The sequence below is a fragment of the Salmo salar genome, chromosome ssa14 (genome assembly GCF_905237065.1).
Source record: "Salmo salar chromosome ssa14, Ssal_v3.1, whole genome shotgun sequence".
Lineage (NCBI taxonomy): Eukaryota > Metazoa > Chordata > Actinopteri > Salmoniformes > Salmonidae > Salmo > Salmo salar.
Window position 1 is genome coordinate 3,676,493 of NC_059455.1, and position 72,089 is coordinate 3,748,581.

At 42.4% G+C, this 72,089-nt stretch overlaps 2 protein-coding genes and 1 long non-coding RNA gene across 6 annotated transcripts; 2 read left to right on the forward strand and 1 right to left on the reverse strand.

The window, feature by feature from the left end:
• Positions 1-10,851: 10,851 nt before the first annotated feature.
• On the forward strand, positions 10,852-34,034 carry ranbp9 (RAN binding protein 9). 2 transcript variants are annotated; one of them, XM_014139090.2, is made up of 14 exons: positions 10,852-11,438; positions 20,162-20,273; positions 20,782-20,834; positions 22,347-22,514; positions 23,008-23,030; positions 26,607-26,791; positions 27,027-27,139; positions 27,472-27,580; positions 27,874-28,028; positions 29,410-29,566; positions 30,153-30,310; positions 30,681-30,832; positions 31,975-32,086; positions 32,909-34,034. In XM_014139090.2, the coding sequence occupies exons 1-14, from the start codon at positions 11,222-11,224 to the stop codon at positions 33,037-33,039; spliced, it is 1,845 nt and encodes a 614-aa protein (XP_013994565.1). In that variant the 5' UTR covers positions 10,852-11,221; the 3' UTR covers positions 33,040-34,034.
• A 3,916-nt stretch (positions 34,035-37,950) lies between these two features.
• Positions 37,951-46,550, reverse strand: nol7 (nucleolar protein 7). The gene is made up of 8 exons (XM_014139115.2): positions 46,297-46,550; positions 44,005-44,065; positions 41,050-41,105; positions 40,929-40,954; positions 40,690-40,783; positions 40,110-40,231; positions 38,742-38,819; positions 37,951-38,514 (listed from the first exon to the last, which is right to left on the reverse strand). The coding sequence occupies exons 1-8, from the start codon at positions 46,482-46,484 to the stop codon at positions 38,441-38,443; spliced, it is 699 nt and encodes a 232-aa protein (XP_013994590.1). The 5' UTR covers positions 46,485-46,550; the 3' UTR covers positions 37,951-38,440.
• A 5,378-nt stretch (positions 46,551-51,928) lies between these two features.
• Positions 51,929-70,259, forward strand: LOC106568637 (mammalian ependymin-related protein 1). 3 transcript variants are annotated; one of them, XR_006758706.1, is made up of 6 exons: positions 51,929-52,473; positions 53,104-53,312; positions 55,440-55,614; positions 56,174-56,235; positions 56,417-56,562; positions 66,359-66,570. It is a non-coding gene; the product is annotated as a mammalian ependymin-related protein 1 (long non-coding RNA). The 3 variants fall into 3 exon arrangements; XR_006758705.1 differs by lacking the exon at positions 66,359-66,570 and adding an exon at positions 56,934-59,075 and having other exon boundaries at positions 51,933-52,473; XR_006758704.1 differs by lacking the exons at positions 55,440-55,614; positions 56,174-56,235; positions 56,417-56,562 and having other exon boundaries at positions 52,013-52,473; positions 66,359-70,259.
• The last annotated feature ends 1,830 nt before the right edge of the window (positions 70,260-72,089 follow it).

A 72,089-nucleotide genomic window follows, 5' to 3' on the forward strand; every position in this document is an offset into this window, starting at 1 on the left:
GAGAACACCAACATTGGCAAATTCTCCACTGGCGCCCTGTGTTCTTCACAGATGAAAGCAAGTTCACACTGAGCACTTGACAGATGTGACAGAGTCTGGAGACGCCGTGGAGAACGTTCTGCTGCCTGCAACATCCTCCAGCATGACCGGTTTGGCGGTGGGTCAGTCATGGTGTAGGGTGGCATTTCTTTGGGGGGCCGCACAGCCCTCCATGTGCTCGCCAGAGGTAGCCTGACTGCCATTAGGTACCGAGATGAGATCCTCAGACCCCTTGTGAGACCATATGCTGGTGCGGTTGGCCCTGGGTTCCTCCTAATGCAAGACAATGCTAGACCTCATGTGGCTGGAGTGTGTCAGCAGTTCCTGCAAGAGGAAGGCATTGATGCTATGGACTGGCCCGCCTGTTCCCCAGACCTGAATCCAATTGAGCACATCTGGGACATCATGTCTCGCTCCATCCACCAACGCCACGTTGCACCACAGACTGTCCAGGAGTTGGCGGATGCTTTAGTCCAGGTCTGGGAGGAGATCCCTCAGGAGACCATCCGCCACCTCATCAGGAGCATGCCCAGGCGTTGTAGGGAGGTCATACAGGCACGTGGAGGCCACACACACTACTGAGCCTCATTTTGACTTGTTTTAAGGACATTACATCAAAGTTGGATCAGCCTGTAGTGTGGTTTTCCACTTTAATTTTGAGTGTGACTCCAAATCCAGACCTCCATGGGTTGATAAATTGGATTTCAATTGATTATTTTTGTGTGATTTTGTTGTCAGCACATTCAACTATGTAAAGAAAAAAGTAATTCATAAGATTATTTCATTCATTCAGATCTAGGATGTGTTATTATAGTGTTCCCTTTATTTTTTTGAGCAGTGTATTTTGATTTGTACACTTTTTTGGTTACTACATGATTCCATGTGTTTTTTCATAGATTTGATGTCTTCTACAATATTCTCCAATGTAGAAAATAGTACAAAAAAAGAAAAACCCTTGAATGTGTATGTGTGACACACCTAAAGGAAACTCTGAACTCTGAAATGGCATATTGTTTTTATAAAGATTTTTGAATATTTGCATTAAAATCTGTTGCCAATTCCCAAATCAGATCAAATTGTATTTGTCACATGCGCAGAGTACTGTCACGGATCCCCCCAGTACTGCTGCTCATTCTGTTCACCAGTTCCGGAGGTCTACATCACTGGCTTTCTAGGCTTCACTGAACGGGATTCATTATCATCAACCCCGGACTGTCTTGTCTGATTACACACACCTGGTTCCCATTTCCCCTGATTAATATGTTACATATGTGCCCTCTGTTCCCTCAGTCTTTGTCGGTTATTGTTCCCATGTCCGTTGGTCGTGTCAGTACCTATGCATTGGTGCAGCTTTTATGCTGCGTGCTTTATATATTGTATATTACGGGTATTGTCCTGTGTTGTTCAACGAGGTTTACCCTCGCTTTTTTGTTTGGGTACAGCCCAGTGTTTTTGTATACGTGTTTGTTTTGGGTGTATTTAAAACCCCTATTGTGTATTCCTGCGCCTGTCTCCAAATAAGTGTTAAGTAAAAATAGATGAGTAAAATGTTTTATACATTTATAAATAACAAATAAAGAGCAGCAGTAAAATAATAGTAGAGGATATATACGGGGGTACCGGTACAGAGTCAATGTGCGGGGCCACAGGTTAGTTGAGGTAATATGTACGTGTAGTTAAAGTGACTATGCATAGATAATAAACAGAGTAGCAGCTGCGTAAGGAGGACGGAGGGGCAATGAAAATAGTCTGGGTGGCCATTTGGTTAGCTGTTCAGGAGTCTTATGGCGGGGGTAGAAGCTGTTAAGAAGCCTGTTGGACCTAGACTTGGTGCTCCGGTCCCGGTTGCAGAGAGAACAGTGTATGACTAGGGTGGCTGGAGTCTTTTACAATTCTTAGGGCCTTCCTCTGACACCGCCTGGTATAGAGGTCGTGGATGGTAGGAAGCTTGGCCCCAGTGATGTACTGGGCCATGTGCACTACCCTCTGTAGTGCCTTGCGGTCGGAGGCCGAGCAGTTGCCATACCAGGCAGTGATGCAACCAGTCAGGATGCTCTCGATTGGTGCAATTGTTTAACTTTTGAGGATCTGAGGACCCATGCCAAATCTTTTCAGTCTCCTGAGGGGGAGTGGGCTTTGTCATTCCCTCTTCAATACAGTCTTGGTATGTTTAGACCATGACAGTTTGGTGATGTGGACACCAAGGAACTGGAAGCTCTCAACCTGAATGGTTGTGTGCTCAGTCCTCCTTTTCATGTAGTCCACAATCATCTCCTTTGTCTTGATCACATTGAGGGAGAGGTTCTTACCCTGTCACCACATGTCCAGGTCTCTGACCTCCTCCCTTTAGGCTGTCTCATATTTGTCGGTGATCAGGCCTACCACTGTTGTGTTGTCTGCAAACTTAATGATGGGATTGGAGTCGTGCCTGGGCATGCAGTCATGGGTGAACAGGGAGTACAGGAGGGTGAGCACGCACCCCTGAGCGTCCCCCGTGTTGAGGATCAGCATGGCAGATGTATTGTTACCTACCCTTACCACCTGGGGCCGGCCCGTCATGAAGTCCAGGATCCAGTTGCATAGGGGGGTGTTTAGTCCCAGGGTCTTTAGCTTAGTGAGGAGCTTTGAGGGCACTATGGTGTTGAACGTTGAGCTATAGTCAATGAATAGCATTCTCACATAGGGGTTATTTTTGTCCAGGAGGGAAAGGGCGATGTGGAGTATCAGGAATCAAGGTAAGACCCAGATGCAGACACGTCGAATTGACAATGGTTTAATATTCCAACAGGGGCAGGAAAAAGTTAGGGCAGGGAAGGCAGGGGTCAGTAAACCAGAGGTGGGCCAAAGGTACAGGTCAGCAGGCAGGGTCAGGGGTAGGCAGAGTGGTCAGGTAGGCAGGCTCAGAGTCAGGACAGGCAAGGGTCAACACCAGGAAGGTGAGAAAAAGAGAGACTGAGAAAAGCAGGAGCTGATAACAAAAATGCTGGTTGACTTGACAAACAAGACGAACTGGCAACGGACAAACAGAGAACACAGGTATAAATACACAGGGGATAATGGGGAAGGTGGCACCCCATCTAGGGTTGCCACCTGGTGTCCTAACTGGGCGCATACCTGGTTGACCTGGCTGTCATCTTTCAAAATCTGTGATGAGGCCTGGGTCCAGGATGTCCCTGGCGGGGACCCAGCACCTCTCCTCCAGGCCATAACCCTCCCAGTCAACCAGGTACTGCCCCAAACCTTCAGGAGACGACTCACCGTGTAAGCCGGTTGGCCATCGATGAGATGGGGGGAGAGGGGTGGGACTGGAAACAGGAGACAAAGGGCTGTGAGACATAGGTTTGACTCTGGACACATGGAAGGTGGGATGTATACGAAGGGTACGGGGCAACAGAAGATGAACAGCAGAGGGGCTAATAATCTTGGAGATGGGAAATTGGCCGATAAACCGGGGGGAGAGTTTGCGGGATTCCACCGGAGGGGCGGATCCCGGTTGGATAGCCATACCTTCTTTCCGAGATGATACTGGGGATTCGGGGTCTGACGGCGATCCTCTTGTCGTCGATACCTGGAGGTGGTCTTGAGTATGGCCGACCGAGCTCTCCTCCAGGTAAGATGACAGCGGCGGACAATGATCTGGGCAGAAGGTACCGCCTGCTCGGGAAGAGCAGGGGCTGATACCCCAGGGAACACTCAAACGGAGATAGGCCTGTGGCAGAGCAGGGAAGAGCGTTGCGGGCGTACTCGACCCACACCAGCTGCTGGCTCCAGAAGTTGGGGTTGGCGGAGACCAGGCAGCGCAGAGTAGTCTCAAGATCCTGTTTGGCTCACTCCGACTGGCTATTGGACTGGGAGTGGAACCAAGAGGACAGGCTGGCCGACGAACCAATGAGGGCGCAGAACGCCTTCCAGAACCAGGATGAGAACTGAAGCCCCTATCCACGGGCAGTCCATTTGATCCGGAAGTTTGGGGAGAGGAATGAAGTGAGTGGCCTTGGAAAACCGGTCGACCACAGTCAGGATGGTAGTATTGCCCTCAGACCGGGGTAGACCCATGACGAAATCCAGGGATATGTGGGACCAGGAATGGTGAGGGACAGGCAGTGGTTGCAGAAGACCAGCAGGGGCTTGCCGAGGAGTCTTACTCTGAGCACAGACCATGCAGGTGGAGACAAACGCGGCAACATCCGGAACCATCATAAGCCACCAAAAGCGTTGTTACACGAAGGTCACGGTCCGACAGGAGCCCAGGTGGCAGGCAAGCCTGGAGGAATGGGCCCACTCCCGGACCGCAGAGCGAACAGCATCAGGCACAAACATCCGATTATCAGGGGCCCCCCCAGGGTTCGGCTGGGACCGCTGCGCCTCCCGAACCTGTTTCCCTATACCCCATTTGAGTGCCGTCACCAGGCACGAGGTGGGAAAGATGGTCTCGGGCTCCGGGGTGGCACCCATGGGGATATAGCCGGCGGGACAGTGCATCCGGCTTGACATTCTTGCCTCCAATCCTCCAACGCCATCTTCACCGCGAGAAGCTCACGATTCCCCACATCGTAGTTATTTTCCGTGGCGTTGAGGCGGTGGGAGAAGAAGGCGCAGGGATGTAGCTTGAGGTCCAGGGCAGAACGCTGGGAAAGGACCGCCCCCACTCCGACATCAGAATCATCGGCCTCCACCACAAACTGACACAAAGGGTCCTGTGATGAGAGCTGTGGTGAAGCGATGTTTGAGGTCCCGGAACGCCCGGTCAGCAGCTGGAGACCACATGAACGGAACCTTCACGTGGCGAGGTGAGTGCGGACAGGGGGAAGCCAGGGTGCTGTAACCCCGGATAAAGCGGCGATAGAATTTGACGAACACCAGGAAGTATTGCAGCTGCACCCTGGAAGTAGGTTGGGGCCAATCCACCACCACTCTCACCTTCACGGGATCCATTTGCACACTCCCTGAGGCGATGATGAAACCCAGAAAAGAGATGGTGGAACGATGGAACTCGCACTTCTCTTTTTTTACAAACAGCTGGTTCTCCAGGAGGCGTTGGAGAACCTGCCGGACGTGGAGCACATGTTCTTAGGTGGAACGGGAGAAGATGAGGATGTCATGTAGGTAGACAAAGATGAACCGGTTCAACATGTCGTGGAGAACATAATTGACTAGAGCCTGGAACACAGCAGGGGCGTTGGTAAGGCCAATTGTCATGACCAGATACTCGTAGTAACCGCTGGCCATGTTGAAGGCAGTCTCCCACTCATCCCCATTCCGTGTCCGCACCAGGTGGTAGACGTTCCGTAGATCCAGCTTGGAAAACACGGTGCCCCCCCATCTCTTCGAAGGCCGAGGAGTTGAGTGGTAGCGGGTAGTGGTTCTTCACCGTCATGTCGTTGAGACCCCGGTAGTCGATGCACGGGCGAAGGGTCTTGTCCTTCTCTACAAAGAAGAACCCTGCCCCAGTAGGAGAGTCCCCAATGTATGTCTCCATCGCCTTGGTCTCTGATCCCGACAGAGAGTACAGTCGTCCCTGGGGCGGAGTTGTGCTAGGGAGAAGGTCAATCCCGCAGTCATAAGGTCGGTGCGGCGGGAGCGAAGTGGCCCGGGCCTTGCTGAACACCTCCCGGAGGTACTGGTACTCCGCTCAGAGTCAGGACATGGAAAGGCCAAAACCAGGAAGCAAGAAAAGGAGCTGATAACAAAAACGCTGGTTGACTTGACAAACAAGACGAACTGTCAACGGACAAACAGAACACAGGTATAAAGTACACGTAACAGAGAGCGTGATCACACAGTCATCTGGAACAGCTGATGCTCCTCTGGTAGGCTCGTGTCACTGGGCAGCTGGTGGCTGTGCTTCCCTTGGTAGTCTGTAAAAGTTTGCAAGCCCTGCCACATCCGACGAGCGTTGGAGCCGGTGTAGTACGATTGATTCAATCTTAGTCCTGTATTGACGCTTTGCCTGTTTGATGGTTCATCGGAGGGCATAGTGGGATTTCTTATAAGCATCCAGGTTAGAGTCCCGCTCCTTGAAAGTGGCAGCTCTACCCTTTAGCTCAGTGTGGATGTTGTCTGTAATCCATGGCTTCTGGTTGGGGTATGTACATACGGTCACTGTGGGGACGATGTCATCGATGCACTTATTGATGAAGCCAGTGACTGATGTGGTGTACTCCTCAATGCCATCGAAAGAATCCCGGAACATATTCCAGTCTGTGGTAGCAAAACAGTCCTGTAGCTTAGCATTTGCGTCATCTGACCACTTCTTTATTGACATAGTCATTGGTGCATCCTGCTTTAGTTTTTGCATTTAAGCGGGAATCAGGAGGATAGAATTATGGTCAGATTTGCCAAATGGAGGGCGAGGGACAGCTTTGTATGCGTCTCTGTGTGTGGAGTAAGAGTGGTCTAAGTTTTTTTCCCTCTGGTTGCACATGTAAAACCTCTTACATCTAGACGTTCCGCTAGCGGAACACCTGCTCCAATATCCAATGATAGGCGTGGCGCGAATTACAAATTCCTCAAAAATACAAAAACTTCAATTTTTCAAACATATGACTATTTTACACCATTTTAAAGACAAGACTCTCCTTTATCTAACCACACTCTCCGATTTCAAAAAGGCTTTACAGCGAAAGCAAAACATTAGATTATGTCAGCAGAGTACCCAGCCAGAAATAATCAGACACCCATTTTTCAAGCTAGCATATAATGTCACAAAAAACAAAACCACAGCTAAATGCAACACTAACCTTTGATGATCTTCATCAGATGACAACCCTAGGACATTATGTTATACAATACATGCATGTTTTGTTCAATCAAGTTCATATTTATATCAAAAACCAGCTTTTCACATTAGCATGTGACGTTCAGAACTAGCATTCCCACCGAACACTTCCGGTGAATTTGCTAAATTACTCACGATAAACGTTCACAAAAAACATAACAATTATTTTAAGAATTATAGATACAGAACTCCTTTGTGCAATCGAGGTGTCTGATTTCAAAATAGCTTTTCGGTGAAAGCACATTTTGCAATATTCTGAGTACATAGCCCGGCATCACAGGGCTAGCTATTTAGACACCCAGCAAGTTTAGCCTTCACCAAACTCCGATTTACTATTAGAAAAGTTTGATTACCTTTGGTGTTCTTCGTCAGAATGCACTCCCAGGACTGCTACTTCAATAACAAATGTTGGTTTGGTTCAAAATAATCCATTGTTATATCCAAATAGCGGCGTTTTGTTCGTGCGTTCAAGACACTATCCAAGGGTGACGAAGGGTCACGCGCACGACGCATTTCGTGACAAAAAAATTCGAAATATTCCATTACCGTACTTCGAAGCATGTCAACCGCTGTTTAAAATCAATTTTTATGCCATTTTTCTCGTAAAAATGCGATAATATTCCGACTGGGAGTGGTGGTTTTCGTTCTAAGATAAAACATGGAGTCAACTCGTGCACGAGCCTGAGTCTCACAGTACTGTGACCAGCCACTATCCAAACGCGCTAATGTTTTTCAGCCAGAGCCTGCAAAGCCACGATTCAGCTTTTTGCCGCCTTCTGAGAGCCCATGGGAGCCGTAGGAAGTGTCACGTAACAGCAGAGATCCCCAGTATTGGATAGTGTCAGACGGGGCACTTCCTGCATGGAATCTTCTCAGGTTTTGGCCTGCCAAATGAGTTCTGTTATACTCACAGACACCATTCAAACAGTTTTAGAAACTTTGGAGTGTTTTCTATCCAAAGCTAATAATTATATGCATATTCTAGTTTCTGGGCAGGAGTAATAATCTGATTAAATCGGGTACGTTTTTTTATCCGGCCGTGAAAATACTGCCCCCTAGCCATAACAGGTTATTAACATGCTGATAGAAATGAGGTAAAACAGATTTAAGTTCCCCTGCATGAAAGTCCCCGGCCACTAGGAGTGCCGCCTCTGGATGAGCGTTTCCTGTTTGCTTATGGCCTTATTCAGCTCATTGAGTGCGGTCTTAGTGCCAGCATTCGTTTGTGGTGGTAAATAGACAGCAACAAAAAATATAGATAAAAACACACTTGGTAAATAGTGGGGTCTACAGCTTATCGTGAGATACTCTACCTCAGGCGAGCAAAACCTCGAGACTTCCTTAATATTAGATTTTCTTGCACCAGCTGATGTTTACAAATATACACAGACCGCCACCCCTTGTCTTACCAGAGGCAGCTGTTCTATCTTGTCAATGCAGCATAAACCCCTTCCGCTCTACGTTATCCGTGTCATCATTCAGCCCTGACTCGGTGAAACATAAGATATTACAGTTTTATTAATGTCCCGTTGGTAGGATATTCGTGATCGTAGCTCGCCTATTTTGTTATCCAATGATTCTACGTTGGCTAATAGGACTGATGGTAGAGGCAGATTACCCACTCACCGTCGGATCCTTACAAGGCACCCCGACCTACGTCCCCGATATCTCCGTCTCTTTCTCATGTGAATGACAGGGATTTAGGCTTTGTCGGGTGACTGAAGTAAATCTTACGCGTCTGACTTGTTAAAGGATAAATCTTGAGTAATTGCTGTCCTGATATCCAGAAGCTCTTTTTGGTCATAAGAGATTGTGGCAGAAACATTATATACAAATAAGTTACAAATAACGCGAGAAAACACACACAATAGCACAATTGGTTAGGTGTCCGTAAAACGGCAGCCATCTCCCCCAGCTCCATGACACCCTAAAGACTTTCACTTTGATTATGCCTGCACATCATGGTTCACCAGCAGCCCCAAACATCTAAAGAATAAGCTACCAGCCAAACAAGCTTGTAAGAATTGTAATTAAACTCCCCCCTCATACTCATTTGGAGGTTGAGCATTTTTTTCGTTTCTATCTCTGTAATTGTGTATGTATTTATGTAAAAAATCGGGATCACAATGGAAATAAGTCACTGACATTATTGTATAATCCTGGTCACTTAAAAATCTTTGTGTATATATGTATTTTTTTTTTACTGACAAATGAAATCAATCAATTCAAACTGTGAAGCAGCCAATTGATGAATGGAAAGAGACATCTGCTAGAGACATCTGCTACAAATCACCAAAAAGTTTAATGACATTCAGAGATGGTCAAGCCAAGCCTTCGATACTGGGTAAGTCTACAAGGTAGGGTCGGATGCTTAGCTGTCATGCCTGCTAGCAAGGTAAAGAACAATTGAACAGGTAAAGAGGTATGCTTAGATAACCTATGCAGAAAAATAGGTGTTTCAGGTGTTTTGAAAATGCTAAATTCTCCTACATCCGGAGGAGTGTGGTGTGGGGGCTGTGCTTTGGCAAAGTGGGTGGGGTTATATCCTGCCTGTTTGGCCCTGTCCGGGGGTTTCATCGGATGGGGCTACAGTGTCTCCTGACCCCTCCTGTCTCAGCCGCCAGTATTTATGCTGCAGTAGTTTGTGTCGGGGGGCTAGGGTCAGTCTGTTATATCTAGAGTATTTCTCCTGTCTTATCCGGTGTCCTGTGTGAATGTAAGTATGCTCTCTCTAATTGTCTCTTTCTTTCTTTCTCTCTCTCGGAGGACCTGAGCCCTAGGACCATGCCTCAGGACTACCGGGCATGATGACTCCTTGCAGTCCCCAGTCCACTTGGCCGTGCTGCTGCTCCAGTTTCAACTGTTCTGCCTGCAGCTGTGGAACCCTGACCTGTTCACCGGACGTGCTACCTGTCCCAGACTTGCTGTTTTCAACTCTCTAGAGACAGCAGGAGCGGTAGAGATACTTACAATGATTGGCTATGAAAAGCCAACTGACATTTACTCGTGAGGTGCTGACCTGAGACAACTACTGTGATTATTATTTGACCATGCTGGTCATTTATGAACATTTGAACATCTTGGCCATGTTCTGTTATCATCTCCACCCGGCACAGCCAGAAGAGGACTGGCCACCCCTCATAGCCTGGTTCCTCTCTAGGTTTCTTCCTAGGGAGTTTTCCTAGCCACCGTGCTTCTACACCTGCATTGCTTGCTGTTTGGGGTTTTAGGCTGGGTTTCTGTACAGCACTTTGATATATCAGCTGATGTAAGAAGGGCTATATAAATACATTTGATTTGAGTGAGTTTGGGGGGGGGGTCGTCCGGACCCCCTTCCGTCCATCCTCATGTACTTCGTGTACTACCTCTAAAATAATGGGTGCATGACGCCCCTGCATCCAGGTTTCATTTAGTCAGACTCAGGACAGTTAGACTACATTAAGCCACAGTTAATACTAGCTTCAAACAGATTCACTGTAAACAAACTTTAAATGAGCTGCAAATTGTGAAAGTATCCCTGTTGTGTAGGAAGAGTTGGCCTAATCATCCTACGGATGACAGCATTTGATAAATGCAGTAGGTGAGCTAGGTTCAACTTATTAGGTGATTATTATATAGATTTCTATTTCCTTTGTGTGACCACAGTGTTAATTGTTAAAAAGAAATGTACGAATGATGTTCGTTCGATTCTTTATTCATTTATATAACTTTTTCATTTTCCACAGTGATGGAAATGTAGGACTAGACCTCAATTTACCCCACTTCCTACAGTCATTGCTGGCATTGCATTAGCTACCCTATTTGATGAAGAAATGACAATTTAACTACTTCACAATTTTCCAAGAGAAAACTACTTCATATAGAGTTGGGGTTTCTGCAGACCAATTAGCCTAAAGATAATAAACTGTTGAGAACATTGTGAGGATAGAACCAAACTTTGTGATAGAACCCCTGGTAGAACATTGATTGGTATGTGTCTGAGCATGTACTTTCCAGTCCTTAAGGAAATGTGACTGGACCTCCTCTAAACCAATCGAATGTGTGGATTAGCACCGACAACAAACAAAAGATCGAGGTTAGCCATACTTTTGTCGATGTCTACCAGCTCTAATCATATCTGCGAGATAAATCGTGTCGTATATTTTCAGTTTTTCCTCGAAACGCTTTAGCGAGATGGGTTTTCTTCGTTAAATTTGTCGTTTTATGTGTTTAGCGAATGTCAGATATTGAGCCATTTTTGCAATACGCGTATTTAGTTTGCTAGCTTGTTTTGTAGCTAGCATTAGTTAGCAGCGTTAGCTTTTAAAATAATTGACAGTTTGTGGAGGCGTTTGACTTATAGTTACGTTGTTTGAATCGGTGGCTGACACGCCTTTCTAACTTAAATAAAACCGTTTGTTCGCTATGTCTGGACAGTCATCGGGCTGTGGGTTTCTTATGTCTGTTGTTGTTCACGGAGACTCGGCTCTGAACGAGCAGGAAAATGAGCTCAACCAGCAACTCAGACGGCTCTATCCAGCGGTAAACGAACTTGAAACCCCGCTTCCTCGATCCTGGAGCCCGAAGGACAAGTTCAGTTACATTGGCCTCTCTCAGAACAATCTTCGAGTGCACTATAAAGGTAACTATCTATAACGCGTGAATGAAATTAAATGTGATTGCTAACGTTAGCTAGCGTCATCAGCTTACTTTGCTAAGGTTACATGTCAGTGGCTAACTAGCCGTATTCTTAGCTAGCTACGTTACCTTAGCTAGCCAACGTTCGCAGTTAATCTTAGCAGTTATCGTTCTCAAAACGAATTGACAACACTAGTTGGCTGAACACTAACATTAGCTTGACTTTTGTTAACTAAGTTAGGTTGGTAACTAGGTAATGATCAACAACAATACGCTATCTTGTAAACCAGCTGGCGAAATCCCCAGCCAAAACAAGAACGTTAAGTAGCAACGTTACGCCAGCGAGCTTTCCAGTTGGACGAACTGCAGTCCTAGCTAACAACTGTTTGTCAAAGCTAGCAAAAGTTGATAATTAGATTTTTTTTTAAAACATATTTGACATGTCAGTTGTACCTTGCTACCTAACTGGCTAGCTTCTTTGTTTGTCAGCTGTTTAGCATAGATTGACTCGACCAGGTCCGGAAATAAACATGTTACAACCGCTGATTTGTAATTTTTATACTATTTAACATTCATTTAATTAGGCACGTCTGTTACGAACCAGTTCTTATTTTACAATGGCGGCCTACCCCGGCCAAAACCTCCCGTAACCCTAGCTGATTAGGCTAACTGATTTATAATGGCAGGGCCCACTGCTAGCTTGTTTTCTCTTTTATTTATCAAGGGCCCAGGGTTCACAAATTAATTAATCTACTAGTTAACCTACTAGTTAAATTGGCATACAAATCAGCAAGCTAGTTCTGTCAAGCTGACAAAACAAAAAACGACACCTAAAGGCAAAGCCCTTATCCTGTGTAGGCTGTCGTCTAGCTATAGGCCTATAGTTAGCTGGCTAGCCTAGATATGCTTCTTCAGCATTAGCCATTTAGGATCTGTATTCCCTATATTAGGTAATATTGGTGACAAATACTATTATTCAATCGGTTGCTATGTCATGGTGGATTTTTAGGAAGTAGCAACTAAGTCAATGGCTAGAGTGACAATCAAGGCTCTTGCTTTGTACCTCAACCAACTAAAGGTATCTGAAGTGTGTTTTTTCCCAGTGTTTGATGTAGGCCTACTACATCAAGGTGTAACAGTGTATTTACTTTCTGGGTGTGTAGGCCATGCATTTTACACTTTAAACAATCTCTTCATAGTATGCGATGTGTCTAGAGGACATCATGGCTTTACACATCCTCTTGTGGTTATACAGACCACTGAGGTTATAGTATAAGAACTAGACTATGCCTGACCTTTTGTTTTCAAAGTAATCTATTCGAGTTTGCATATGCCGATTCATGGACCGTTTTTTATATCCGGTTTACACAGCCTAACTTGACATGCGCACTTGATTTCGGTGCGCACAGGGAGCAGCCACGATGTCATCCAAAAACATTGGCAGACATTGGATGAATATAAAATGTTAAAGCTGCAATATGTTTTTTTTTTTGGTGCCACCTGACTAAATTCACATAGAAATGACTTATAGATCTGTCATTCTCATTGAAAGCAATTCTAAAAAGCTGTAGCTCTGTTCTGTGCTCTATTTATATGCTTCATGTTAAGTTTAATTTTTGCATCTTTTACAACAGCTTCAAACAGCTGAAAATACAATATTTTTGGTTATGGAAAATATATTTCAGTGGTTTAGATGGTACAATGATTCTCTACACTAGCTTGTTTTGTCACAAACTGAAAATAGGCTAATTATTAGACTTTAACAACTGGGAAATGGCGGGGGAAATCAGCCTCTGTGACAACTTGAAATAATTCAATGAATGTTTTGTGCACAAAGGTGAGGACTGTCTTTTATTAGGAATTTTCAAATCTGACTTCTATGGAAATTGTCTTTCTGTGCCAGTACACGGTGCAAAACTGTAGGAGCAGTGAACTGTGCTTCTATACCGGAACCCTGGCTCCTTGATGCATCAGCCAGGCAGGCATAGGGCAAACCTTAAACGAACACACTTGGCTGACAACAACTGGTCACTTGAGACTGACACATTAGGACATGTCATTATGTTCACAGGGATGGGTGGGCCAAAGATTATAGATATACTGACAAGATGCATGTCTCTTTGCCCAAACAATGGGAGTCGTTGACCACAAAGCGGCATGGCGGGCTGTCTAGTTCCCGCCTATCCTTTCTTTGTATTGGTGGATACATCTCGTTATTGTAATCCTTTTTTTAATATTCAATGAGGGTTGTTGATTTCAACCACCTGTATTCAATGGCGATGGATGCTCTACTACTAGCCTCATGCCATGAATAGACAACTCCGATTTAAAGTTTTCTCAAAGTTGCCGGGATGTCACGTGTCCTACTTAGCAGTACACTTGTAACCACTTAAGCAATATGAAACTTCTATTAGATCAAATAAACCTCATGTATAAATTCAACAAAAGACAATGTAGTTAATTTGACACATCCGAAATGGCACTGTGGCTGTATTAGACTTCAGAATTACATTACGGGAATACCTGTAGGCTATGCACTGTATAGCCTTACGTATGGATCTGGCAGGACTTGACATGGGGTGCTGGCCCAGGTAGGTTTTGGAAGCCATCTGGGGAGGTCGATCATCCATAATGCTATTTTCAATCTAGGCTATATAATTGATGAGAAAAGTCTGTTCCCAAAGCTGTTAGTTTATGTACAATGTTAACTCTAAGCTGCGCACGTGCGCAAAGCTCCACTGGGACTTCTGCGCAGAAGAAATATCAGCCCACGCAGAGAAGCAAGAGATTGAAGCTCATTCGACTTTCTACATCCCCCCCCGTTAACACTATCAACGTTTCCCTTTACTGTGGCAATTGTGATCGACTCAACACAATATTAGGCACTTTCAATGCAACCTAACGAAACAAACTGTGAGAGATTTTGTAGTAGGCAGAACGCATCAGCGTTGGATTCTATTGCATTGACAGGCACCACTCAGGCTCGTACTCTACACAGGCCCATGCGCCATAACCAATCAGAGCTACAGTAGGCCTATAGGCAGATGTCCATATATGGCAATGGCCCCTGTGCCATTCACTTTGAACTGAACTGTTTAAAGCATGAGTGGTCGTGAGTAGGTGAGCTTGTTTTGAGAATTAAGCGAGAGCTGCATGTAGCCAAGTGTGCACATTTGTTCATATCCTTTGCTAGTTAGTGAGTTATTAGCCCAGTGCTAGATAATTTGTAGTCGGCAATGAGTGATTTGCTTCCTACAAGAGCACAAAATGTGTGTATTTCTAGCAGTCTTTGAAAAGCGAGTCGGGTAAAAAAAAAAAATGTTTTTACATTTATTTAACTAGGCAAGTCAGTTAAGAACAAAATCTTATTTTCAATGATGGCCTAGGAACAGTGGGTTAACTGCCTTGGTCAGTGGCAGTATGACAGATTTTTACCTTGTCAGCTCGGGGATTCGATCTAGCAACCTCTCGGTTATTGGTCCAACATCTAACCACTAGGCTACCTGCCGCCCTTAAAGAGCTTTTTTTTTTTTGTCTGAAAGGGTCAGTTGTATTTTGCATAAGCTAAGTAGCCAATAGGCAGAGGGTAGCATACATGGTCTGATTCTCTGTGATAATGATAATGGAATAATTGTTTTTATAAAGTGGCTTCTTGCGTCAAACACATTTTCAGTCACTTTGTCTGAAGGACAAGTGGATAAACAGGTTGTCAATCACTGCGTGCGTGTATATATATTTTTTTTCTTCCCAAAAGTCTCATGGAATGTAGTCCTACATTGAACACCAGACATTTGCTGCTCCTACTGTAGGCTGAACATGTAGAAATATTATGGGATGCATTTTCTAAATTATTTGATGATGGACAACTCTGGTAAGCCTACATTATGATCAAATAGCCACAGTAGCCTACTTGACCACTGTTAAAATGAACTTAAAGCGGGTACAGCCTGTTCACAGTAAACATGTGCCGGAAGTTGCACAGTTTTCACAACGTTCAAGTTTTCGCTCAGCAAAAAAATGAGGGAACATTGGTTATGTAGATTATTTTGAGCGGGACAAACTGTCACGCAGCTCTCAAGTGGTTGTTTCGTGGAGCAGCTCACAGAAGAACGACTGCGTTAGGGTAGGTAGGAAAGACTTTAAGATTTATTATATAAATAACTTTTTGTGTCGACACCCCTTCAAATTAGTGGATTCGGCTATTTCAGCCACACCCATTGCAGACAGTTTATAGAGAAGGAAAAAATCGAGCACACAGCCATGCAATCTTCATAGACAAACATTGGCAATAGAATGGCGTTACTGAAGAGCTCAGTGACTTTCAACGTGTCACCGTCATAGGATGCCACCTTTCCAACAAGTCAAATTCCTGCCCTACTAGAGCTGCCCCGGTCAACTGTAAGTGCTGTTATTGTGAAGTGAAATGTCTAGGTGCAACAATGGCTCAGCCGCCAAGTGGTAGGCCACACAAGCTCAGAGAACGGGACTGCCAAGTGCTGTAGTGCGTAAAAGTCCTGTTGCAACACTCACTACAGAGTTTGAAACTACCTCTGGAAGCAACGTCTGCACAATAACTTCGTCAGGAGCTTCATGAAATGGGTTTCCGTGTCCGAGCAGCCGCACACAAGCCTAAGATCGCAATGCCAAGCGTCGGCTGGAGTGGTGTAAAGCTCGCCGCCATTGGACTCTGGAGCAGTGGAAATGCGTTCTCTGGAGTGATTAATCACACTTCATCTGGCAGTCTGACAGACTTAATCTGAGTTTGGTGAATGCCAGGAGAACGCTACCTGCCGCAATGCATGGTGCCAACTGAAGTTTAGTGGAGGAGGAATAATGGTCTGGGGCTGTTTTTATGGTTTGTTAAGTGAAATCATAACGCTACAGCATACAATGATATTCTAGACGATTCTGTGCTTCCACCTTTGTGGCAACAGTTTGGTGAAGGACCTTTCCTGTTTCAGCATGACAATGCACAAAGCGAGGTCCATACAGAAATGATTTGTCGATCAGTGTGGAAGAACTTGACTGGCCTGCGCAGGGGCCTGACCTCAACCCCATCGTACACCTTTGGGATGAATTGGAGCAACGACTGTGAGCCAGGCCTAATCGCCCAACATCAGTGCCCAACCTCACTAATGCTCTTGTGGCTGAATGGAAGCAAGTCCCCGCAGCAATGTTCCAACGTCTAGTGGATAGCCTTCCCAGAAGAGTGGAGGCTATTATAGCAGCAAAGGGGGACCAACCCAATATTAATGCTCATGATTTGGAATGATATGTTCGATAAGCAGGTGTCAACATACATTTGGTCATGTAGTGTATCTACCAGTAAATTCTAAGTTAACAATGAATATTTAAACCAGAAATGTACTTTTTGGTCTGAAATCTTTCCAAAGCGTAATTCAGTCATCTTGTGCTGTTTTGAATGAACACTTCTAACGGCTTTCCCAAAACAACCTTCCCAACGGAATGTTGTTGAATGCGAAGTAGGTCGAGCTGGCAGAATGTCATGAGTTGCACAGTATCAGTCGGGTGTGGTGTTAATAAACTCTGCCGTCACATGTAGGCTACACTGTACAGTATAGAAACACCGCTACACAACGGCCTCTTGCTTGGTTCACAATTGAATTAAAGGTCACCAATTCCCTCCCCACAAAAAAAATATAAATAATAATAATAATATTCTCCTACACCTCATTAGTGGTCTCCTAATGTGGGCTAAGCATTGTTGTGGATTAGAATAACCCCCATTTTTTTTTTATTTTTTTTAATTTTTTTTAATGGAATTTATCAAAGTAACTTTTTTTTATTTTTATAGGGCCCTGCTGAAAATCGCTAACAATGACCCCCTTTTTGAGATTGGTGGAGATTGCGCAAATGTATAAAACCAATAACAAAGGCCTCAGAGGTGTTGGGTTAAATGTGGAATAAGATTTCAGTTGTGCAACTGACTAGGTATCCCCGTTCGTGTGTATTGCCATTGATACTGACTTGTTTTGGTTTTTTGGCAGACATTTAGCGGGGCTCCCAAGTGGCGCAGCGGTCTAAGGCACTGCATCTCAGTGCTAGAGGCGTCATTACAGATCCTGGTTTGATTCCAGGCTGTATCACAACCGGCCATGATTGGGAGTCCCATAGGGCGGCGTACAGCATCGTTAGGGTTTGGCGGGGGTAGGCCGTCATTGTAAATTAGAATTTGATCTTAACTGACTTGCCTAGTTAAATAATGATCCAGAGCGACTTACAGAAGCTATTAGGGTAAAGTGCCTTGGCGACTCACACTAAATTCTTCTACTGCGCTATCTTTTGCTAGATACTTGAGTCTAAGACTGCCATCATTGAAGTCGTTTGTGGTGACAAAGGGCACGAGGGGCGTTGTACAAAAAGTAATCAGCGATGGGATCGTCTATAATCAGAGTATCAAAGCCAATGATAATTCTTTTTTTTCTTTTTTTACCCATGTGTGTACTCTCTGGCTCAACCCATCGGCTTCTGGAACAGTCAGACGGCCCGAATGTGTTTGCATTTGACTGGAGCACGGAGTCTGGGTAGCCAGGCACGCGATTACCCATCTTGGGTCCATGAAATGGGGTATCAGCCTACTCCGTGTCACCCACAGAACACAACTGAAGTTTCCACAAATATTAATGTTTTCACTACAACCCCAGTTGTAACTAACCTGATTCCAGCTAATTATTAGAATCGGTGTAGATTAGGGTTAGAGTGAACCTACAGGACGGTTGCTCTCCAGGAACCGGGTTGGAGACTTATATTAGGTTGTGGACTCGTATTAAGAAGCAAAGTGGAAATTTCGGATCGTTGTCACCAACATCTTGTTGCATCTGACCATGCAGACAGAGCTCGAGTGACTGGGCAGGGCTTGGTGTGGGAAGCGCATGGGAATTTATGGAAGGAGAGGGAGTGAGACGACTAGCAAACTAGGTTATCTATAAAAATGGACATTTAACAAAATAAACATTGACTTACCTTTTTTGTAGAAGTAAAAACCCAAACCTGTCCGTGCAGCTGTGTGTATACACTGAACAAAACTATTAATGATACATGCAATAATTTCAAAGATTCTACTGCATTACAGTTCATGTAAGGAAATCAGTCAATTGAAATAAATTCATTAGGCCCTAATCTATGGATTTCACATGACTGGTAATACAGATATGCGTGTGTTGGTCACAGATGCCTTAAAAAAAAAACGTAGGGGTGTGGATCAGAAAACCAGTCGGTATCTAGTGTGACCACCATTTGCCTCGTGTTGTGCTGCATATCTCCTTCACATAGAGATGATCAGGCTGTTGATTGTGGAATGTTATCCCACTCTTCAATGGCTGTGTGAAGTTGCTGGATATTGGTGTGAACTGGAATCTCTGCGCGTTAAAATTGTCATAGATAAAATGCAATAGTGTTCCTTGTCTGTCGCTTATGCCTGCCCATACCATTAACCCCACTGCCACCATGGGGCACTCTGTTCACAACGTTGACGTCAGCAAACCGTTGGCCCAAACTTCTCCAGTGTGCCAGTGGCCATTGAAGGTGAGCATTTGCCCACTGAAGTCTGTTATGATGCCAAACTGCAGTCCGGTCAAGACCCTGAGGACGACGAGCATGCAGATTCGCTTCACTGAGACAGTTTCTGACAGTTTGCATGTGAAAAAGCCAGATGTGGGGGTTCTGGGCTGGTGTGGTTACACGTGGTCTTTTTGAAATACGCTTTTTGTGCGTACAGAACATTTCAGTGATCTTTTTATTTCAGCTCATGAACCATGGAACCAACACTTGACATGTTGCGTCTTATTTTTGTTCAGTATAGTAAAATACGGTATTTCGCCCAGCCCCATGTTGACATTCGTATTGCAATGTACTGCATTACCTATGGATCTTGGGACCATGAAATGTGCGATCAGCCTACTCTGTGAAACTCACAGATTGCAATTCTGAAGAGTTCACACAAATATTAGCTTCAATGCTCTTGTGGGAAAATCACCTCTATTCAGCCTATTGTACGTACTGAACATTCATATTGCCATGTACAGCCTTACCTATTGGGGAGGGGGGATATCCCAATGCTGTTGCTGCTAGGACTGATTTTTTTATTTTTTTTGTAATTTGTTTTTATTATTATTATTTTTTTTACATTTTTTTTCCCCATTTCATGGTCCCAAGATCCATAGGTAAGGCTTTACAGCCCACAATGTAATTCTAAAGTTATAATATCCATAGTGCGATTTTTATTTTTTTGTTTTTTTTTAATTTTTTTAACAGCTCTTTTACGTTTGTGTCAAATTAACTACTTACTGCCTTTATTGAATTGATATAACATTCCAACCTTGTTTAGCATGCTCTACATGGCATTATTCCACTATTTGTATCAGTTTGCCTCAGTTTCAAGGATGACTTGAAGTGATTTAAAAATACATAATCGACCTCAAAAGGAACTAATCGCTCAGCACTAGGGAAAAGGCTTTTCTGTTCACCTAATGCTGAATTCCAATTTCTCCGCTCACACCTCTCGGCTTTCTAGTAGATCTAATAGGTTCAAGCAATATGGTAGTTCTAATTGCTGCCGTCTGATTGGCCAGAGGAAATTTCTGCCATACTACTTATGCCTATACAATTGTTTCAGATCTAAAGCGGTGCCTACGGGTAAGAGCTAGGGGCTGAATTGATTACAGGGTGTCTTGTTTCATTCATGGCATCGCTTGCATCCACCCACAGGTCATGGAAAGACCCCTAAAGATGCAGCATCCGTACGAGCCACTCATCCCATCCCAGCAGCCTGCGGGGTCTACTACTTTGAGGTGAAAATCATCAGTAAAGGCCGAGATGGGTAAGATGGATGCACAGAATTGGGCACCACGCACACATTGGGCTCTACCCACGCAAACCCCTTTTGACTTCACTAATCATAGTCTACAGTTAACATTTTGTTCAATCGAGGTCATCTCATCAGTTTCCTGTAATAGTTAACGATTCTGAGATTAGATCCACCCCCCCCCCCCAACTAATCAACTCTGTCCTAGGGTGTATTCACTAGGAACCAAACGGAACAAAAACAAGAAGGGACTAACTTGAATTTGTCTAAGAAACACACTTTTTCATTTGCGATCCAACTTTTGCTATGGTGTGCACTAATGAACACACCCCTGGTTTCCATTGCTGATCACATCTCTGGACAGTTAGGAATTGACCTTTATGTGAGGGTGTCATGTTGGTATGATTCATGAAATTCCCTTGAGGCGGTTTAGATATCCGTAGCCAGCGGAACCAATACTTTATAACTGTTAACATGCCTGGATCATCACACATTTTGACCCTGCTATCTTTCTGTTTATCAGGTACATGGGTATCGGTCTCTCGGCTCAAGGTGTCAACATGAACAGACTCCCTGGTAAGGCGACTCTGAAAGCTATAGCTTGTGTGTCAATGTTGACTCTGCCTTGGTCTTCGGGTGTGTTGGAAGACTGTTTGGTTTGTGAATTGTCTGTGATGGGGCATTATGTGAATGTTGTCTGGAAGACGTGCTGGTGATGAACATACTCTTGTGTGTGTGTGTTTCAGTGGATTGTCTATTTTTCTTTGAGTATGTATTGTCTGAAACTCATGTGGGTGTGCCCTTAGAAGCCAGACAGGCTGCTTATTCTCTGGCCTGACATGACACCATTGGGACAGGGTCACATGCTGGGGGGGGGGTGTTATCTGGCAGTGCAGGGTGTCTCTCTCTGACACTGGCCTGCATCCCAAATGGAAGACCATTTCCTATATAGTGCCCCACATGCTCTGGTCAAAAGTTGTGCAGTACATAGGGTGCCATTTGAGCTGCATCCTGTAACAGGGCGGGCCCAGCAAAGAGCCACGGCATAGCAATGCAGCACAGTCGTATAAAACAGCAGACAGAGCAGTGCCGGATCATGGCTAAGTAATGGCTAGTTGCTAACTTGCTAAATAAAACTGCTAGTAGCTTTGTGACCCACATAACAGTGTCAAATGTAATGTAGCTAATTCTTAGGAAACCTAATACAGGCATGAGATTTCAAATGAGAACATTCTTAAATTATTTTGACTTTTATAACAGATACCTAATTAGCATAATACACCAATGCACATAATTGTTGTTAGGTCATAGCTTTTAAAAACCTATACTAAAATAAATGTGAGCTTCTAATCTAACCAATGCCATGGCAGATCGATAGGCCTATATTTTACCCAGGTGTAAAACGGATCCTCATCTTCTGCTGTGAGGCTTTTTAATCTGAACGTTTTTAGTTTTTAAGATGCATTGGTGAAGTGTTGCTTCTAGTGTGTGTGTGTGTCGGCTAATGCAAACACATTTCCTCTTTGGGGTTTAATAAAGTACTAACTTATAGAGAAGTGGTACTTAATACTGAAAATGTATAAACACAACAATTTGAGACTTTACTGAGTTACTGTTCATATAAGGAAGTCAGTAAATTATTAAAAAATAAATTCACTAGGCCCTAATCTATGGATTTGACATAACTGGGCCTGGGAGGGCATAGGCCCATCCAATTAGAATGTTTTTTGATACAAAAGAGCTTTATTACAGACAGAAATACTCCTCAGCAACCCCTCCTCCCCCTGCGTGGTTATATGTAGTCTGTGGTTGAGGCCAGTTGGACATACTGCCAAATTCTCTAAAACGACGTTGGAGGTGTTATGTTTTGACAAAAATGCCCATTTTAAAGTAGTGTTTTATTGTTCCCAGCACAGGTGAGAAATATGCTTTTTGTGGATATGGAACATTTTGGGGATGTTTCTTTGTTTTCTCAGCTCATGAAACATGGGGCCAACACATCCTATGTTGTGGTAACAATATACACTGATCAAAAATGTACGTCGAGGCATCTTTCAGAGTGACGACAATGTCTGTGGTTTTTCTCAGGTTGGGACAAACACTCGTATGGTTACCACGGAGATGACGGCCACTCGTTCTGCTCCTCCGGCACGGGGCAGCCCTACGGCCCCACGTTCACTACAGGCGACGTGATTGGCTGCTGCGTTAACCTCATCAACAACACTTGTTTCTACACAAAGAATGGCCACAGCTTAGGTATGGCACATACCTGCTCTAGAACATAAAAATGAATTGAATTAATGCCGTGTCATTCAGTTGAACTTTTTGTGGAGTTATTGGGGGGGATTTCCTAAATTGGACCAAGGTCTCTTAGGCTAGTTCTGGTGGCGTTTGGAACCGGAAAATGTACACACTCTGAACTAACACATAATGCCTGCCCCACCCTTTTATTTACAACATATCACTATCAAACAACACGCCACATGTAAACAAACACATGACACACAATATTGTTCCGTCTCATCCTGGTCTGAATAATTTGACTCGTAAAGGCACATTTCTATACTCTTCTTTGCATATCACATTTCATCCCACCCTTTAATATATTTTAGAGACAACATTTTGTCCAATTGAACATCATGGTTTGAATTGATATGCTGCATCATGCATTCCTGTACCCAACATAGGATCTTCAGTCAGAGATGAAGAAGTGTATGTTGATGTTTTTATCTTCTCTCCTGTACTCTAGGAATAGCCTTTACAGATCTACCGGTAAGTATTATTCCACTGGCCATTTTAGTCTTTTAAAAGCTACATTCTGGGATTTAAAAAACCTAAACGACACCCCTGCCACTTGTTTTGGTCCACAGCTGAGCTGAGGGATGGGGTTAGGGCAATGTAATCCCCCTCATTCATTGATCATACTCTAGCTGCATGGACTAACCTTCCAAGAGATGGTATCACATTTTATTTGTCACATGCGCTGAATACAACAGGTGTAGACCTTACAGTGAAATGCTCACTTACAAGCCCTTAACCAACAATGCAGTTTTAAGAAAAATACCTACAAAAATAAGTAACAGGTAATTAAAGGGCAGCAGTAAAATGACAATAGCGAGGCTATATGCAGGGGGTACTGGTTAGTTGAGGTAATTGAAGGCATGCATATACACTGTTAACTCGAAATGACACAACGACAAGGTTCCAGTGTAGCAAAGTTTATTATACCGTACGAACACACTACAAGGTAGCATTCCACTCTAGGCCCATCAACCACAAGACTCCCTGCGCAAGCTATAAAAAAAAATGCTGTCCATTAAAATAACATCAAATTGATCAAGAATACAGTGTAGACAATGTTGTAAATGACTATTGTAGCAGGAAACGGCGGCTTTTGAAAACAAATTGAATATCTACTTTTATAAGAAACCATCACTCCTGTGTTCCAATGGCACGTTCCAATCCAAGTTTATCATTTTAAAAGGCTAATTCATTAGAAAATCCTTTTGCAATTGTTTGCACAGCTGAAAACTGTGCTAATTAAAGAAGCACTACAACTGACCACCTTTAGACTAGTTGAGGTATCTGGAGCATCAGCATTTGTGGGTTCGATTACTGGCTCAAAATGGCCAGAAACAAAGACCTTTCTTCTGAAACTCGTCAGTCTGTTCTTGTTCTGAGAAATGAATGCTTATTCCATGCGAGAAATTGCCAAGAATCTGAAGATCTGGTACAACGCTGTGTACTACTCCCTTCACAGAACAGTGCAAACTGGCTCTAACCAGAATAGAAAGAGGACTGGGAGGCCCCGGTGCACCTCTTTCTATTCTGGTTAGAGCCAGTTTGGGCTGTTCTGTGAAGGCAGTAGTACCCGGTGTTGTACCAGATCTTCAGTGTGCTTTTCTTTCAAAAACCAGGACATTTCTAAGTGACCCCGAACGGTAGTGTACATGTGGGTAGAGTTATTAAAGTGTCTTATGCGTAGATAATAACAGTATCAGCAGTGTAAAAGGGGGAGGGGGAATGCAAGTAGTCTGGTTCCCATTTGATTAGATGTTCAGTAGTCTTATGGCTTGGGGGTAGAAGCTGTTTGGAAGCTTGGGTTTTGTCGTGGCCTCTTCACAACTGTCTTGGTGTGTTTGGACCATGTTAGTTTGTTGGTGATGTGGACTCCAAGGAACTTGAAGCTCTCAACATGCTCCACTAGAGCCCCGTTGATGAGAATGGGGACACGCTCGGTTCTCCTTTTCCTCTAGTCCACATCATCTTAGTCTTGATCACGTTGAGGGAGAGGTTGTCCTGGCACCACACGGCCAGGTCTCTGACCTCCTCCCTATATGCTGTCTGGTTGTTGCTTGGGCCTACCAGTTTGAACCCTATTTGAAGATAAGCATTGTTTACAACCAACAAGAAAGTAAACATGGATGGAGTAATAAAACGTGATATTTTGGCTTATGATACAGTTGTGCTAATTTCATTTTGACTTTTATACATTAAATTCTTAAAGAATCAATGGGTAAATATCAATATTTTTAAATGAACATTGTACAGCTTCCCAAATCCCAGATTGTAGCTTTAATGTAAACAATGCATATTTTGAATGGTTTTTTGCTGCCTGGGGGATCTGCTATTAAAAAAAAAAAATGTGAAGACTGAGGAATCTATGCCATTTTTAAAGTTCCCAAAAAATGTGCAATTTACATGTCTGCATTTTTTTTTTTGCTGCACTGAGGTGGGGGGGAAGAGTGCTGGCTGCACTGTCCCCCTACCAGCAGAATGACCACTTGTTTGGGGATAAAATACGACTGCTTTAGCCAAAACAATAATCCATTGAGCAGAAGCTGTTGGCCACAAGCCAGCATTCATGTTTCTCTGGGCTCTACGGTGATGTGCGTCAACTCCACTGGAGCTGACCTTTCTCTGTTAGACCATGAAACGGGCTTTGAGAAATCCCTCTGCTGCTAACTCCAGGGTTATGTTCATCAGGCATGAAATGGGGCGGGAACTACCAGAGTATGCCGAATGAGAATGCAACCCAAGTGGTCATGGGGATTGTTTTATTTATTGAATATGCCGATATAAAATTCACATTCCATGACTTCCACTTAATTTCCTCTACTGCTTTTTTTTTGTGACCAACCTTTTATTCAGTTGTCATTTTTCAGAGGGGGGTTACAGGTACAAAAACAATCAAATAAATGCGTACATAAGCCCCCTCCGCCGGGGGCAAATTTAATCGTAAAATGATTCCTTGGTGTTAAACTGTCTGAACAAATTAAATTAATAAATTGGTGGTTCGGATTATGGCATGTCGAGGTCATATTTTTCCATATTCTGCTCCAGTTAATAATGGGTGGGGGTTCATATTCAATTAGTTAAGTGGACCATATTTTTTATTTAAAAAAAAAAAAAAATTTAATCGCTAGCTTTTTAAGTTTTACGGCAAATAGAAATTGTGAGCAATAGTAGCACCAAAGCGTTTAAGGGTCATATCAGTGAACCCCACCTCTTCCAGGCCAATATGAGACACCATATTTGTCACTACTCAGCCATGGAGAAGTTTTTAAAATTGTATTTCCAGGCACATTTTGTCCCATCTTAAAGTTTGGTACGGGTAGTCCTATGTCTTTCCCTCTTTGTAAATTCTGGGATCGTTTACCTTGCCATATACACTGAGTCTACATAACATTAGGAACACAGTCCTAATATTGAGTTGCACCCCCCCCCCATGCAAGTAATGGTTGAGTCTTTCTTGATGGATGGCAAGTTCTGCTCTCAGTACATTGTCTTGGCTTTGGAAAGGGCAATAGGCTACCTGGTCTGAAGAGTTTGTTGAATGCTCAAACACAGCTGACAATGTAAAGCTCTTTTGACTCCAACTCTGCCAGCTAAACTAAGGTACAATGTGTGTGTATATGTATATATATATATCAGTCCGTTAGATGAGGATCCTGAACCATGTTGCCATGTTTTTGTTTATCTGCTCCTTATAAACCAACCTGTCCTGGAGTGTGTTCATTATTGCACATTGTAGTGAAATGTTTTGCAACGGAGAACAAAAAAATGTTTTTTAAGCGGACAAATTCAGGTAGGTCCCTCCCAGTTTAGTTTGGTTCCTAGTGAATGCACACCTGGTATCAACTCGGCTCCTTAACCTATCTTGTTTGTGAAATGATATTATATACACTCACTCTCCAGTTTGTGGTTGAGGCTATATGGAACTTTTCCCCTCGAGTGGTTTGATGAAAATAAATACAAAATAAGATATGTTTGAACCATACATCCAACATTTTAAGAGAATTTGTTTGTGATTTAACAAATCATCTTAGTATATTTCTGTGTCCCCAGCCCAACCTGTACCCCACAGTGGGGCTGCAGACCCCTGGGGAGGTGGTGGATGCCAACTTTGGCCAGCACCCATTTGTGTTCGACATCGAGGACTACATGCGCGAGTGGCGGACTAAGATCCAGGCCCAGATCGACAGGTTCCCCATAGGGGACAGGGAGGGAGAGTGGCAGTCCATGATCCAGAAGTAAGTACCTTCCCTTGTAGCTGTACACATCATCTGCCTTTGCAACTGGTTTGACTTGTATTATTGCCACCTTCTTTAAATCTCAAATTTTCCAACTTGTTTTTAAGTGGTTATTTCCGAGTCTGAACCTCGTATTTCCAAATTCCCAACAGCATTTGAAGGCAGCATATCATTATTTGTTATCTGTATTTTCTCTCTGAGCTGTTATGTTTTTCCCACCTCTTTGTCTCCACAGAATGGTGGCATCCTACCTGGTCCACCATAGTTACTGTGCCACAGCCGAAGCCTTTGCCAAATCCACAGACCAGGCTGTGCATGAGGAACTGGCCTCCATTAAAAACCGACAGAGTGAGTCGTCATGCTTGTGTGAAAGATGGGTTTAGGGTGTGTCCTGTCATTGACTTGTGTATTTGCTTTGAGTATATTAGAATTATATGCTACATTCACGAAATGTAAAAGGACTAGATGGGTAGTTGGCATAGGTGGAGCCATTAGAATATTTCTTAGGGACACGTCTGCCTAGAGGCTAGGGGCCAAAATGGAATTGGCATAGAATAAATGATTGTCCATGACACTTTAAAATGTTGATGCTCTCATAGCCTTGGAGATGAATGGGGAAATGCCATGCCACACTGTCTCCTCCCAATATGTGAATGAACTTAAATGGGATGTGCTTGCAGAGATCCAGAAGCTGGTGTTGTCAGGCAGAATGGGAGAGGCCATTGAGACCACCCAACAGCTGTACCCCAGCCTACTGGAGAGTAACCCCAACCTCTTATTTATGCTGAAGTGAGTAACGGCGAGGGATGGGCAATTTTGCCACATTTAGGAACTGTACCTCGTAAGGGGAAGCTCAGGATATTACATCTTGTTGTTAGATGGTTCCTCACCCTGGAAGTGGTTATAAATTCCTGAACTTACCCTTTAATGGCAAGACTGTACATTGATGTGCAGCCTTGTGTAATTGGTTGTCTGTTGGTATTTCTGTACTTGATTGATGCTGTATTTTTAATGTGGTGGTTGCTGGTTTGACAGTTGTATTGGATAGGCCTAATCTTTGTAACCCTCCCACTGTCTCTCAGGGTGAGACAGTTCATCGAGATGGTGAATGGGACAGACAGCGAGGTGCGCTGCCTGGGAGGCCGCAGCCCCAAGTCCCAGGACGGCTACGCGGGCTCGCCCCGCCCCTTCAGCAGCCCCAGACACAAAGCCAGTGGCTCCCAGGCCTACCTCACAGGTATATGATACACTGAACAATCTGTGGATTTCCCATGACAGCTATGCATTGGTTAGTCACAGATACCTTTAAAAAAAAAAAAAAGCCTTTAACTGGTGTGATAACCATTGGCCTCATGCTGCGTGACATCTCCTTCACATAGTTGATCAGGCTGTTGATTGTGGCCTGTGGAATGTTGTCTCACTCTTCAATGGCTGTGCGAACTTTCTGGATATTGGTGGGAACTGGAACACGCTGTTGTACACTTCGATCCAGAGCATCCCAAACATGCTCAATTGGTGACATTTTGAGTATTTAGGCCATGGATGAACTGGGACATCTTCAGCTTCTACGACTTGTGTACAGATCCTTGCAATATGGGGCCATGTATTATCATGAGGTGATGGAGGTGGATGACTAGCGTGACAATGTGCCTCGTCCTGGTATCGCTGTGCGTTCAAACTGTCATCGATAAAATTCAATGGTGTTCATTGTCTGTAGTGTTTATGCCTGCCCACACCATAACCCCTCAGCCACCATGAGGCACTCTCCACAACGTTAACATCAGCAAACCACTCTCCCATACGGTGTCGTCATCTGCCCAGTACAGTTGAAACTGGGATTCATCCTCCATGAAGAGCACACTTCTCCAGTGTGCCAGTGGCCATCGAAGGTGAGCATTTACTCACTGAAGTCGGTTACGACGCCGAACTGCAGTCAGGTCAAGACCCTGGTGAGGACGAGCGTGCAGATGAGCTTCCCTGGGACGGCTTATGCAGAAATTCTTTGGTTGTGCAACCGAGTTTCATCAGCTGGTCTCAGGCGATCCCACAGGTGAAGAAGCCGGATGTGGAGGTCCTGGGCTGGTGTGGTTGAGGCCGGTTGGACATACAGCCAAATTCCCCAAAACAACATTGGAGGCAGTTTATGGGAGAGAAATGAACATTAAATTCTGGCTACAGCGCTGGTGGACATTCAGCTTATGAAACATGGGAAGAACACTTTACATGTTGCATCTTACGTTTTTGTTCAGTGTATATTCATACATCTGGCTGCGTTCATTAGGCACTTAACAGGCCGAAACAGGAAGGTACCTTTTCAAATTGTCCAGTTTTACATTTTTCTTTGCACAACGTTTTGCTACAGTGTGCCATTATAACCATGACCCTGGGGCGTGTTCAATAGGTACCAAACGGAAGAACACTAACAAACAGGGAGGGACTTGTCCAAAAGGATTACATTTCTTGTTTTGTTGCAAAATGTTTCTAAACCTTATCCATGACCCAGTCCTGGATCAAATTAATTTAGTCAAATACTTTAAGGTGCACTTTATTTAGCTTGCCATTCACCTTTTTGTGTCTTGTATGGTGTTTTTCATCTGACTGTCCTGGTTGCTTCCCAGGATTTGACGGCGGCTGTTGTAATGGGGTGATGTCCAGTAAGGCCCACCCCTCCCCCCACAGTCACAAGCCCTGCCCCCTGGGCCCAGCCCTCCTTGCCCCCGCTGCTGAGCTCAGCTCCCTCAATGGCAGCCACAGCCTGCAGCAGCCCAACGCCAGGTACTGAACATGCACAAGGCTATAATGTACTGAACATGAGCATAAGACTATGAACTGAACACCCTACTCAATACTAGGTAGCTTGTAAACGCCTCAACATGCATCCAACACTAGATAAAATAAAAACCAGTAAATACCAACAGTCTTGCACAGCCTGCTTAACTTCTACCTGCAAAACAAGGTATTGACACGACGTATCACACAACCAAAAAACCAAGGTTTAAGATCGACTACATTGCAGTGGGACTGCGGAAAACTGGATTTACAAATCGGCTTGCAGTCCTAATAACTAATTTGTTATCAATATTATAAGTACTAGAATTCAAATGATACTCCAATGTTACAAGAATGGAAGAATTAAATGCTTTATTGAAATATAAATTATTTTTTGGCGGAGCTAAAGACAAACTAAAGTCTTATGAAGCAGAGACTTGGAAATGTGGTTCTGAGGAAGTGTGATGTCATTAATGTATGAATGTTAAGTCGTCTATTGTTTTGTCTGTCAAATAAAATAGATTAGAAAATCTTTCAAATATATTTTTAAAGATTAGAAATTCTGTCACTGTGCCTCGCTTTTCTGAAACAGATCCACTCAAACACACCTACTGTTTTACCCCCCCAGTACTGATGTGGACATGGAGGTTGACCACTTCACCAACGGAGTGACCGAGTCCTCCTCCAATGGCTTCTTCAATGGCACCTCCAAACACGGAGCCCAGACAGAGGACTGTGACGCAGACATGGGTGAGTGACAGGCCGTGACATCCACATGATAGTTTTAACATTTTGAAGCTATACATTGTTTACAAACGAATGTAAACAATGGAGAAAATCATCTTTTGGGGTTTACGTTAAGACAGTTGTGCTAAACTCATGAGGCATAACTTATTATTCAAGATTCAATGGGTATGTAGCAAAAATTGAAATGATCATTGCATAGATTCCCAGACTGCACTTTTGTTATATTCCGATGTATTAAAAAAAAAAAAAAAAAAAGAGGCTGTACAACTGACATGATTGACTCTTGTGTCTGCGTCTTTCAAACCAACCCTCTGAGTGGCTGAATGCTATGTCCTCGTGTGACGTGCACGTTTGATTGGTTCTGTGTCCACAGAGGTGGAGTCAGCCCAGTCCAAGAGGCAGCTGTGCGGGGGAAGCCAGGCAGCCATCGAGAGGATGATCCACTTTGGCCGGGAGCTCCAGAGCATGAGCGAGCACCTACGCCGGGAATGCGGCAAGAACTCGGCCAACAAGAAGATGCTCAAGGTACTCTCCATCAATTATGTTCAAACAACTTCAGATAAATGGCTCAATGTGATGGCTGTAAAACCTTGGATGTAAATTTTGCTGTGAATGTTTTGCCTGTACGTCACACTACATTACGTCTAACAATGTAGCACTGCACTTAGCCTATAACTACCTCCAATATCTCAAAACAGTATTTCTCTAGCAGTACACTACCACACTGAACAATTTCATAGATTTTACTAAATTATAGTTCCTATAAGGAAGTCACTCAATTGAAATGAATTCATTAGGCCCTAATCGATGGCTTTCATGACTGGGCAGGGTGCAGCCATGGGTGGGCCTGGCTCTCCAGTGGGTGGGGCTATGCCCACCCATGGCTGCATCCAAGGTTTTACAGCCAATCAGAATGAGTTACTCCCCACAAAAGGGCTTTTATTCCAGACAAATACTCCTCATCACCCCCCACCCTCAGATGCTCCCGCAGGTGAAGAAGCCATATGTGGAGGTCCTGGGCTGGCGTGGGTACACGTGGTGTGAGGCCGGTTAGACTTGCAGCAAATTCTCAACGTTGGAGGCAGTTTATGATAGTTTAATATTAATTTCTCTATCTGGTAACAGCTTTGGTGGACATTCCCTGCAGTCGGCATGCCAATTGCACACTCCCTCAACTTGAGACAACTGTGACAAAACTACACATTTTAGTGGCCTTTTATTGCACCTGTGTAATGATCATGCGGTTTAATTAGCTTCTTGATATGTCTGTCAAGTGGATGGCTTATCTTGGCAAAAGACAAATGCTCATGAACAGGGGTGTAAACAAATTTGAGCAAAATAAGCTTTGTGTGCATATGGACCAATTATTATATTTTATTTAAATGTTATTTATTTTAAAAAATTTTAGCTCATGAAACACAGGACCAATACTTTACATGTTGCATTTACATTTTTGTTCAGTGTATGATCTGTTGTCAACTTTTAACTTAGTGTACAATTTGAGGTTACTGTACCTTGACTCACTGCTTCATCTCTCCATTAACAGCTGTTTCTCCAACCCTGCCTTTCCCTGCACTGATTTTTACATTCTTCCAAATTCTTGTTCTTCTTGGCTGTCTTCTTCCTCTATTTGTATGTCCCTTATCTCTTCCCATCTCCCTCTGTAGGATGCATTCAGTCTGCTGGCCTACTCAGACCCGTGGACTAGCCCAGTGGGCTACCAGCTGGACTCTATCCAGAGGGAACCGGTGTGTTCCACACTCAACAGTGCAATTCTAGGTAGGTACACCACCTCTGGTTGTCACTTCAGAGCCTCTCCTCAACCAATTCCTGGGCCAGCAGTCAAGTGTTGTACATCATTGGGGCATACACTCTTGGGTGAATTTTTTATTTTATTTATTATTTTTATTTTTATTTATTTTATTTTTTATTTATATATATTTTTATTTATTTTTTTCCCCAGACACCGATTTTTAAAAGACTAGTCTTGGACTAAGACACACTTTCGATGGATAATCTCCATTGAACATGCTTTTTAGTCTAGAACTTGGCTTAATCTCTCTGGGAAACTGGCCCCGTAAATGTAGCATTTTGATTAGATTAATGCTAATTCTGTATAGGTTTGCGTTGACCGGGGCGTTATCGTTTTCCTTTGAAAATGTTAAGGAATTAGGGAGTGGTTAATTACCAACGTGGTCATAAATGGAAAGTTATCATTTTTTTATTTGAGCCATGGTAAACAAGTTAGTCATTTGGCGGTGTCCATGGCTACTGTTTTGTGTATGTGGAAGTGTTATGCGTTGCCTATGGGTGTGCTATGTGGAACTGACTTGACTTATTTAGTGTCCTTAGTTACTAGGCCCATGTCATGGATATGATGTGTAATGCATTGCTCAATGATGATAGAAATGTATGAATCTCAAAAATTGGTGTTGAATCAGTCTTTTATTGATTTTAGTAAGATGTGCCCACAAAGGCCCTTACAGTTACTCAATCAGCAGTGTCCTTAGCTACCATTTTATTTATTTTTTGTGAGTGTTATGCATTGCCTATGGGAGTGATATGTAGTCCTTACATAGCTGTTTTCTACCCCCCCAACAGAGACTCATAACCTGCCCAAGCAGCCCCCTCTGGCCCAGGCTGTGGGACAGGCCGCCCAGTGCCTGTCCATCATGGCACACTCTGGAAGTGGCTCCTGCGCCTTCGCTGCTGTGGACGATTACCTGCACTAGCCCCCCCACACACAGGTCCCCCACCTTCACACAAACTCAATCTGTATCCCTCCACTCCCCGGGCTAGCCAAGGCTACTTTCAGATTCTCCAACCTCCTCCTGAAGTGTTCACTCATGCATTTTAAAAGCATTGGATTGGTGCAAGAATGCCTGGAAGGAGTTTTCACCATATTCCTCACAGCAGTCCATTCCTTTGAAATCCATGAGGGGGAGTGTACGAGTGCACTCTTTGGGATAGGGTGGAGAATCGGGACGTCGCCCAAGTCTCACAGGAACCCTGATGCAGTCACGAAAGTCTGCCCATGTAATTTTGGTTGATGGGGAGAAGGGGGAAATTGCAAAGACTAGCCAGCTAGTAAATTCACCCCTCTGATCTGTGTGACTGTGGCAAACCATGCAGGATTTTCATATGCCCAAACTACTGTGCGAAGGTGGAGCACCCTGGTCTGAAGAACAAGGAACGGCTTTCCAGTGACCGCATAACACCAACTCAGTCAACATATGTTGACACTCCATTTGCCAACACAAAACGTGGTCCGTTTAAACCCCTGACCAAACCAACCAGGCAAGCCAGGCCCACAGAAGACGTGAGTATTCCGACCCATTCTAGTGCATTTGCACCTGGGTTTGGAGTATGCTAGCCGATCCCACCTCGAGAAACCAACTCCTTGGTGGCGCAAAAGACACACCCAAACCCCATGGCATCAGTGACTGGTGACACATGTGGATTGAAGACTGAAGAAGCCAGTGAGAGAATCTACAGTCCTAACTTTTGTCTTTCTTTAAAAAAAAAAAATCTTGTTTATTTTGGGGAGGGGCAGTAGGTGGGGGAGGGTGGGTAGGCTCTGTTAACACTTCCAGGTTTACAAGGCATGGTGATTTATTATTCTAGCTGATTATATTCTTACTTGCATACACAGTATATTTGTTGCGCGCCGGCAAGAGTGAATTCCACCAAATAATAAAGGTCCCAATCCCACCACTCCTTACTAGTGGCAAGTGTCAGCGTGTGTACATGTTAACATTTTCTTTTAATAAAATATCAATAATTAAATATTTAGCTACCAAAAGAAAGGAAAACATATCTACCCTCAAAGCTTCACACTGAGTGTTAGAATCCTTTGTGGTGTTAGTCTCTGAAATTTTGTTATACTGTGGTTTAAGTTTTTAATTAACCCTGTCCATGGCTACCCCAGTACCCGATCCTGTTTTTTTCCCCCCCCCCCGAACTGCACAGCAGGTCTGATATTTTATTTCCTAATGTATTCATTCATGGCATCGCATATCCTTTAGCCACGAAGAACTCATGAGCCAAAAGCCCTTTCTTGATTTGACTGCTGAGATTGTCTCAGTTAATAAGTTCTAAATGAACGTGTGTCTGTAATGAAGGGCTCTTCAGACTTTTAAATCCCTCAAAACGTTTAGCGGATTAGCCTTGTGTTGAACCGGTAGCGAGCTAGCGCCTAAGCTCTCTTGATGAATGTTAGCCTCCCAGAATAGTTATTGTCCTGGTTTGGGGCTAACCATAGCAGCTTGATGTTAGCCCAGGGCTTACCATAGCTCAGCTTGTGATGGCTAACTTGGTCCAGAACAGGCTTGTGTAAGGTTAACCTTTGCCCCCCCCCCATATTAGCCTTTTCTTAGCTAACCACATCCCAGGGAAGCAAATGTTGGGATAATGGCATGTTTGAGATGGCGTCAAGATTCTGCAGAGATCTTCATAATACCTGGAGAATGGTTTTAACCTTCCCAATTTACTATAATGTTCCTATACTCTGCAAAATCTGCATATCGAACATGCACATTTTCAGGTGTGAAAAGCCCTTATAGGCTGCTTTTGTCAGAACACTTGTCAACAACATCAACCCAACAGAAAGACTTGGGCCGGGAATCAAAGGCAACTGCATAGCACTTGAGCCAACATCTGCAGCGTCTGGGACATTGCCTTGTAACAGGCAAATTGTTCCCTTGCAATGAGCTTGTCTACAACGCGCCTTTGAATCCCAGCCTTTACTCTTTCCTAGTTTTTGTTTACTGGATCTCCTTTAGTACTCTCAACAGCAAAATGGAAAATAAAATGGTATTGTCAACTGCACTGTGGTTACCACGTTTACAATAAAAAATAAAATAAATAAAAAAACATAACTAGGAAGGCAACATTGCAACTGTGTTTTAGTGCTTGCAGCCGCAGAGAAACCACAACCAGGGGCCATATGGAGCATCTCACAGTAGGAGTTGTGATTTAGGATCGGTTTTCGCTTTTCAGATCACAATGAATAATATTACATGGATATGGGGAATCTAATCCACTGAACATTCTCAGGCTGTATGTATTATGGCTAACAGTAAATGCTAACGCATTGGGTATTTATAATCAGTCTCGGAAACCGTCCCTCAGTGTCTGACCATCACATCATTCTTTCCTTTTTAACTTTGAAACAGTTTGGTTTACCTTTTATCTTTCAGTTTAGAAATCATTTTGCATTTGGAACTTTGGCCCAATTATCTTCAGAAGATCAATCTTACATAGTTAAGTCTGTCCCAAGTGGTACTCCCCCCCCTATATAGTGCACTACTTTTGACCAGAGCCCTCTGGGCCCAGGTCAAAGTAGTGCACTAAATGGGGACTAGGGTGCCATTTGGTGCAGAACCAATGGCATAGTAGTTGGCAAGATGGCACAACCATATCTGGGACTCAGCTTTGACACATCCACTTGGGCTGCAGTTTCATCACATGCTTCAGTCTGGTCTCAGTTGATTCAGATTCGCCTGGTTGCCGCTGAAGACAAATTTCCAATGCAGGCTGCCGTTACAGATGACATCCTTTTGATTAAATCTGAAATTTCTCCCTGGCCTTTTTTTATTTATTTTTTGCCAGGGAGTCATACTGGGACCACAAGTCTCTTTTGCAGAGGAGCGCTGCGTGAACATCAAACAATTGCACTATACATATCCATACTGAACAAAAAGAAACACAACATGCAACAGTTCATATAAGGAAATCAGTCAATTAGGCCCTAATCTATGGATTGCACATGACTGGGAAGCGGCGCAGGCCCAGCCAATCAGAATGAGTTTTCCCCCACAAAGGGCTTTATTACAGACCAAATACTCCTGTTTCATCAGTTGTCCGGGTGGCTGGTCTCAGACGATCCTACAGGCGTGGTTTGCGGTTGTGATGCCAGTTGGTTGTTCAGACAAATTCTCTAAAATGACAGGTGGCTTATGGTAGAGAACTAAACATTACAATTTCAGATATTGCCAGAGAATTGATATGGTGATATTATGTAAAAATAATGGTGCAACACATTTTAAAACATGCGCTTTCTCCCGCATTGGATACGGTCACTGTTTCAGAACCGCGGACCATCTTCAGTTCGCTGTAGAATTGCCGCCTTTCCCCATGTTGCTATGTGCGTAATAGCAAAATTAACCAGCATATCTAGATTGAGAACAACGCAGTGGAGGGAGCAGCAGCAGAGATGAGGAACCATCCCTTGCCTTAGCCAATCTGGCTAAACAGATTGAGGAGAGAGAGGAAACCAACTTAATTAGGTTGAAGTCTATAATCAATATCCTAACTTAAAGCCAGGCACATTTATCATCCATATATCTGACATAAGACAGATCTAGCTTCTGTTGCCTGTTTGAGTGTAATAGCCTACTGATTCCGTGAGCACCAAGCCTCATGCAATGGCAAAATGTCGGATAAAGCGATTTCACAGATTCGGCTGTTTTTTAATCTTTGCTATGCTGTAAAAGGCGGTACAATTTTTCCCCCTTAGAACAGACTGGTATTACGTAGTGTTTTACACTTTTCCAAACAGGCAGAAAAACAATATTGTAATGTAACAGCCCATTTTTCTTGATATTATAAAGTAATGTCATCATTTGTAGTCTTGTATAACCACCATGGAGCTGTAGGCCTAAGAGCGTGTCCTGTTTAGTCTTAATACCGTAACTTACTTAGGCTTCTATTTCAATATATCGGCTGTATCGATCGTTCATGGCAACACACAGCATACGAGACATTCACGCTTTGAAATGCAATCAACCATTTTTTGTTTTAAAATTAAACAATTAACATTAACCTAAACAAACCACAATTCATGAATGCATGCAACTGTTTAGTTTGCTGTAAAAAAACATCTTAGATATTGTAATCTAACAGCAACTGTTTGGAACACAATACCCACGCAACGCTTACTCCTATACCCTCCTTTTTCTGGACATCCAGTAGTTTCCACAACTAAGTCAAATGTCTTCCACAGATCTGACTTCCCTCCTGAGCAACCAGTAAATATTCACCCATTTCGATTTTCACATCCTCTGCATCCATTTTGCAGATTTGAGTAATAATCAATTTATTGATATGATTATGATAGGTCAGGCCCTATTGGTTGCATGCGACGCTGTCATGTTTCACGTAAAGTGAGCAAGAGTTGAGGGAATAGGGACGTTTTTTGTTAACAGAACTTTTCAGTCAAACAAAACTAAATGGCTGAAATTGTAGCTTCAGCATGGACAGCGCAATAAACACTTGCTGTGTTGCCTTTTTGCTGCAGTAGAGAAGATAGCGAGACAGCATGCGCCGGTCACATCGTCATTTGTCTTATTTAATCAAACAGTGTGCTTAAAGCATCAGCCCAGCTCAGTGCATATGTAGTTTATTTTATTCAAACACATAGGGTGTGACTGGAACAACACATTTAAACATTGACAGAACAGGACTCTTGATCGACCAAGAATTTATTTTTTAGTCTGGGACAGCCCATTGCTGTTTAATCAGCTTCTTGATATGCCACACCTGTCATATGCTCACTAACAGGGATGTGCACACAATGAGAAGCTCTTTGAATTTCTGGGATATTTTATTTCAGCTCATGAAACATGTGACCAACACTTTACATGCTGTGTTTACGTTTTTATTCAGTGTCACACACCAATTACACTACATGAAATGCAAAGCAATTATATGGGAAAAATTGCATTCTTCAGTAAAAAGGCCCTCTAACATCCGCATGAATTGCCCTAGAGGCTCCAACTTCAAGGAGTTTTTGAGATCATTCCACATAAGGTGCAACTTTTTAATGTTTTTTAAAGCTGGTCTACTTAACTGAAATTGGCGGTCATATTTATCAATTGTATCAGAGTAGGAGTTCTGATTCAGGTTCGGTTTTCCTTTTACATCACAAAGACAAATTTACATGATCAGCACTCCTACTCTGAGATGCTTGATCCAGCTCCTCAATGGCCTGGATAGGTGAAAGCACTTTGACCCAAATCAGAAGGCTAGTTTGATCTATAACCATAATTATTCAACCTATCCAGCGCTTTCAGATCAGGGCAGAGTGAAAGGGCGATTACCCGATTGGTGTCCACCCCATATTTCCCCATTTGCTCAGCTTGAGGGAACCTTCTGTTTGTGAATCCATTGCTTCTTCAACTTCTCCGCCTTTGCTTTCTTCTCTGTGCCTGTAAGGATATGACATCATGGGTAAGTAATCCTTCCCGGATAACATACTTTATACAAAACCATTTAGTAAACTAGGTTGCAGTGTGACCCAAAGAGAGCCAGATGCAATTCCATAAATCACATTACTACTGATGCATTTTAAGTCGTGGCAGCTATGTAGAAATTGTGTATTGACTGTGGAATAACTGAGCCAACCACAGCTTGTTGAAGGATGTAGGAAACTCACCCCATTTCTTATTCACAAACTGCATGGCCGCACTTTTATTTGGGCCTCTCTTATTTTGAAGGGAGAGAAGTTCATTGTCTGCAGCAGAGAGACAAATGCTGATATTAGAACAGGAGTATACTACAAAGGAAGCTAGATCTACTCACGATTTTCTAAAGCTAGCCAGCTCAGGCTTCATTCACTACAAAAGTGGATATTGCTCGTCTGCCTGCCGCTAACCGTGGCAGGCTTGTAACTGCGCGTGATAGACCAGGTGGTTAGTCGAATGCCGAACTCTTCATTGTGACAATGCTGAAACCTTAATCCATAGGCGAGTCAGTGCCACATTTTCATTTGTGCCGAAATCAAAATGGGGAAAAAACGATTGCAAATTCAGCAGGCTATGGTGTGAAATAGGCTTTTATAAGTGCACCAGCACTTTTCCCCCACTCCTATCAATAAAATAATTGTATTACGTCAAGCTTTACTGTGTGACGTTTCAAATGCATTCTGTCATTACTAAATGTGTAATGTGATAGGTATTAACATTACAAAAATATAAACGCAACAATTTCAAAGATTTTACTGAGTTACAGTTCATATAAGGAAATCAGTCAATTGAAATGAATTCATTAGGTCCCAGTGTATGGATTTCACATGACTGGGCAGGGGTGCAGCCATGGGTGGGCCTTGGAGGGCATAGGCCCACCCACTGGGGAGCCAGGCCAATCAGAATGAGTTTTTTTCCCCCACAAAAGGGCTTTATTACAGAGAAATACTCCCCAGCACACAGATGTGCTTCTTGATAATCGGGTGGATGGATTATCTTGGCAAAGGAGAAATGCTCACTAACAGGGATGAAACAAATTTGCACACGAGAGCTTTTTGTGCATACATTACTGGAATTATTTTCCCCATGGGTCTCGGCCGGCTGCGACAGAGCCTAGACTCGAACCAGGATCTCTAGAGGCACAGCTAGCGCTGCGATGCAGTGCCTTAGACCACTGCGCCACTCGGGAGGCCCACAAATCAACTCTTTCGTCAACCAGATCTCCCCTCTCTAAATTTCAGATATTTTTCATCTGTCGCATGTGCGGTGCGCTTTTGACAACGGTTTTCCCGCTAATTGCATTTGCCTATAGAACTTATCATGAATTGTTATTCCATTTTTTAAGCTAAACATTCTGATCTTTTGCATCAGCTGTTGAGATGAATACCCAACATCGAAATATAATCTGTCATTGTGAGTACTCTGGGTGGGCCCTCTAATCAGGTTACGCACCCAATGCATATGGGTCCGTAAAATTTCTCAAATGTCCGTTAAATTAAAAATGCTCTGGGTCAAATGTCCAGCGCCACATTTTCCAAACGGAAACTGAGTATTCATACTTGTCGTCCTCCGACTTCCCGGGCCATACAGTCTGGCCTGTATGAAATCCATGGCTGTCTGCTGTTGGGAGTTGGTTGAAGATTGGTCCGCCATCCTCATTACGCTGTAGTTCCCCTTCAGACTGAAACAAGAGGCGTGTGTCATTAATGGACCGTTCCTAGTAGAGAAGCATTAGAATGGATTTTTTTCTAAAGGATGCTTGCCTAGTCGAACCTTTACAGGGGAGCTACACTGGGGCGTTGTGGAAAAACAGTAGGTTCTTCGCTTCTACACTGGATTAGTAACTTTTGCAGAGTGTGAGCCACTTTATCAAGTGTTCTCGAGCGTGAGCCACGTGTCATTCTTAATAGAACCACCACAAGCCTCTTACGGAGCCACGCTTATGTCCAGGTTTCAATGAAATAAATGGGCTCATCTCACGCAGGGCAAAAGTTACATCCAGTGTAGCATGTTAGACATGCCTTTATGGCTGCATTTACACAGCCAGCCCAAATATGATATTTTGACCAATTATTGTCAAAAGATCAAAATTGGGCTGCCTGTGTAAATGCAGCCTATGGTACCAGAATTCAGTTTTACCTGCGGATATTTCCCTTGAATCCTTTCTTCGTCTCTTTCGATCCTTCGCTCCCCTCCTCCCATGAGCAGCTTGCCTCTTCATTGTTGCTGTCAGCTGGGATTAAGGTTAAAATAAGCCAATTTAGTTTTAGAAACTGAAGCAATAGCCATTTAGCAATTTGTTGAAAGGTAAATGATAATTTCAATAAGGAAGAAACGAGACGGCTACTTAAATAATCTGAGGTGATGAACATATCTACCTTGATCTCCAGGTAGCTTCTGTTTTCTAAAGAGACGGGTTAGGAACAGTTAGTTTCATATGCCAATATAAAGGTATATCATCATTGTTGCATATTGGGATATAGGCTTATGTGCACTTACTTTGATGGCGCTGTGTCAATTTCTTCTAGAATATGTGCAGGGAGAAGTCTTCTTTTCTGTACAGAACAACATGGAAGAGAAATTCCCTCATCAAAATTAGAACCGTTTGAGCCTTTGGCAACTGAAAGTTGAGAGAAATAAAACATCTCAAAACACTGCCTTAATGCAAATTAACTTATTTGCTCTTACTTCCGACACACATTGTGCCAGCGGTTAGAGCGTTGGGCCAGTACCCGAAAGGTCGCTTGTTCGAATCCCAGAGCCAACAAGGTTAAATCTGTTTGTGTCCTTGAGCAAGGCACTTAACCCTAATTGCCCCAGGGTTGCCGTGGATAATGGCTGGTCTCAGGGGGAGTTGGGATATGCAAAAAAACCAAATGTCCAGTTCACACGTGTGAAATAGGACATATATAAGCACCAGGATAATAGCCTGCTTTTGGCTGTAACAAAATAGAAAAGCCGATTTTTAAATAAAATTGTCCAGGAGAAGAAAAAAAACATTGCGAAATTCTGCTTTTTAGCCTATTCATTTATGGAAATACCAGTTGATGTAAATACATTTGACCGGTCATACTCATCGTTCTATAGGTTAATTTGTATAATTTAGTGGAATTAAATTGGCACGTGTGTATATTTGTTATGCATCTTGTTTATTTCTGGCAGACAGCTATTTTAAGCCCAATAAGTTTTGGCCACAATTTAAAAATATACTATTTTTATTTCTCAACTGGTAACTAAAGCACACTTCCCATTCAAATGCATAAGCAACGTAAGGCAGGCGGCTTCATTAATGCATCACACAACACTTTGCAATTAGCTGGAGGCAGTATGCATTTTGAAAACATGTCTACTTGTTTGAAACCTGAACGTTTTACTACATACAGTATGTGGCATGCTTTACCTTGCTTTAATGTAGCCTAGGCAATATCCGACCATATCCGTGGAGGCAATTACTTTATAAAGACCGCCATGTGCCACTGAAACAAGTAGTCTATTTCGCATACGTTCTATTGGTTTTGAACTTTTCATTGTCCGGTAGACAAATGCACATTGGCGCGTAGACTGTCTTGTGTGCATTGCTGCGCTAACGTTAAGAAATAATAGGTCAAAAAATGCAAGCATGTTGCATCAGATTCATTTCTTTTTTTGACCCTTTTTCTCTCCAATTGGCAGTTACACTCTTGTCCCATCGCTGCAACTCCAGTACGGACTCGGGAGAGGCGAAGGTCGAGAGCCATGCGTCCTCCGAAACAATACCCTGCCAAGCCGCATTGCTTCTTGACACACTGCTCGCTTAACCCGGAAGCCAGCCACACCAACGTGTTGGAGGAAACACCGTACAACTGGCGACCATGCGCCCAGCCTGCAACAGGAGTCGCTAGTGCGCGATGGGACAACCCTAACGATGCTGGGCCAATTGTGCCCCGCCTCATGGGTTTCCCGGTTGAGGCCGGCTGCGACACAGTCCGGGATTGAACCTGGGTCTGTAGTGACGCATCATGCACTGCGTCGCCACCATTTCTGATTCATTGCTTTTTAACATTGTTTTTAAAAGAAAATGTAGACTAGACCTACTGGTTATATGAATTTGGGATCTATTGTCCAACAACTGTCCCAGAGTCTGTTTGGGCTATTTCTTTCTCAACAAGCTGACCAATAGAATAGGTCAACTTTTCTACTATGGGGGATAGTAGATTGCCATATGGACATGTCGCCTATGAGCCTAAGACTAGGGGAAGCTTTTCTTAAGTAAGTGGCACAATTCTAAAGCCTAATTAGCCTATACAGAAATATATTACATCAAAATAGGCTACTAAAGCATAATTTGACCACAGAGAATCATTAGCTTCACCTAGCCTTAATTTTTTTTAAATAAAGTTATGGATTGTTTTAAATTACATTGCCTGCAGTCAGAAGGAAAGGCAGCGTGTGCAATTTGGGTTAATACCACATAGATGATTGAGTTGTGACTGTCAGTAAAAAGTAGAGGCCCAGCCAGGCATATCACCATATTTCAAAACATAATCGTGGGAAAATTATAGTTTGGAAAGCAAATGGCTATTGCTGTAAAGAGAAGACAATGTAAAGACTAGAATCGGTATAATACGGTGAGTGAGCACATTCACTCATTATTGTTAGGTCAGTGACACTTACCTTTGTTTTTGGACAATCATTTTCCATATTTGATGCGTCTCCCCTTCTCATAGGCATATTATATAGACAACACCGTTTCTATTGATCTGTTAGCCAGTGTCAGCAGAGTAGGCTACCGTGTCGTATTAAAAATGATTCTGCCAATGTCTCCGGTCATATAAAGTGTAGTAGAATTGCATGAAATGTGTGTTTTCCCGTGCAGAGAAAAACTTCTGATATAGCCTATAGCACAGGCCTCTACGCTATACGTGCTCAGCCATGCATTTACTTTTTTTGTTTTTGCACAGTGATTGAGTTATATTAGCCTAAATGATGCCTATATAATCTGCTCATCGCATTACAGAAGTCTGCAAATCCAATGATCCATGGAATGCTTTTAGAAAAGGTGCCATTTTGCTGGTGGAAATGTGCTTCCCCAAACTCTAAACACACGAGCCGACTATGCAGAGGCTAGTGATTCTGCTGTTCGTTACTCGTCTTGTTGGCCGAGGAAAAGTACATTCGGACAGTTCTCCATCTTCAAAGTGTGCGGTGAGGACACGCGTCATCGCATCTTCCACTTGCATGTTCTGTTGAGGTGAATTACCATCTCCCCTTCTCATGTGATTTCTGTCATTCTGAACACCGTGGGTGGACTCCCTAATCAGGTTACACACCCAATGCATATGGGTCCGGTAAATTAAAATGCTGCCGGACCGCGGCCACATTTTCATAACGGAAACCTTGATAAGGTTTCCGTTATTAAATTGCGACAGACATAACGTCAACGTTACTGTGCTAAGAACATTGAGACAGTCCTACCTTCTGTTCTTGAAACAGCTCCTGTCTCTTCCTTCGCTTTTCTTTGAGCAACTCTTTTCCCCTGTGAACAAATGAATGTGTTACCTCAGGCTAGGCATTTTTTATTTTACCTTTATTTAACTAGGCAAGTCAGTTAAGAACAAATTCTTATTTTCAATGACGGCCTCGGAACAATGAGGTGGGTTTAGAACGTCGTGAGACAGGTTAGTTTTACCCTACTGATGATGTGTTGTTGCAATAGTAACACTGCCTTGTTCAGGGGCAGAACAGCAGATTTGTACATTGTCAGCTCGGGGATTCGATCTTGCAACCTTTCGGTTACTAGTAACCACTAGCCTACCCTGCTGCCCATTGAAGGGTAACTCTCAACCCCAATTTCAGCCTTTGCCCAAACCCTTAACATTTTCCAAAAATGAATTCAGGTGAGAAGTTGGGGGGAATTGCTCATAAATATCTCAATACATTCTCACTAAAGCATACTTACCGGAAGTCCACTAGCATGCTCTGATAATACAATTATGTGCATTGTGAGGAAATATGGCTCTGGACAGTTAGCTCACAGTGGTAAGGTGCCGAGTTCCTAGACATCTACTGCCACTTGTGGTGTAAATTCGAATCCCCCATGGGGTGCAATAAATCTTTGAAATGTGGACTCACATTTATCGCAGTATCGTGTTGGGAAGAAAATGCAATCATAGCTTAAATGAAGGGCTCAATTCAATCCAACCCAGACTGCAGTGTTTACGCACTAGCTCTTTTTCCAACGGTCAAATTAACTCATATTGGTCTTGGGTACTGTGTAAAAACCTACTACTACCAGGGTGACCCCTCTCACAGGTATTGGATTACTTTTCAGAATTAGAAGTGTGTGGGCACGGGATATAGTAAAAAGATCTTCCCCATGTGGGATTAGAACTCACAACCATTGAACTATGAACCAACTGTTTGAGCAGACCAATCAATCATATTTTTCCAAACCGTTATGACATGACCACCATTGACATCAATTTCTTGTTATGATGGATGTAGCTACAAATATGAAAACAAACATATAATCCTCAACCTCCATAGTATGAAACGATAAGCAAAAACATTGAATTTGGTCATAGGCAGAAATGTGCCTTAATGCCTTTTGAATTGTGTAAGGTCAGTGGTCTAGTCAAGGAAGCATCATGCAGAATATATTTGCACACCTCATTTACCAAGACCATTACCAAATAAGGCACGCGGTCACCTGCTTTTATAGCAAGCCATGAGGTGGTACTACTCAGCACATATAGATGGAAGTGTATTTCATACCTATCACCTCCCCTGATATGAGTATGACTTAGAGCAGGGATCATCGAGACAATTTTCTTTCTTGAGTGGATGGTCAGGGTGCCAGAACATAATAAAATATATCGTTAGACTACAAATTGACCGCAAAAAGCCTAAACAGATAATATTTGACAAACAATCATTTCAAACCTTGATTACATTTGGGTACATTGTCCTGCGTAGGGTGCCGTCTATCGGGTGTGAGGTAAAAATGGGTGTCCTGACTCTGGTCATTTAAAATTCCATGGCGCTTATTGTGAGACTAGGGGTGTTCGCACCGGTGTCATGGCTCAATTCCCACCCTGGCCACCTCATCACCCCCCTCATTCCTAATTGGCACAACTCCTCACCTCTCCTCCTGACAGCTGATGTGTGTTGAGTTCTGGCACTAAAAAGGTTGCCGTGCATCACTGAGATGGGTGCAGCTCATTGATGGTGGATGCGGTGAGTTTCCCCCTACTATGTAAAGCGCTTTCAGTACCTCAGTTGGTATTAAAGTGCAATATAAATCCAATCTATTATTATTATTATTTGTATACGATCACGTCTCTTACGCGTGGGAATACTTGGGAACCGATTGTAAAAACAGCAGGAAATCAACTCCAAGTGATTTACATTTGGAAGTATTTTATGCCCAACAATAAAAATGTAACAATGTTTTTTGCTCAGAAAACATGGGGGCCAAATTGGGAAACCTAATTTAGAGGCAACCTCTCCACATCACGATTTCAAGAGTAGAGTTGAACCGCTAGGTGGGCAAAATTATCTAGATTTACTACTGAAAGACCAAAATATCACCGTTGCAATATACAGTAAAAATGAAGACCAGAATTGATGTGTTTTACTAGAAATAAGCCTAAAACATATGGTTTTCGATTTTTAAAAAAAAGTGATCTCATCATTGTTACTCTAACTTAACAAAATACTACTGTACCATGAGGAGATAGTTAGCATTAGCAGGTAGCTAGGCTGTACCTTTTGGATGTCTCTAACGCATTTTTCATGCTCCGTAGAGCAGAAGCCTTTGACTCTTCGAAGGTCACCTCTTCTGGAGGAGCATCGTCGTCGCTTGAGTCCAGATGTAATTGAAAATCATCCGTCATGTTTGCACTATTGAATTTATTTGAGGACGAAGGAGATTTCCTAAGCAGTTTTTTCGCCATTTTAGGTCAATACGTCATCAGTCCACTTCTTCTTCGATGAGGTTTAACTTCTTCTTCAACCAACATTTTTTGCATTACCGCCACCTACTAGACTGGAGTACAACTCCATTCTACTTTGCTTGAAAAAAATAATAAATAAACAAATACCCTGCCATCTAACACAACACTCACCCCACAAAATCTCACATAATAAACAAAAACACCACCCTACTCCACTATTTAAAACTATTTAGTTTCAGGCCAAAAACCTGAAAGGATGAGACACCACCACTTAACACACCCTGTAACTCTTCTGATGTCAAGTCTCGCACACCCAAATACCTCTCTGGAGCTGCCACCAAAACCTCAATCCCTGTAGTACAGTTGATAGCCATTGCTATAAATGCTAAAAATCCAATCTTACTGAAACATATATCACTTGTTGGTTTATCACTCTGTAATGGTACAGCTCTACTACTCACACCCCTCCTCTCAGGATCCCTCCCCCTTAACCCATCTTCCTCTACTTTCTTCACTGCCTCAGCATATGACAACTTCTGCACTACTCTAACCCTGGAAACCTCAACCTGCCTCTCTCACACCTGACATTTCTGATCCCCAGCCCCATGGGCACCCCTACAATTAACACATACCACTACTTTCCCCAATGCTACCCATCATGAGGTTGCAACAACCTATACTATGAATGAAAGTTTACAACGTAGGTGCACACAGGTCGAGAGACAAATTTGAGGTGACAGAGAGTGACACATGGACAGATAGTGACATTCAATAACGCCTTGCACACTCTTGCCTGCATCTAGTTGATATAGGATGTAATCATTAGTTCAACAGTTGCAAACAACAGTTTCTATTGGACAAATTCAGGTAAGTTTATCCCCGTTTTTGTTCCGTTTGCTTCCGTTTAAGAAATGTTTTTCGGCAGAATGAATACACCCCTGATCACGCGTAAACACAGTTCACTTTCATTGCAGCCACGCTGTATTCCTTCTCGCATCTATGGCTCTCCTCCTCTCACCTCTTCCCTTCGCTTGTGGACTTCAATGCCCAACACATCAACTGTATGTGACCAGGTGAAAAAACCTTTTCAAGTCAAACCGCTGCACACAGCCTACATCGTTGTTACCCTATTAGTCACCATATTAGCTAAAGTAACATTATAGTCAGCATAGCTAATAGAACTAACATGTTAGTAAACCCACTACAATCATGCAGAAATGTTAGTGTACAGTCAGTAAGCAGTTACACCGGCGGGCCCCAGTGGCAATAAATTAGTAATACCAAAAGTTTACCTTGACTTGGAAGAGTTCCAGTGTTGTGTTGGAACGTCATAGCCAGCTAGCTAACATAGCATCCCTCTGTTTAAGCAGGGTGTTTCAGCAGGCTAAACTAGCTAGCTGCATTTGCTAGCTAAGTAAGTGAAACTGAAAAAGAATGACAATCTCTCTCTCTATTTCTCTCTTGCTTCTCCTTAATTTGGGAAGAAATTAATTTGTTCAAAACTGTTCAACTTTTGTCTTTCTCTCTCTTTGAGTCAACTACTCGCCACATTTTATACATTGCAGTGCTAGTTAGCTGTAGCTTATGCTTTCAGTACTAGATTCTTTCTCTGATCTTTTGATTGGGTGGACAACATGTCAGTTCAAGCTGCAAGAGCTCTGAAAGACTGGAGGACGTCCCCCGGAAGTTGTCATAATTACTGTGTAAGTCTATGGAAGGGGGTGAGAACCATGAGCCTCCTAGGTTTTGTATTGAAGTCAATGTACCCAGAGGAGGACGGAAGCTAGCTGTCCTCCGGCTACACCATGGTGCTGTTGAGGCTACTGTAGACCTTTGCAAAATAGTGTTTTAATCACATATTTGGTGACGTGATTATATTTAGTATAGTTTAACCCAAATGTATAACTTTTTTTAAAGGTTTTACAATTTAAATTTGTATGAAATTCACTGAGGAGGATGGTCCTCCCCTTCCTCCTCTGAGGAGCCTCCACTGCCATGAACACTCGGAAGTCGGCATATTTCCGAGTTCCCAGTTGTTTTAAATGCAACATTATAACCTAACCCTCCCTCATAGAGATCAATAACAAAGATTATGGATATACTGACAAGATGCAAGCTACTGCTACTCTGTTTATCTTATACCCTGTTGCCTAGTCCCCTTACCACTATACATATCTACTTCCATCACTCCAATATCCCTGCACATGTACATATTGTATTGGAACTGACTTTTTTAATATTTCCTGTATGCTTACTTACTTTATTGTGTATTTCATATTTCCTATTCTTATTTCTCGTGTCTTTTTTTTCTAGTAATACACTGTTATTGATTATTGCATTGTTGGGTTTTGAGTTTGCAAGAAAGGTATTTCACTGTACTGTGCATGTGACATTGAAACGAGATACATGTCTCTTCACCCTAACAATATGAGTCGTTGTCCACAAAGTGGCCGAGCGGGCTGTCTAGCTCCCGCCTATCATGTCTTTTGATTGGTGGATACATCACATTATAGTAATATTATTTTGAATATTTCATGAGGGTTGTTGACGTCAACCACCTGTATTCCATGGAGAGAGACGCAATGCTACTATGAATATGCATAGCAATCTTGAGACAATTCCGATATAGCGTGTTTTCTCAAAGTTGCTGGGATGTCACGTGTCGTACTTATATCAGTACACTAGTAACAACTTAAGCATTACGAAACTTCTCTTTGATCAATAAACCTCATGTAGCAAAGAAGCCATACATGTTTTTGTTGACCAAATTAGACACTCTCATTTACCTCCATACAAAAACTCATTGCTTAGTGGGCGAAGCAAAAAAAAAACGCCACCTATTGGAGGGAGACAGATTTTCCGCCGAGTTGGGCCTCTCTTCCTCTCTGGCAATAGGTAATGGCGTCTTTTTGTAGGCACCAACTCCGCAATGGTTCGTTGAACTAAGCCTACTGGGAAATATAGTTTTTGTAGGGTTTTTGGATAAATGTCCAAAATAAGGTATGTGGTAAACACAAGTTTAGGAGATTTTATACGTTTTGTTCAATTAGATAGCTAATTAAGATTAACGTCACTTTTTGTGAATTATTAAGCATTTTATGTAATTAAATAAAGCACACAAAGACTTCATCAATCATAAAGGTAATGTTAACTGACTGATATTATCTCATAGAACAAAACGGATAATATCTCCTAAACCTGTGTTAATCTCAGACCTTATTTTCGCTATATGTGCCAATAACCTATTCTTTCCCTATAGCAATGGCTGAACAAACCAGAGGTAGGCTAACTAATGTCCGGGTTTTAGGGCTACAAGCTGGCGAGCTCTATTGTCAAAGACAGTACAGTATGGTTTAGAAATTGTGCTATTGTTTTATCTCTGGCGAAACTAGATGGAACCAAAACTTTTACAAGCCCGCCCTCTCGTGACAAGTATGATAAAAAAAAACATGCACATGAACAGATCTAGATAACAGTAAGATATAAATAAAAACATAATGTAATTTAGCCTACGCACTATTGTACGGAACGCCGTTTGGGTCTTTGCGCGTAAAAGATACACGTCAAATAACACAATTCTATAAGCGCAACCATTAAGATTACTGTCAAAGCTGTACAATACCGCGTTGGTAATAAGGCATTATTTGTTCGACCGAATGTGAAAAAGTCTGTGTAAGCATTTGATATTAGATCAGGATCAAAAATGTTTGCAAATATCTTTGATACAGATGTTATCAGCAACTTAAGGGGTAACTAGCTAGCTTTAGCTTGGTACCTAGCTAGCACCAATGCAACCAGCCTGAAAACAATGAACAGTAGAAACTGCAGTCATTTTCAATATTCTTAGCAATGATTTAGGAACCATGTGAGTAAGTATTAGCTAGGTACCCACTTGTTGTTCTGCTATTGAAATAACTAGCTAGCCTGCTACTTAACCCTGTCGCCCAAAACTAACGTTATAAGCATCCAGCTAGCTTTATCTAACTATTATACTATGTATGGCTTGACCGTACCGGGATATGTGTTGTGAAGCTAGCCACAATAAGGGTTAGCCACAATAGTGGAATTTGTGGCTAACTGGTGAAATCATGCCATATTTAGACTAATATTTAGACTTGATAATGTTAAACATGGTTGGAGTGTTGGAATGTGGAGCTATGAAATGGGGTGTCAGTCTACTCGGTGACACCCAGAGAAGACAACTGTGAAGAGTTTACGGAAATATTAGCGTCGTAGCTCATATTGCAGGACTTTGACTGTGGGAAATCACCTCCCCAGTCAGACTATGGTGCGTTTTGACATTCATATTGCACTGTACAGCCTTACCTAACGATTGGGGATCAATGAAATGGGGTATCAGTCTACTCAGTACCCAAGTACTTTTTCCCTAAAGTCCTCAAGAGTTATCAGGCTCCAAAACATCCACGTTGTATTATTTTTCCTCTGGAACAGTGTTCAATACAGATAGTAGGTTGACTGGTACAATAAATGTGGCTCAATTCACAGTTGTTTCAGAGTCCCGCAATAAGAGCTACGACGCTAATGTTCTCTGGGTGTCACGGAGTAGACTGATACCTCATGTCATTGATCCACAATCCATAGGTAAGGTTGTACCGTGAAATAAGTATGCCCCCAATGCAATTCTAAAGTATAATACATCCAGTGTGATTTCAACAGATTTTTGTCAAATTAAGAAATTATTGTATTTTGTTTTTATATAACAACATTCCAACCTCATTTAGCACGATCTATTCAATTATGGCATAATTCTACTATTTGTATTAATTTGTATTACTGTCAATTACATTTTATTTTGAAGGCTAACCGCAAAGTCCACTATTGTGGCTAATCCTTATTATGGCTAGCTTCACATAGATGGGTCCGACCACCATTAATCAAATAAGAACTATCTTATAAATCAGGGTAATTTTAGATGATGACACCTAGCAGCTACTTGATCTGTCCCCCTTAGCTAGCTAACTATAGCTATTGAAACAGATTGTCGTTTTGCTGTGTTTTTGGGGAAGAACATTGTTTGCGTCCATCAGCTAGCTAGATTTTCTACGATCAGCACTGTCCAGAGCTTGGTGAAGGGCAGGTGCGCGAGACAACTTTACCAGCAGCATAGCATCGGTATCGGTGAATCGTTGTGACATGAAATACGAGTGAGAGTGTAATCAATGTGTACTAACTACGTACAAAATTGATGAACGTGTTAAATTATTGTTTGACGTGGAGTCATATTCAGGTCCTGATTGGTCAACAAGCTTATTTGACGTGTCAAATAGTTTTATTTGAAGTGTATCTTAAAGACCCAAACGGCGTTCCATACTATGTATGGGCTATTATTTGTTGGCTATTATTTATGTTTATATCATTTATATAAATACATTGTAAAGAAATAAATATAAGTGGCAAATATCCATTTTAAACATGTACATTTCAAAATGTAAAATGTTCCTGTGCTTGTTAAATTCTAAGGTACGACTGCATATCATGCTATATATGTTTACAATAATTAATATAACATAATATTACCTTAAACGTATCCTTTTTATACAAACATGTTTATTATCATAGGACGGATTTGCGACTGCGTGAGCTGCTATGAAAAAACAAAAGGGCTTTTTATTTGAGTGTAAGGGTATCAAAGACTCTGGTGTTATCAACCTGCTGCCACATATAAAATGGAATCAACAGTTCATGATTTTTACCTTCACTTGAATGAATTCCATATCTCCAGGATGACTAATTTTGTACATCTCGTGTTTGCATTTTGCTTGGGAGCGGTGGCACCTGCTTTGAGCTACCCGGAGACAGCTTTCGCACGACCGGCTCAGCCCTGTCTTGCGCCCTTGCAATGGGAGGGCAGATCCGTCGAATACAACTACGACACTGGGCGAAATACACGGGCCTCGGTGTCGTATGATGCACAGAACCACAGAATAAGGCTTCTTCAACAGAATAAAAAACATACACCATGCCAGAAGTAAGCAGGCTACTTTGAAACATTCGTTTTTATTCATGAATAGCGTTTGTCCAACTGCTGAGGTCAAGTAAACAAAGCTTAGGTATTGTGGATACTGATGATATACCGATGATGGCCGCTATATCACACAAAATACATTTTGTGTGATATTGAACCTTTACCAAGATAATAAGACTATAAATGTTTTTATATTCATATTTTAAATAATAAGCATATGTGTTCTTTATGAACTAGAACTGATTTATGTTCAGACCTATGAGTCAGCATTGTTGCTGACCTTCGTGAAAGTAGCTGATCCAGTGCCCTGTTTTTGGATAAGCTCTCCGTACCCCTAATAGGCCAAAGTAAAACAAATGACAACAGCCAGAGCCAAAAGAGGAAAAGTGTTTTTCTCACAGCATAGATAGACCTTGAACAATAATCTATTTACTTGATTATTATCAATGATAATGCCGTAATGCAAAAGGCAATATAATAGGCCTAATGTTAAAGGACCAACCCTGCGGTTCTTATGTTGAATAGCTACTATTTACCTAGCTACAGTATGATTGATTCAAATCACATGCATTTTCTCCTATTATTACAAACTTGACATTTTAATATTTCCTTTGTTTTGCACTCACTCTCCAGATACTTTGAGTTTATCTACCTGTACAACAGTGGCCTGCTGTTCCAGATCGAGCAGAAGACGAAGCAGTGTTCTAAGATCCCCTTGACCCAGGCCTGGGACCCCTTTGACATCCCTATGAACTCCACCTATGAGGACCAGTACTTTATCGGTGGACCTGGAGACATGATCGAGGTGCAGGAGTGGTCAGATAGGAAACCATCCCGCAAAAGTAAGTACGTGCCTTTAAACAGGGTATGGTAGTAGGTTACAGGCGCACCGGTTTGTGCGTCAAGAACTGCAATGTTGCTGTATTTTTCACACTCAACAGTTTCCCGTGTGAATCAAAAATGGTCCACCACCCAAAGGACATCCAGCCAACTTGACACAACTGTGGGAAGCATTGGAGTCAACATGGGCCAGTATCCCTGTAGAACGCATTCGACGCCTTGTAGAGTCCATGTCCCGTCGAATTGAGGCTGTTCTGAGGGCAAAAGGGGGTGCAACTCAAGATTAGGAAGGTGTTCCTACACTCACTCCATTGTGTTACCAGGTGCTTGTAGAAAAACTGTATACTTAGAAGGAAGTGAAGGTCCCTGATGAAGGTCCATTGAAGACCAAAAAGTTGGTTTATAAATGTTTGGAAGCATCAAGCTCACCAGTGGGCTGGCAAACGCCATCTTAGTTAGAAGAAACAGGAAATGCCTCCTTGTTTACTTTTATTTTCTAATGTTCATATACAGAGCAATGTTAAATGCCCACACCAGTAGAAATCAACTTTTTCGAGATGAACAATGGAGAGCTTACCCATAATGTTGCACAACGATTTAAGTCAACGACAACAATTTAAGTCAAAGTATGATATATTTGGGCTTGAGTGACAAATCCAAACTGCAAATCTGTGTGAATGTGGTGTCTTTTCCTATGATATACAAATCATTTTCCGCCTACATTTCGTTTCAGGGCTGGGTTTTATTTGAATGTTACCACCCACCAGCATGGCATTTTTTATTTTACCTTTATTTAACTAGGCAAGTCAGTTAAGAACAAATTCTTATTTACAATGATGGCCTAGGAACAGTGGTTTAACTGCCGTGTTCAGGGGCAGAAGGCCATTTTTTTTTACCTTGTCAGCTCGGGGATTCGATCTAGAAACCTTTCGGTTACTGGACCAACGCTCTAACCACTAGGCTACCTGCCGCCCCGATTATTATTAATCAGAAACACCTGTAAAGTTATTCTTCTTATCGACTCAGATGAACCAAACAGCCTTGTGTTTCACTTGGCCACCTGAGCAATGGAGCAAATTTAAAATAGGGGGTGCAAACGTATGTTTTTGCACCATTTTTTTTAACCAGAACATTATCATAATCCATTGGATAATTTATAACTGTTCACTTATTTCTTAGCTAGTCTGTTTAAAATAAAATAAAAAAATAAACAACTTTATAAATGTGTGATATGCTCCCCCATAGCCCCAAGATGAATGGTTTTGATCATTAAAGTTTTGTTTCACTATGTGCTCCATTGCAATTTATAGAAGATGCAAAAACTTTGGATATAACAATAGGCCAGTGTGGCAAAGTATTCCCTAAATCAATGCTTATGACATATCCAGCTCCAGAACCAGCCATAGAGCCAGTTAGCTAATATTTTGAATTCGGTGTAGTAAAAAAAAAAGCAACAACCGATAACATTAGCTAGCTAGATAATGTTAGCAAGATAGATAGCTAGATAAGGTTAGCATTCAAGCTAGCTTCACTGACAGCTTTCAGTTCCCTATTTGTTAATGTTTATCAACTCGATGTGAAAATTCTCATACCCAATTTGTGAATATGTATAAGTAGCCTTCATCATTCTTCGGTTGAACCTAAACATGTATTTCCTCTCTAGGACAGGAAATTGCAATGCAATAGTGGCGGCAACTTCCTCTGGGGTAGTCCGTTAAAGAGGAATTTCCCCTTGGCTCTGCCACGACATAGTCATTACTATATTAACAACATTACGTTTTTGTCAAAAACATCTACATTTTCCAAACCACAAGCTAGAAGAAGTACATTTTAATTTCACTGCTAGAATCGGAAAGTTTTGACTTCCTGTGTATTCGTCTGCTCATAGTGAACCGCAAAGTCCAGCATTCATAGCGAATGCAGATACCACCCCGTTAAGTAGATGGGGCATGCCCACAAACTTGCTTCATGCCGTTATTTACTTTGATCGACCAACACACAATAATCTCAGAACTTCTCTAGGTAATAAAAAAAATAAGTTTGTCATCATGCCGTATGCTGTTCTGGCTGCCTGTGCTAATTACAAACAAGTGCGGAAATTTGATATCTTTCACCATTCTACCTGCCAGAGATTTATCCCGATGCTGCCAGTGGTTTGCGGCTATCAAGAATGATGCTTACGGTGACCAAAGATTATCAGAGGGATTTTCAGGCTGAACGGATGGGGAATCCATTTTAGACGACAGCTGAGAAGAAACCATCGTATTCTCCCTTCACAATAAAACAGAAGATTCTCGATTAGAGGTAACGTAACGTTAACTGGACTAGGTAAATTAGCTAGCTAACGTTACAGTCCTGTATTGAACACTGAAAGCCATCAGCTAAATCATATAGCTAGCTATCTTTTGGATACACACTGTCATTCAATTTCGCCTATGCCATGGTAGTCACTACTAGACTGGTAGCTACCTTCAGGAGAGTAAACATGTTTGTTTGTTCATTCTATCTTTGACTAACGTTAGCTAACGTAAACTAGCTAACGTTAGCAAATAAGAGTAACTCAATCTGATAGTCAACAATTTCACCCATCTGGAAAAAACTCCATTACTAAAAATAGAATTGTCAATATAGCTAACTCACTGTATGTGTGTTGGTAATAATGATGAATGTGTATAAATTGTGTATGGTTGGTTAGTTGGTTTTCAGCTTGTGAGCAATCTTGCTGCCAATTTAGTCACGCTAACTAGCTAACAGCAAGCTCACAATATTGTCCATGTTAGGTGTGCTAAGCTAGCCAGTCTAATAGAGATCAATGAAATTAGTGGGGTGGTTAAATTGTGTATTGTTTTGTGTTTTGTTGTAGGTGGTACATAATATGATTCCACCATCCTGTGTTTCCAAACCCTAGCTCTGCACAAGGTGAAGGTAAGTTGGCAAAAAATATTTACAAGCAGATAGCTTAATTTACAGTAAGCATGGCATAAACATTAATTGGGTATTGTTTGTATGGGGTTACAGGTGGTTAGATGTAGCCTGAGGACCACAGAGTACCTTCCAGACCATGTAATAAATTTAGTCTACCTCTTTTCTTTTTGTACAACTCAAGTTATCTGGAATCCTTCCACGGGCCCTGCTGAAAAATACCCCAAAGTGGCAGAATTTTGGGTACACGAGCATGAGGGAGGGGACACACCTTGCGGTTGTGAAGCACAACAAGATTGTGGGACAAAAATGAGCAAGGGACACTTAAAGGTATAAAATTAAGATAATGACATAACCACCACATTCTTCTCTCTGCAGATAATCAAAAGACAATACAAAGACACGTCTACAAAAATCCCCTGCTATTATTTACAAGAATGATCCTCAATCTCCCATTCTCATCAATACATACTGTGTAAGAACTTCCCTCCTAAGACTTTTCACACCTTCTTCAGGCCCCCAGCCCATTCACTTTGTTGACTGATCGTTCCTCTGAAAAGCAGCTCCCAATGTCCCTCATTATCCCTACACTAGTCTCTCTAAACGTTTCAATCGGTTGAGACCTTTACCGACAAAGGCATTGCTCTACGTCCCTTCCACAAAAAGTGTAAAATGGTAACACCACAACCATTTCTTTCCAGGAGATGTGCAATACCAGCAAACCTTCTGCAAGAAGCCCAAAAAGTTGGTGGTTAAGGTCTACAAGCCCTACACACTTCGGGCAGTCTTATCCAGCTGGCTGTACACTACAGACGGGGCAAGACCATTCGCAACAAGCGCTCTACTTCCACAGCCCACCATGCCAAACACTATTGCCAGTGTACCGAAGTTGGATAAAGGACCATAAAATAAAAATAGATATTTTCTATCAATCCTTGAAATTTGTCTGCCTTTATGGATTCACAGAATATATTTAAATAAGCAGTACAGGGCTATATAGCATTAAACAGATGTTAGACATTCAGATATATCCAAATAATGTTTATTTGTCAATCTAATATACAGGGGAATGTACAATATTTAATGGCATCTAAAAAAGAGGACTCGGTATTCAACAAGAATGTTTTTGGTAACATACCCCCCAAAATACAGTGTAGTACAGTTCAGTGTGTCTCAGGTGTAGTAAAGTGCAGAGAACTGTAGCTACAGATTGTTACAACAGATGTTATTTAACCAAAGATTTTTGGTGTGCATTACTGGGATTTACAGGATGGGTACTGTTTGGTGTAGCTTGGGAAATGTTCGACCAACCTTAGCTTGGCAATGCTGTTTTCGTCCTCGATTTGTGGGAACAGAAGCCTCAAAATGTCTGTTCTGTTAGAAAATGCTTCGTTATTAAAATCAATACTTTTCAAATTGTATTTGTCACATGCGCCGAATACAACAAGTGTAGGCCTTATCGTGAAATGCTTATAAGCCCATAACCCACAATCCAGAAACATTTGCTAAATAAAATAGTAATAAAATAATAGCAGATAACAATTGATCGAGACAGGTGCGTGTCCACCCTAAAGTACTGCATGTCATGATGACATAAACCAGTGTCGATCAATAAGAGAATACTTTAAATAGACAAGATGGCGACGTACACATGGTTGGATTACTTGATGGAGCAAAATCAGTATTTACTTTAATAACTGAGCATTTTCTGAATTCAAACTGACCCCCTGCGAATGGACATGGATATTTTATGAGACTTGTGTTTCCACGAATTGAGAACGAAGACCGCAAGGTTGGTAGAAAATTCTGTGCTACACCAAACAGTACCTATTCTGTAACTCGCACTAAGGGATACCAAAATGTTTTGGTTAAATCACATTATCTGGTGGAACAATCTGTAGCTAAGAGAACTGGTGATCAGCAGATGATGGGAGAGGTGGTCATGATGGAATTGCCATTCCAAAGAAACATACAGTAAGTTCAGGGAACACTTGTAGGTGGAGTGTTGTCATGATCAAACTGCCATTCAGCTCCTCTTGAGTCATCTTCTGCTTGAAATCTGACATAATGTCCAATCCATCAAGAGGGATATATTTTACAGGATACAGTTCTGCTACAATGACACACGCAGGCAAATTAATTATGTTTCTCTCCAAAAATCCACTCCAAGAAGAATCCCAGGCACCACACGGTATGGTCTGTAAGACAAAAAATATATTATAAATTAGACATTGCACAATTTGAACGACAGTTGAACTGTGCCAGCATAACAACATTTGGGTAGACTAGTTGAACATGCATACATGTGCATAGGCACAGAGATTACATTTAGAACAATATCTAGCCTAATAGAAATAAATATGGCGTGACCCTCAACCTTTGCACAGTGACCAGATCAAACAACTGTACCGAAGTAGGTAGGCTGACAGTATCAAGCTACAGTCATGTCTAACAGGCATGCTTAGGAAAATCAGTTTTTGAGATTTACAACTGTTAAATTATATTTATTATTATTATGTATTATTGTTTCTCCTCACTGTTAGCTAGCTAGTAAACCTAACTAGCTTAGTTGCTGGATAGCTAATAATTGTTATTTACATCTGTTTGGAATCCTATCTTGCATCATGCCTATAAATTTGTGATTTTGAAATGCATCCACGGTGATAATCATAACCAATGTCAACCCTCATCAATTATGTTACATAGCTAGCTAGTAAAACTATTTAAAGTTGCTGATGTTACACGTTTGCTAAAAAGTTACAAATGGGAGGCCTGGTGCATAGTAACAAGTTAGCAGGTGCCAGGCTAACTAGCTAGCAAACTCCAGTCATGTACTAACGTTTGCTGGTAAACCTAGCTTTAGGTGGCTGGTTGTAATGTTATAGCTTGCTGTTTAGTAGCCATATCTACGACTAAAAAGAGAAGAGCTTTTACAATGGAGATACAATAGAGCTCCGACTTTAATGCCTCTTCTATTTATAGTCATAGATATGGCTACCTGTAGTTGTTTAGCAAATTTTGTCATCTAAACCCAGCAAAAAAAGAAACGTCCCTTTTTCAAGACCCTGTCTTTCATAGATAATTCGTAAAAATCCAAATAACTTCACAGATCTTCATTGTAAAGGGTTTAAACACTGTTTCCCATGCTTGTTCAGTGAACCATAAACAATTAATTAACATGCACCTGTGGAACGGTCGTTAAGACACTAACAGGCAATTAAGGTCACTGTTATGTTTGTTCCTTGTATAATGACAAACCGGGGCATAGGTTTAACTACTTTTAATGAACATATACTTGAGCTAGAAAACTCCTAGTTTAGCCATGCAAGGCATTCTTAAACCACCTGCCCCCCCATGGCCTGCTGGGTAATGTAGCCTAAATGTTATTAACACATAACAACACATCTTCCTTCCTTTAAAAGAAAACTACACTGCTCAAAATAATAAAGGGAACACTAAAATAACACATCCTAGATCTGAATGAATTAAATAATCTTATTAAATACTTTTTTCTTTACATAGTTGAATGTGCTGACAACAAAATCACACACAAATAATCAATAGAAATCCAATTTATCAACCCATGGAGGTCTGGATTTGGAGTCACACTCAAAATTAAAGTGGAAAACCACACTACAGGCTGATCCACCTTTGATGTAATGTCCTTAAAACAAGTAAAAATGAGGCTCAGTAGTGTGCATAACACACAATTTCTTTCCCCCAAATATTATAAAAACATTTTTATTTTTACATTGCTCTCATCACTTAAGGGGCAATAAACATATTCTGATGTATTATTTTTTTCAACTAAATATAGTCTGTCCAACAATACTCTATTGTGGCTCTATTTCTTTTCACATAAACAAAACATTCAGTCCAGGTGCCCCTTTTAATTTTTTTTTAGCAATTCTCATTAAGCCTTTCAGGGGCTCTGACGGTCCTTTTTGGTCATTCTGCTGAAGTGCTTCCTGAAACAGTTGGACAGTGTTGTCAGTCAGGGTGTTCTGACTGAATTGTCCATTGCTAAATGCATTTGACGCTTCAGCAGTATCCTCCTGAGTCCCTTGAGTGAATGGCTGAAGCCTTAGATCCACTCTGTTTCGTCTCAGTTGTGATCCATGCTCCGTTTGGATCTCATAGGATCGCGGTGCAACTTCTCTCTGCACACACCCTTGCTGCATCCAGGTTCCTGTAGTGATGTCTCGGAGTCGTACATGATCTCCAGGTTTCAGTTCAGGTAAGTGTCTTGCACTTTCGTCGTGTCGCTGTTTTTGTTTGTCTTTCTGTTTTTCCTTCGCGAGTTTGACTTTGTGAGCACCTCTGGGTGTTAGCAAGTCCTCATGGATGGGTAGGTTGGTACTGATGCGACGTCCTATCAACATTTGTGGGTGTTAGCAAGTCCTCATGGATGGGTAGGTTGGTTCTGATGCGACGTCCCATCAACATTTGTGCAGGTGAAAGTCCGTTCTGCAGCAGTGCGCTGTGGTAGATCATCAGATTTTTAAGGAAATCCTTCTTTCCATTGTGTGCCTTTTTCATCAGACCTTTGACAATTTTGACTGAACTCTCTGCTAAGCCGTTAGACCTTGGGTAGTTGCGGCTGGAGGTGTTGTGTCGAAATCCCCAGTTGTTAGCAAATGATCGGAATTCGGAACTTGAGAACTGCGGGCCATTGTCCGAGTACAGTTCAGACGCAACCCAATGTCTTGCAAAGACTGATTTCAGGTAGGTGATTATAGCTTTGCTGGAGGTAGTTGGCAGTGTTGCTACTTCAGGGTAGTTTGAGTAGTAGTCGGTAACAACAATGTGACTTTTGCCATTGCAGTCAAAAAGGTCAACTCCAACTTTGTAGTAGGGTCTGTTGGGTACTGGATGAGGCATTAGCGGCTCTGCTTGCTGCTTTGGCCTGTAGGTCAAACACAGTTCACATTAAGCAGTGGTCTGGCTGATTTCCTGGTTCAATCTTGGCCAGTACATTACTTCTCGTGCTCGTCGTTTGCATTTTTCCTCACCCAAGTGGCCGTCGTGTATTTTCTGTAGCATTTCTTTGCGTAGTGTCATGGGAATGACAAGCTTGTTGCCTTTGAACACTATGTCATCCACAACGGTGAGCTCTGCTCTGCACATCCAGTAATCATGTATTCTCCTTGGACAGTTGTTTTTCTGTGCGGGCCAACCTATCAGTGTTTCTTTCAACTCTGTCATTGTTTGGTCAGCTGCAGTCTCTCTTTTGATCTGCTCCATTCTCTCAGAAGACACAGGAAGTGATGCTACGATCATGTCAACATAGGCCTGAATCTCAGTGTTTTTCTTTGTCGAAGCTCTTTCTTGTCGACTGCTCGAGAAAGAGTGTCGGTGGCGAACATGAACTTTCCCGGGGTATAGATCATCTTCACATCATACTTTTGCAGTCGGATCAACATTCTCTGGATTCTCATTGGACAATCATTCAGTGGCTTAGACATGATTGACACCAATGGTCTGTGGTCGGTTTCTACTTTGAAGTCTCGTCCGTAGACGTATTGGTGAAAGCTTTAGCAAGCGTATGTGCTTACCAGTAGTTCTTTCTCTATTTGTGCATACCTTGTCTCTGCGCTAGTCAAGGCTCTGGACGCATAAGCGACGGGTTGCCATGTGTTGTCATGCTGTTGCAGAAGAACTGCTCCCAGGCCAAACTGTGACACATCTGCAGAAATCCTTGGGGTTTTCTCTGGATCATAGAACCTGAGCACTGTCTCTTCTATGATTGTCTTTTTTAGGTTTTTGAAGCAGTTTTCCTGTTCATGGGACCATTCCCATAAATTTTTCTGTTCCAGAAGACATCTGAGTGGAGCGGACTGTGCTGACAGTTGAGGTATGAACTTTGCAAGGTAGGTGATCATGCCCATGAAGCGTCTCATGTCGTCCTTGTCTTTCGGGCGCTCCATGTTGTTGATGGCTGATGTGTTCCTCGGGTCTGGTTTTACTCCATCCTCTGAAAGTATGTTTCCCACGAAGGTAAGTGTTTTCACACCAAACTCGCATTTGTCCTTGTTTAGTTTTAGGTTGACTTTCCGTGTCAGGTCCAGCACTTGTCTCACTCTCGTGTCGTGTTCTTCTTTTGTGGACCCACAGACGATGATGTCATCCATCATGGTCTCCACTCCAGAAATGTGCTCGAAGATCATGTGGATTGTCTTGTGGTAGACCTTTGGCACTGAGAGAATCCCATATGGTAGACAAAGAAATCTGTACCTGCCCTCAGGTGTGTTGAATGTGCTTAGCCTTGAGCTTGCATCGTCTAGCTTCATTTGCCAGAATCCTGATGAGGCATCAAGCTTACTGAACCACTTTGCTCCAGCAAACTGCAACATTATCTCTTCTCTGGTTGGCAACTTGAAATGCTCTCTCTTGATTGCTTTGTTGAGATCTCTCGGGTCCAGACATCCTGAGATCGCCCTTCTTTTTCACCACAATAACCAGTGAGCTTACCCAGTCTGTAGGTTCATCCATTTTTGTGATGACGTCCATCTTTTCCATGCGTCCGAGTTCCTCCTTGAGCTTTATCCTCAGTGCGTATGGAACTTTTCTGCATGCATACACAACTGGAGTAATTTTGTCATCAGTACATATTTTGTGTTCTCCTGGTAAACATCCAAGACCCTCAAACACATCCTCATACTCAACCAGTAATGATTCTTGGTCATTTTCAGTCTGTGATGTCACTACATACACTCTTTTCAACAAATTGAGCTTTTCACATGAAATTTATTCCTAGAATAGGCTGTACACTTTTTTCTACGATCAGCAGCTGTGCTCTGAACTGTTTTCCTTTGTGCTGTAAAGTTACTATGCAGCTTCATTTGACTGGTACGTTCTCCCCAGTATAACCAGTAACGTTCAATTTCACCGGGTGTATTTTGCTCTTCACCTTCAGTGTTTTGTAGTCATCCAGCGACAACAGGTTTACCTGTGCTCCAATATCAAGCTTGAATGGTATTATAGTTTCATTCACAGTCAATGGCACAATCCATTCAGCTTTTACTGCATTGCATATTTCCACAGAATCAACAAATAATTCTTCAATCTCCTCCTTGACTGTGTGAACCTTTTACTTTGTAACCTCAGCTTTGTAGCATTTTGAGAAATTATTATTTTTCCCACAGTTGTTACATGATTTTCCATATGGAGGGCAATTTTTTGGCTTGTGGGATAAATCCACATTTTCCACATGTAGTGTTTTGATTTCTCTCTTTTGCTTGTTTTTGTTTTGTAAGGCGTTGTGTGTGTGTGTGTGTGTGTGTGTGTGCGTGTGTGGTGCTCCTCTCTTTATTGCATGCACTGACGTCTCATCCCTGCACAGCTCTTTAGCTTGTGCTCTGGTGGTTTCAGCTGCTCGACACATATTCACTGCTTTATCCAAAGTTAAATCTTGCTCATGCAGCAATCTCTCCTTGAGTCCATTATCAAGTATGCCACAGACTATCCTGTCTTTCACTAGTGAGTCTTTCAGATTTTCAAATTCACACGTTTTGCTCAGTGTGTTCAGCTCAACCAAATACTGGTAAAAACTGACTCCCAGATTCTGATCATGAGAGAAACTTGCATCTCTCAAGCGTGACGTTCTGGCTTGGTACAAAGTATCAACCAAAAGTACCAACCTCAAATTTAGCCATTAGCAGAGTCCATGTCAAGTTTGCATCATCTTGCTGAAAGTTATTGTAAATGTCCAATGCATCCTCTCCAATAACATGCAGAAAAATGGAAGCTTTCAATTTGTCATCTCCCCCTGCTCCACTGGCTGCTAGGTAGATATTGAATCTCTGCTTGAAGCGTTTCCAATTGTCAGCTAGATTGCCTGTTAACTGCATAGGAGTAGGAGAACTAAGTCTATCCATGACGGAGAACAGGAAGGGTGTCAATTTCTCTTATTTCAGTATGTTGCTTGTCAACAGATTCCAATGCAGCCTCGCTCTCGCTGCTGTCACTCTCGCTGCTGCGGCTCGTTGCCCTCGCTCTTGCAAGCTAGCATCTTCGACTACTCATGACACTTGACTTGTGGTAGAATGTTCAATTTTCGTTGCAGAAATTTGCCGAGTTACTTCTTTATTTTCTCTGTCTCGTCATAGCGACTACCAATCTGACACAATGTTATGTTTGTTCCTTGTATAATGACAAACCGGGGCGTAGGTTTAACTACTTTTAATGAACATATACTTCAGCTAGCAACTGCCTGAGTTACACCAGGAATGCACAATCTGTCCATCAGTGCTCAAACTGTCCGCAATAGACTGAGAGAGGCTGGACTGAGGGCTTGTAGGCCTGTTGTAAGGCAGGTCCTCACCAGACATCACCGGCAACGACGTCGCCTATGGGCACAACCCCACCGTTGCTGGACCAGACAGGACTGGCAAAAAGTGCTCTTCACTGACGAGTCGCGGTTTTGTCTTACATGGGGTGATGGTCGGATTTGTGTTTATCGACGAAGGAATGAGCGTTACACCGAGGCCTGTACTCTGGAGCAGGATCGATTTGGAGGTGGAGGGTCCGTCATGGTCTGGGGTGGTGTGTCACAGCATCATAGGACTGAGCTTGTTGTCATTGCAGGCAATCTCAATGCTGTGTGTTACAGGGAAGACATCCTCCTCCCTCATGTGGTACCCTTCCTGCAGGCTCATCCTGATATGACCCTCCAGCATGACAATGCCACCAGCCATACTGCTCGTTCTGTGGGTGATTCCTGCAAGACAGGAATGTCAGTGTTCTGCCATCGCCAGCGAAGAGCCCAGATCTCAATCCCATTGAGCACGTCTGGGACCTGTTGGATCGGAGGGTGAGGGCTAGGGCCATTCCCCCCTGAAATGTCCGGGAACTTGCAGGTGCCTTGGTGGAAGAGTGGGTAACATCTCACAGCAAGAACTGTCAAATCTGGTGCAGTCCATGAGGAGGAGATGCACTGTAGCTCTTAATGCAGCTGGTGGCCACACCAGATACTGATTGTTACTTTTGATCCCCCCCTTTGTTCAGGGACACATTGTTCCATTTCTGTTAGTCACATGTCTGTGGAACTTGTTCAGTTTATGTCTCAGTTGTTGAATCTTGTTATGTTCATACAAATATTTAGACATGTTAAGTTTGCTGAAAAATAAACGCAGTTGACAGTGAGAGGACCTTTCTTTTATTGCTGAGTTTAGATTAGCTGGGTACCTACCTAAGTCAGCAAACATAAAAATGATTTAATTTCCCCCCCACTGTAACACAGTGTTAGCTAGCAACACACAATATGGGTTTCAGTAGATAAATGAAAGTTATTTTGTCAGCTTGTATATTTAGCAATGAGTCCGCTGAACATAGGAACATCACTGAAAGACATCCAATAGCTCTACTGAACAAGGACAACCATATCTACACACACAATGGCATGATGAAAACAAGCCCAGATTCCCCCAGGGTGAAAATCCCCTTTATTAAGGGTGTTCAGTGCAAAGTGCTTGTCAGAAGATGACAAGCAACTTATTTCAAAAGGTCAACGGCATCATGTGAGTCACAATGGTCAACACAGATTTTGTCCACTTGACCCCTGGTGGCGATTTCCTAGTTGTCTTGCTGCAAATTGGCTCTTGGTGAAATGGGATCGTTTTCACCACTCTGAGAATACAGACCCTTGCAAAGTTTCCTATTTGTATGTTGTGATGTCTAACTCACAATTGTGCATTATTGTGGAAAATATCCATGTGCATAGTGTTTTTTCAAGTATACATTTTAAGGGATTTTCAGATTTTATTGAAAATAAAGTCATGGAGGTTGTCAAAGGGCAGTTGGCCAGATTCAAACATATGCAGACACTGTAGATATGTGTCAAATGCTGCGCCAGTACTGCAAGACCAACTAGGCCACTTTGTGACTGTTTGACTTCTTAAATCATGTAGAACTGACCACCGAGTCACAGCCTTGCCATGGACTGATTCACGTGTGTGTGTGTGTGTGTGTGTGTGTGTGTGTGTGTGTGTGTGTGTGTATGGGGAGGGGAAGCTCATGTTTTGAACCTATGGTATTCTATGTAGACACAACAGCACATTTTAATGTACAAATTTCCCCTCGGGGACAATAAAGTAAATCCTAATCCTACCCCTTCCTGCTACACCAGATGAGGCGTGGGTGGGTGTCTACACAGTGAAGGACTGCTACCCTGTCCAGGAGACCTACGCCAGGAACAGCAGCATCACTACCTCTACCCGCTTCTTTGACCTCCAGCTGGGCATCAGCGACCCGGAAGTCTTCACACCGCCCAGCAGCTGCCAGTCGGCCCGCCCAGAGAGGATGGGCTCCGATTGCTGAGGCCTTCACCTTTCCCCTTTGACCCCATGCTCTTTGACCCCATGCTCTCAGTTTTCACATTTCCCCCACTTTACATTTTTTTATTGAACCTTTATTTAACTAGGCAAGTCAGTTCAGAACTAATTCTTATTTTACAATGATGGCCTACCCCGGCCAAACCCACCTCTAACCCGGATGCCGCTGGGCCATTTGTGCACCGACCTATGGCACTCCCGATCACGGCCGGTTGTGATACAGCCCGGGATTGAACCAGGGTGTGTAGTGAAGCCTCTAGCAGTGAGATGCAGTGCTTTAGACTGCTGTGCCACTCGGGAGCCATAAATGGGGGAGGAGAAGCTGATCCTAGATCTGTACTCAGGGGAACGTCACCCCGGAGGACTACATCATCTAACGGGAATGTCCATTGTCTAAAATGGCTTCCTCTCCTTGCCTAATTTTATTAATTCATTTGTCAGGGACCATGCACAACAAATGTTGCACCAGATTTAGCTACATATCCAATTTTGATTTGTGGTCTCCTTGACTCTTTTCCTTAATTTACACCCATCTTGTCTTTTTAGACCAATGCAAGAAATGAAGGAGAAGAGCTGAGGAGAAGAAGCCCCTTTGGACTATTGAAATACACCCCTGTTCTCTCAGCATTAAGCTACATGGTGATGGTAGAGCCAATTTAGATGTAGCAGTTACAGGAGCAGGTCCAACATGGTCCTGGAAGACCACCATATCGGCACCAAATCAGCACAATTTCCATTTCCATTGACGAAGTATCTTGACTAATAACATGTCTTGAACATGGTTTATAAAAGCCATTGAAAAAGAGTGCTACCAACTTGTGCCAGTTTAGGTGTAGGTCCAACTGTCCCGGCATCCCGGTTAGAGGATGTAGAATGACCAGCAGGAGACAGGGAGACAAGGCACACTTTATTACCAAACACACACACATGGCAAACGGGAAGAGGAGACTATTTGTAGTTTAAGTGTTGTAGTGGTTGTCTACAAGAGAAGAGCATGTATTACATAATGGCATTACAGCCTAATGACTATGTAATAGCAATGAGAATGACACGTGTACTATAATGGTCAGGTATTAGCATAGGCTAATGTGGTACACAGTAGGACACAATAGTACACTATGGACAGAGCTACTAGCATGTATTGTATTAGCAGCTAGGCTAACAGTATGGCTTACAAAGAGAAGCTTGTAGCAGCCAACAAATGTAGTACACATGACAGTATATACAGGTGGGCTAGCATAGTATACAATTAGTGGCTAGCATATATAAGATATACAAGAAAAGCTAGCATGCTAGGTTAGCAGGCCACAGGCTGTGGGTAGTAGCACACAGTATATACAGTGTAGGCTAGCACACTAGGCTAGTAGGCTATAGGTACAGCATTATGTACAGTAGGGATGAGTTTGCATTAGGGTTAGTAGTTAGCATGCGATTTGGCTAACAATGGACATCTTGGTAGAGGCTACGATTCGTATGAGGAAGCGACCGGATGTTATGACGTCACCGGTAGGCCATTTTAGGTGAGTAACTAGAAGGACTAACTGGTAGCCATCTTGGGTTCCATAACAACAATGAAGGGATTACTCATCATGACCTGGATACTGTACTGTAGCCAGAACTATGCCAAGTGGGTAGATAACTTGTTTTATGTTACATGGGATTGCAGACAGAAGTAATCCTGACATATAACTACTAATGAAACGTGTAAGCATATAATACCATAATAATATCAGCCTATAACATGTAAACAGATGTTTTGTAGTGATTCTTATGTTGAAAATGTAAAGAATATTTGCTCCTCTGGTGTGTAATGAGGAGCAACCAGATGCTGAATTTGACATATTTATTAATTTGCTTGTTCCAGTTACTAATAAGCATGCACCCATTAAGAAAATGACTGTAAAAACTGTTCTCTGTGGCTTGATGAGGAACTGAAAAATATTATGGTTGAGAGGGATGAGGAAAAAAGAATGGCCAATAAGTCCGGCTGCACAGCCTATTCGCAAACATACTGTACATTAAGAAATCATGTGACTAAACTGAACAAAATAAGAAGAAACTGTACTTTGAAACAAAGATAAATAATATAAAGAATGATAATGAAAAGATTTGGAGCACCTTAAATGAAATTTGGGGCAAAAAGGCAACCTTGGCTCCATCATTCATTGAATCAGACGGCTCATTCATCACAAAACCCACTGATATTGGCAACTACTTCAATGATTTGTTCATTGACAAGGATAGCAAACTTAGGCATGACAGGCCAACATCAAATTCTGAACCTACACATCCATGCATAACTGACTAAATTATGAAAGACAAGCAATGTAATTTTGAATTCCGTAACTTGAATGTGGAAGAGGTGAAAAAATTGTTGTCTATCAACAATGACAAGCCACCTGCGTCTGACAACTTGGACGGAAAATTACTTAGGGTGATAGCGGACGATATTGCCACTCCTATTTGCCATCTCTTCAATCTAAGCCTAAAGGAAAGTGTGTGCCCTGAGGCCTAGATGGAAGCAAAAGTCATTCCGCTACCTAAGAATACTAAAGCACCCTTTACTGGTTCAAACAGCCAACCAATCAGCCTGTTACCAACCCAAAGTAAACTTTTTGAAAAAAATGGTGTTTGACCAGATACAATGCTATTTCACAGTAAAAATAATAATTATTTGGTCTCTTCACAGTCCCCAAATCCAGAACAAATTATGGGAGGTGCACAGTACTACATAGAGCCATGGCTACATGGAACTCTATTCCACATGAAGTTACTCATGCAAGCAGTAAAATTAGATTTTAAAAAACCAGATAAAATACACCTTATATGTGAAGACACACACAGGCACAGACATATAGATACACTCACACATGATAACATACGCACACTATACACACATGTACACGTGTGCATTTTATGTCGTAGATATATGGTAGTAAAGTAGTGGACTGAGGGCACACACATAATGTGTTGTGAAATGTATTGTAATGTTTTTAAAACTGTATAACTGCCTTAATTGTGCTGGACCCCAGGAAGAATAGCTGCTGCCTTCGAATTAATTTGGGAAGGGTCCATAAGTGTGTTGAGGTGGAGGACAGATAGGTGGTTGGCCGAAGCCTTAAGGGAGGAACATATTTTTTTGTATATGACAGTAAAACATTCTTGTGACACAAATTTGTTGGCCCCTTCAATTCTTACACATTTTCTCATAAAACATATATGCCAACACTCAGCCGCTAAGAAAATGTGCTTAACTACTAAACTTAAAACCAATCAGAACTCCCGTACATACCCCTCGTGATGAAGGCTATGCTTCTGTCTATGATGTAAACAGCCTCTTGTGAAAACGTGAGCTGCTGTCTGATGAAGAGGAACATACATAGCTAGCGAGCTCCCAGACTGAAAAAAGATAAATATCTGTTTTTGAGTGCACTTGAAATATGTAGCATGCAATAAGAATTGTCTTGATGATATGAAGACAATTTAGCCAATTTATTGAAAGCTAGCCAATGTCACAGACTAGCCTACTGTAAATGTCAACTTGTTTTTCATTAGCCATCTCTCTGTCAGTTAATTAAATTGTTGAATCATGTTTTGGCATGATTATACAGTATGTCTCATTTCAAGTAACTAGCTGCAGGCTTAAAGAAACATATACTTTGCATAGAAACCCAAATAAAAGCATGTAGATAGAAAGATGTGTGTGTGTCATGTATGCTAGAATGAGGGTTTAAAAGCGACAGCTGCATATTAGCCAATACATATGGCATAGCCTACACATAAAGCATACCTTGTAATACAATCTTTTCTAAAAACAGTTGTACAATGTGCTCTGCAATAAGATAACTAGAGTTTGATTTGTAAACCAGATGAGTTCTCAAATAGCATCTGCCAAATACCATGGTGGGCATGCATAATGTGGATGCTTTGGAATATAAGGTACAGAGAATGATAAAGAGCCTGTAGGATTATAGAAAAAGCAGTTGGGAAATTAATGTTTGTGTTTCAAATACTACATTTTTAATGAATGTGAGTATATTTATGTGGTTAAAATTAATAACTTTCCTACTAACAGTGCCGTGGGGGGGCACAATCGTACAGTCCAAAAATGAGAGCTTTGCCATAAGCCTGGGCCTCTGATGGAGACTTTAGAACTGCCATCAATACATGCTTCTCTCCAGGAGCATTTGTGTGCCCAGGCCCCATATTGAAAAGACCCCACCCATGTAGCTGAGAGACATTTAAATAATTTAGCAGCTGCTTTTTTCCCCAGAGCATCTTACAGGAGGGTTAAGTGCCTTGTTCAAGCACATAGACAGATGTATCACCTAGTCAGCTCAGGGATTCGAACCAGCAACCTTTCGGTTACTGGCACAACGCTCTTAACCGCTAGGCTACTCTGCCCCGGACTTGGAACTGCTACACTCCTCCTCTCACCGGACATCGAGGGTGTCTGACGCACCGGCTCCTTCGTCAGCTACAATGGGTTTTTCCTTCCAGCAAGAGGCACAAAAACTGCCGGACCTCCTCTGCCATCTCACCAACCGTTATCATCGGCAGTTCTATGGTGACAAACATCTCAGTTTTCAGGCAAAAACCTTGTGCTCTCCTGGGGCTCGGGTACAGGACATTACTGGGCTGCTTCCTACTGTTTCTTGCCAGAACACGGGGGATGTCGCTGTCCATGTGGCATCTAATGACATTAGGGTGGCTAGCTCAGAATGGCTGAAACAGGATTTTATTGAACTGATTGGAACTCTGAAACACTCCAAAAAGCGTCCAATTATTTCAGGCCCAGTGCCATCACTGAGTCGTGGCAGCGAAAGATTCAGTAGGTTGCTGGCATTACATGACTGGCTATGAGTCTACTGTACTGGACCCTGTCCTCACATTTCAAGGTTGCACTGAGACAGTGACTTTTCCATAACCCAAGTTTTGGGCAGGTAATCCCAACCATAAATGATCAGCATTCTCATCATACTGCAGGCCCGCAACAGGTAACCCTCATTGACTCTTGTTTTAATCCACATCCTCACTCAAAGCAAAGGCCCAATTGTACAATTCTAGACAATCTTGTATCTATACCAATTCAAGCTAGCCTTATGGTGTTTTCAAATAAGGGGTTACCAACTGAGCATGGTATGCTTGTATTAGAGACTGTCTGATCTGAAATCCCACAGCATTGGACTAATTCATGTAAATGCCAGAAGTTTGATATCGAAAATTGATTTTATTATAATTCTGTCCTCTTAAACCAACATGGACATCTTGTAATATCTGGCTAAATAAGACTGTGCTGAAAACTGATGTATCTCTGACTGGTTATAATGTTTATAGATCTGACAGAGTTGGCAGAGGTGGAGGTGTCGCCATATTTACAAATGACATTTTAACTTCTATGGGCAAACGTCCCACCCTAGTCAACAGCCAGTGGAATCGTGTGGCGCGAAATACAAATACCTAAAAAATGCTATAACTTCAATTTCTCAAACATATGACTATTTTACACGATTTTAAAGACAAGAC

Bases quoted from the DNA above. Each gene is read 5' to 3' on its own strand.
- nol7 (XM_014139115.2), bottom strand. From the start codon at position 46,484: ATGGCGAAAAAACTGCTTAGGAAATCTCCTTCGTCCTCAAATAAATTC. The intron at 44,066-46,296 runs GTACAGCCTAGC...ATTTGTTCACAG, and splicing joins GCGTTAGAGACATCCAAAAG to GGGAAAAGAGTTGCTCAAAG. The intron at 38,820-40,109 runs GTATGAATACTC...TCTCTGCTGCAG, and splicing joins GGGAAGTCGGAGGACGACAA to ACAATGAACTTCTCTCCCTT.
- ranbp9 (XM_014139090.2), top strand. From the start codon at position 11,222: ATGTCTGGACAGTCATCGGGCTGTGGGTTTCTTATGTCTGTTGTTGTT. The intron at 30,311-30,680 runs GTGAGTGACAGG...CTGTGTCCACAG, and splicing joins GGACTGTGACGCAGACATGG to AGGTGGAGTCAGCCCAGTCC. The intron at 30,833-31,974 runs GTACTCTCCATC...CTCCCTCTGTAG, and splicing joins CCAACAAGAAGATGCTCAAG to GATGCATTCAGTCTGCTGGC.